Source organism: Anser cygnoides, chromosome Z (assembly GCF_040182565.1).
Source record: "Anser cygnoides isolate HZ-2024a breed goose chromosome Z, Taihu_goose_T2T_genome, whole genome shotgun sequence".
Lineage (NCBI taxonomy): Eukaryota > Metazoa > Chordata > Aves > Anseriformes > Anatidae > Anser > Anser cygnoides.
This window is the reverse complement of record NC_089912.1, coordinates 74,647,775-74,708,321: the sequence shown is the minus strand read 5'-3', so window position 1 is coordinate 74,708,321 and position 60,547 is coordinate 74,647,775. Positions and strand designations below refer to the sequence as shown.

The 60,547-nt window shown below is 41.7% G+C and overlaps 2 long non-coding RNA genes across 2 annotated transcripts; one reads left to right on the top strand and one right to left on the bottom strand.

The window, feature by feature from the left end:
- Nucleotides 1–11,936: 11,936 nt before the first annotated feature.
- Nucleotides 11,937–16,282, bottom strand: LOC125180604 (uncharacterized). Its single transcript, XR_007159308.2, has 3 exons — nucleotides 16,145–16,282; nucleotides 15,706–15,890; nucleotides 11,937–12,253 (listed from the first exon to the last, which is right to left on the bottom strand). It is a non-coding gene; the product is annotated as an uncharacterized lncRNA (long non-coding RNA).
- Nucleotides 15,877–44,385, top strand: LOC125180605 (uncharacterized). Its single transcript, XR_007159310.2, has 7 exons — nucleotides 15,877–16,491; nucleotides 20,867–21,000; nucleotides 23,703–23,962; nucleotides 24,949–25,014; nucleotides 30,409–30,570; nucleotides 32,948–33,889; nucleotides 42,471–44,385. It is a non-coding gene; the product is annotated as an uncharacterized lncRNA (long non-coding RNA).
- The last annotated feature ends 16,162 nt before the right edge of the window (nucleotides 44,386–60,547 follow it).

The following is a 60,547-nucleotide window of genomic DNA, read 5'->3' as shown; positions in this document are numbered from 1 at the left end:
GTGACCATGCTTTGGTACTGACAGGACGTGGTACATCGCAGTTCTTTCCTGACAAACAGCCTATAAATGTTCCATCCAGTTGCCTTCCTTAGTCTTAGTCTTCCTGCCCTGTAATCTTGAAATTGTACCAGAGCTAATATCTCAGGCTAAGCCTTGTAATCAAATTCAGAAGATAGAGATAAGATACGGTTAGAGCTCTGCAGTAAAATTTTGTCAGGGAACCAAGTACTTCCTTTTACTTCAGTAGCTTCAAAGGTTTCATTGGAATCTGTGTCTTGGACAGGGATTTAATTCTTTTTTTTTTTCCTACCAGTCTGTCACTAATAGCATATAACTTTTGAAGTTGCTTTGAATAGAAAGGGAGAACATTCTTCCTTTTCCTTTTCTGTGCTCTAGGGATTAAGATGAGCCGAGAGATATGCCTCCGCTTCACTTCTCCACTCGGAATAACAGCGGCACAATGCACTCATATATTTCCAGAAAGCTAGAGCTTTGCTTCCAGCGGGATGTGCCAGCAGTGGCAAGAATTCGGCAGTTTTAGCTACTGAACAGGAAAGGACCGCTTGATACTTAATGTGTCTCCATGCTGCTTTGCTTCTGTAAATTAGGCAGAACCCACGGGACAGCTGTCTTCTTGCTAGACACTGTCCTCTGCTGGGCTGTGCTCGGAGCCCTTCAGAGGGAGCAGATACAGCTCCGCGCGTGGTGTGGTTCAGAGGCTGGAGGAGACGCTGTGTCAGGCCGACTGCCACCTTAGGCAGTTGTCACCATCAGTCATCCTGCAAATGTTGCGATCCGTGAGCAGGAGGGATAGTAATCTGCTGCGGTCTGTTCGTGTAAAAATACGTTTTTTTTTGTGGTTCTAAAAAAATGGAGCCTCTGTACAGGGACAGGTCTCTACGGAGCCTCTGAATTTATCCAGCTGCAGTAAAGGTCTGATGCTACGTAACTGCTCCCCAAACTGAGGAGAAGGAAGAAACTCTCCAGTACCCTGTGTCAGAACTGCTTCCCAGTCAGTAATTTTAATATGTGCTTCTCAGGGCATTGTCACAGCCAGCACAAAAATCAACTTCTTCGTCCATGTCTCCATGGTTCTGAGCAGTAGCAAAGCCTGACGGATGCTGTCCAGTGTTTGCTTTGCTCAGGGCACAGCACAGGCAGCACAGCTCTGCATGCGCTCGCTTGGATGACCAGTCCTGGTTTGGTTTGTAGCCTACTCTCAGCCTTTTATCTCTGTAAATACGAAGGCTTTGATCTTTGCTTTGTTTGGGTTTTTTGTTCATTTGTTTGTTTAAACAAGTGTTTACTGGCTGCAGTTGAATGGCTGCTTTTGAAATTCTCTAGGAAAGGTAGAGATCTTTAAAAAGAAAATAAGAGATCGCTAGGCTGTGGGTTAGGACTGGAAGAACTGAGGAAGAGAAGGGCAGAACTAATGTGAGTAAGAGCTGAAGGATGATCTGGTGTATAAACCCAGTCTATTGCCAACTCCACCCTCTAAATGGCATTTGCTGCCAGGGAAATTGGATCCACCCTGCACTGATTCTAGCATCAGAAAAATCCTCCTAAAATAGCTCTGGGCCTTACAAAAGTTGCAGTTTCCTTCCCGATAATTGATGCTGTGGTGACAACCTGCATCTGGTACTCATGAGTTGCAGTCACCACATCTGCTAGGGGGAAGAAGGCAACTTTTTCCCTTTCCTCAGTCTCTTGCCTTGTCTGCAGGGATGGTCCGTGAAGTGAAAAATTGTGTGTTCAGTTTGAGCACTTATCGAAAGGGACGGTGTCCCCTAATGCTAGCGACTTGGAAATGAGTATGCAACCTGTGTTGACTCAGGTTTTTAAGAAGTGTAAATGAAGAGGAACCACTTTAAGAGTAACTGGGGATTGGTCTAAGTTGCATTATTGCCATTGAATGTGGGTTTATTTCGTCCTGTTTACTAAATGGGGAGTATAACCATGGCAACATTCATGACACGCTCTGTATGGATCTGCCAACACAAGGGTGAAATTAGCATTCCGAAGACAACTGTTTGAAAGTAGCTTGTGAACTGAAAAAGCATGTTTCAGACTACAGTCTGGATGATGATACGCTTCACCATTTGCAGAGAGAACGTTATGCAAAATTTGCTAGTTTGGCTTAAGTGCTCTCAGCGAGAATATTTGTGGTATCATTTGTATAGATCTTGCCTTGATGAGTGAAAACATAATGGTGTAAATATTAATAGTCAGTGGTGATTCTTAAGTATACTGAAAAATACAAATACAGCTAGAGTTTTATGCTCAACTTTAGTGCAAAGATAGTTGAAATCAGTTCACTTGGGGAAAAATACAGAATGACAATTCCTAGACAAGATGAAAGTTCTACTTATAAAATAAAATAAATACTATTTCTACATATAAAGAAAAAAAAAAAGAGCCTGGGGTGAATGGAAATAAGGAGGGGAATGTAAAAGGAACCTCCTAGATCATAGTCAGTCCTCTGCTGTCCTCGGTATAAACTGTTGATAGTCTTGTAACTAATTTTTGTTGCTGTTGCATGTTGTGTGAATTTTTTGCAGAAGTCTTTTATATGGAGAATCGTGGTCTGACGGCGTGAGGATGGACTCAATAATACATCGCTTCTTCATGTCCCTGTACAGGTCACTTCTTTCTGAAAGGAGCAGAGTCAAATGTAACTACGCATTTCTGGATGACAGTACTACAACCTGTTGCAAGTAACCCTGAACAAAAATATTTCCCTGATTACTTTTGCCTGCAGTTTTATCTGTGGCTAGCTTCATCGTTTTTGTTTAAGTCAGTTCCCTCTTCTGTGTGCATCTGTCACATAGCAGGAAAGACATGTTTCTGTAAATAAGCTTCACAAGTCATTTAGGAGATGTGTAGGAAAATACAGAACTGCTTTTAAGTGACTTTTGAAAGTTGGCTAGATTTTAAGCTGACTCTGCCCTTTCAACAGATGCTGTGAACAGTGACTGCTCTTTATTGCCTCAGCACACCATCTTGGGATAACACATCGGCCAGTCTGATGGAATATTTTATGTAGAGTTACTACTTCCTGTGAGTCAGTGCTGTAAAAGGCAATTGCGTCTGCAAAGAACACAGCATCCTTCATGTCCCTTGCTGCCCTCATGACTGAAAATGACGCATTTTGGGTGGGTTATGTTAGTCCTAAGAATAATACGGATCTATAGAAATTATGGAAATACTGCTTGTAATATATAAACGACTAATTAGATATTTTTTCTGTGTTTGGAACGTATGGGAAAAACCCAAACTTTATCACTTCAGAGGGTAAGAAAACACATCCTATTTCAGCAGTAACTCAGGAAGATGTTAGCCACCGGAGCTAGGCTTAAAATGTCACATGTTCAGATAACTTAAATCAGCGTTTACATTCTAACTGGTTGAGCAGCTATCTGGATTGCTACTGTTAGTTCTCAATAAATTTGAAACTGGTAAAGACAATCCAGAGGACTTGACAAAGTTGAGAGTACTGGCAGCAAAAAGGGCAAAATTCAGATGATTACTGGTCGTCAGTCTAGCACCTACGTCAGCCAAAAATGTGTAACTTATATCAGTCCAATCAAGAAGCTATTAAAGGAAATTGGCAGAACTAATGTTGGGAACTATGGGTATATGAAAAATAGATCTGACCACAGTTTTGTTAGACAACACACTTGATAAAACATACAGTGTTTACATCACAATAGTGTTTGTGTAGTTCTTAGACTTCTTCCTGACTTTTTGTCTTACTACTTCATGGCACTTTCTATATGTCGTGCTAATATGACCTGTTACTTAACAGAACATTGGTTAACTGACGGTTGAAAACAAAATACCAAATGGGGGATTTTGACTGAGCACATTAAGATTATTTTAGGAATCGATTTTTGCTATGTACAACTTAATGTTTGCTTTAAATGACATCAAAGTTTGTACAAAATTAATAACCATAGCTCAAAAGATGGGGATGTAATATGCCACAAAGATAAGTCAATGATGCAGTCTAGGTGACTTTGTTTAGTAAGTTGAATGCAAGCAGACAATTGTTTTGTGGGTAGCTAATAAGTAATACATCTGTAAACAGTGAAAGCAGGCTGTCATTTTCACCTGTCCGTTTAGTCTACTCACCAAATACCAGAGCTCAAGAAAGAACAGAGAAGACACCCAAATCCAGGACCATTGAAGGTCAGTTGAGCAAGTTGTTTTCAAAATAAAATTTCATAGAAAACACAGCCTTTTGTTTTAGGGGACCTTCCAATTTGTTTTTCTGGGATTCTCTGAGTATTATGGCTGTTATCATCTTTAAAGCCTGCAGTTATGCTGCATGCTTAAACTAATTCATTATGTCATCTCACAGTAATTCTGTAACATTCCCGTGCTATAGATTTACTCCTGAACTTTGAGCCAGTCTTTTTAAATATTTGTCTTGTACCATAGCTGCTTCACTACTTCTGCATTTGCTATCAATCAAACTACACTTTTATATAATCATCAGCAAGTTTACAGACCATGTTTTTCCCCTGTGCAGACAATCCCCATGCCAGAGGATCTTTTAGCTCTCTAACTGACCCAACTTACACAAAACAGCCTTAATGCTGCTAGTGCTAATGGTTCTCATGGAAAAAAAAAAATACATATGTGCTTTTCTTCCTGCACACTCATTTTTTCCTGTCTCTTCCAGGTCTTCTAGTGTTAGAGCCTTACAAAATTGCCCTAGATCATTTCTGAGCAACTGTATTGGTACAGCTGTAAAAAATAAGGGAGTAAAGCCATATCTGCAGATAATTCCTGTGATCTAATCATCAGTCACGTTATAGCAAAGTTAATGCTGCTGTTGCCTTTTTCAACTTCAGAAAATTGTGTGTTGCTGGACCTAATAAGAACTGAAAGTGCAGGTTGGATTTTTTCTTCTGTTAATGAGTTTTTATTTGGGGATTTAGAGGAGAAATGAAGAGGTGCAGAGGGATTTATCAAGAAAGATAACAATGAATGAACTCCTGAACATGGTGCTTTGGTCAAAAAGACTCATGTAATTCTTGGCTACAAAGAGAGAAATCTCTAGAGACTACAACGACAATAGTAGTTCTGTGTTTGTCACTGAAGCAATTTTTTGTTAGAATTTGCTTTGTCCAGTTTAGGATCCAAGAAGACTGTTGGTAAACAGAAATCTTTGAGAGAAGAGCAAGAAAACAACACAACATGCTTATCTCCAAATTTCAGAGAGATGATTTGAAGGGTGGGCTGTTCAGCGGATAAGGAATTGGCTGGATGGCCACACCCAGAGAGTGGTGGTCAGTGGCTCTGTGTCCAGGTGGAGGCCGGTGGCGAGTAGTGTCCCTCTGTGGTCTGTCTAGGAACAAGTAATGTTTAATGTCTTTTCAGTGACATAGGCAGTGGGATCGAGTGCACCCTCAGCAAGTTTGCAGGTGACACCAAGCTGAGTGGTGCAGTTGATACAACAGAAGGAAGGGATGCCGTCCAAAGGGACCTGGACAGGCTGGAGAAGTCAGCCCACCTGAACCTCATGAGGTTCAACAAGTCCAAGTGCAAGATGCTGCACCTGGGTTGGGGCAATTCCAGACATGAGCACAGACTGGGAGAAGAACCCATTCAGACCAGCCCTGCGGAGAAGGACCTGGGGGTTCTGGTGGACAAAAAGCTCGACATGAGCCAGCAGTGTAAGCTTGCAGCCCAGAAGGCCAACTGCGTCCTGGGCTGCATCGACAGAGGGGTGGGCAGCAGGTTGAGGGAGGGGATTGTGCCCCTCTGCTCTGCCCTTGTGAGGCCCCACTGGGAGTGCTGCATCCAGCAGCATCCAACCATCCTGGCTGGAACCAGGTGATCCTTAAGGTCCCTTCAAACCCAAGCTATTCTACGAAGTAAAAAAATCATTGATTCATGTGGTACAGGATGAGTGATATAAGGAAGTTTTTCTCTGTGGTTTGTTAAACCAAAAAATGTATTGACTAATGTCCAAAGGTACCTGCAGTGAAATAGAAACTTAAGACCTGGCTTTTCAATCTAGCTCACAAAGACATAACACTATCCAATTGCTGTTGCTGAAATCAAACAAAACCTGACTAGAATCGTGTGGTAAATTTTTCCCTAAACAATGGGTATCTAACCATTGGAACAGTTTTATGAGAATTATAATGGCCTTTCCATCTCTCCTCATTTCTACCTGACGAGTTGTCTTTCTTAAAAGACATGTTCTAGATGAACTAGATGGTTCAGGAACTTCTGTGACAAAACTGATCAGCCCCAGATGGTCACAGTAGGTGTTCTAGCGTAATCTCCTGTGGGGACCAAGCTGGTTTTGGTTCTACTTCAGCTCTGCTATGGGCTTACTGCATGCTTCATATTTTTGCCTATGGATGCTCACAGCTGCAGCACTACCTGTCTAAATGGTCTGGCAAGGGGTGCGGACTGCATAAAAGCCTGTCCTAAAGATAAGGTGTCCACAGAGGACAACCAGCCACATGTGGAATTTTAATACTCCCTTTTCTAATTATTGAAATTTCTAAGCAACAATCTTAGGAATTAAGAGTTCATCTGGTAGCTGTGCTTCTATAAGATTCCAGACGGAAGGTGGAATACTGTTTGGATTAAAAGTGCTAGCATTAACTTTTGTGTTCCTGCATGGTTTTAAATGCACCAAGGATATGTCCATATGGACACCTGATCTTTTGGCTTGTCCAGAATTTGGTTTTGGGCTCTTGTAAAGTGGTATCTAGCGTTAAAGGAAAAAATGCAAAATAATAAGTAACACTAGCTTATCATTATTTACAGCAAACCAATTCCCTCTTTGCTCGTAGAAGACCAAAATGATGTATTTGCCTGGCTGAAAATTTCTTTTTTGCAAGTAATAAGAAATGCAGAGATCCCTTACAATGGTTACTTCAGCCTTATTGCAGCTTGGGGCAAAACCACATTGGCAGAAAGACAATGTCCTGTCTCTAATGGCTGTGAAGCCTCTCTGAACTTGACCCGAATTTGAACTTATACAAAAGGGACCTCTGTGCAGTGACAAAAACTTAAAAACAGAGTATAATTACGTAAGAAATTCAAAATAAGTTGGGGAGCATGTTTGAATGAGATCAGCATTCCAAGTAATCCCTAACAAGAATTGGATGTTTGTATGTCTGCTGCCACACATTTTTCTTTATGATCTTCTGAATGTTCTATTAGTCTTCCTCCAAACTGAAACCTTATACCTGATAGCAGCCCTTCTTGGCAGACTTTTGGTGCAAAGTTGGCCATAGTATCTCACGCAAGTCTCCCAAACTCTTTAAATACTTTGATACCGATGAGGAAGGGATGTGTTTAAAAAAAAAAAAATCACAGAAAGGTCCCTGTGTTTTCCTGTCTTCTTTTGCAGAAGCTAGTAAGTCAACTGATTAAAGAAGTCAATGGAAAGAAGAGTGCCAGTGCTGTCATGAAGGCAGTAGCTAGCACTGGTCGCCTCGTCTTTGTAGCACTGACTAGGAGGAAGCTATGCTTATTGCTCACCTTGGTATTAGTAGCTCCAGGTCTTAGCCTCTACTCAGATGAAGTGAGTAACTAAGCTCCCAAACAGTCATATTTTACTACCAAGAAGATGATTTATTCACTTTCAGGAGTAGTTTTTCTCTTTTATGTTCTCATCAGACTGCTTTGCATGTTCTGTGTGGTTTCACTGGTCACCACTCATCAAGGAGTACTTGTTATGTGTTACACTCCCCCATCCATGTTTGAATTAGATAGCTGTTTGATCATACTTAAAAAGCAAACTACTTTGGAAATCTACAGCTAAGAAAAGCATCCAGTTTCCACAGACAGTTCGTATTTCATAGGCCTGAGTCTGTTGGGTGGATGGTCCAAGGCTTCCATGCCTTGGGAACTCTAATTTTGGATTGCGTGTTTTTAAGAATCGTCTTTAACATTGGATCTTTGGATGTCTCACCTGCCTGGCAACTCCCACTGAGACAGGAGACTCCAAAGTACAACTGTTGTGAGATGACTCCTCAGTTGATTTTTACATTCTCCTATAAGGAGTCTCATGTCTTCATGCATGCACTCAGCACAGCATTTGCTGGTCTACATGCAACTACACTTGACCATCGTTCCACCCTTTCTCACAGGCATCTGAAGAAACAACTTTTGGTCTGTGTCTGTGGGGAATGGAGGCAAAATCTTCTCCGTCCTCCTCTCCCCAGTTTGGCTTTCTGTCTTTGCACTGAAGGAAGTTTCTCTTCAGAAGCAGCCCAAGTCTTTTAAAGACTTCTGATGAGGTTTTCCTGGGAGACAGACCAGGCTTATGTCAAAGTGCAGTGATAACAGTTGATTGTTAGTAGCAGCAATCTAATTGCTCCACCAGGCAGAAAGCATTCCTGGTGGAGGTACTCTTGAAGGCAGTTTCAACTCCATAGATATCATCTCGTTTCTACTACAAAATGGAGCATGTAACCTGCACTTAAATTACAATGAAATCCTATCCACGAACTGGCAGCCATTCCCCTGACTCTCATACCTTGCTTTTAACATATGGGTTGACTGACACAATCAGATCAAATGGTTTTCCAGACTTCTTGCTGCATCCACTGGGCATCGTTTCTCATTTAATATTCCTGCAGTGAGGCTGTATCTCCAATGATAGTTCAGATTTTCATCTGGTGTAAATTATCATAGTTCTAGTCAACTTCAATGGATTTGATAATTTATACCATCTGAGGTTCTGCATCTGAAAACCATATAATAAAAAGCAGATGCTATTTTAACTAATCTGAAAAATAAGTGCCTAGTATTTGCCCAAGTGTAGCTATTTTAATACCTGCTACTTACTGCCAGCAGTCAACTGCATGCTAGAGACTTGTCCTGTCCAAGTCCTTTGTCCTGTGTCTGAGTAACTGGGATAGTGTCCTGTATTTTATCAAAAATGAAGGTTGAACAGAGACTGCAAAAGCCCTTGACAGCAACTTTGCTGAGAGACCTGAAAGCCAACACTCCTTTTGCAAAGCCTTTATACTGACCATCATCATTATTATACATGATATTTTAAAGCAGCTGCTTAGCTTTGTCACTTTAATATGTTTTCATTTTGATTTCTATATTCTTCTTCAAGCCACATGAACATTGGCTGATGTTTGGTGTCTATCTGACCTTGTAAGTAATAGGAGATTGCATGGATTGCACATCAACTATCTATGTCAAGTATATGGTAAGAATTTGTGAAATGTTTTACAGAAAGCGTGGTCTCTGACCTATTCCAGAATGTGATACTGTAAATAAAGTGTCTATCACAGCGTGTTTGAGGAAAATGTGTATTCTTTATTTACACTTCTTGGTTTAACAATTCACACAGAACAAATCATTTTTATATTACTGGACTATGTTACACAGTTTCATCTGTAAGAACTATTTGTGCCATTGTTGTGGTTTAACCCGGCCGGCAGCTAAACACCACACAGCCGTTCGCTCACCCTCCCCCCTCCCTGTCTGGGATGGGGGAGAGAAACGGGAAAGTGAAGCCTGTGAGTTGAGGTAAAGACAGTTTATTAAGACAGGAATATAATAATAACAATAATAATAATAGTGATAATGATAATAGTATTAATAATAATAATGTGTAAGAAAACAAGTGATGCACAATGCAATTGCTCACCACCCGCTGACCGATGCCCAGCCTATCCCCGAGCAGCCGGCCCCCCGACCCCGGCCAGCCACCCCTATATATTGTTTAGCATGACGCCAGATGGTATGGAATACCCCTTTGGCCAGTTTGGGTCAGCTGTCCTGGGTCTGTCCCCTCCCAGCTCCTGCTGCACCCCCAGCCTGCTCGCTGGCAGGACAGAGCGAGAAGCCGAAAAGTCCTTGGCCTGGTGTAAGCACTGCTCTGCAACAATTAAAACATCAGCATGTTATCAGCGCTCTTCTCATCCTAATCCAAAACATAGCACCCTACCAGCTACTAGGAGGAAAATTAACTCTGTCCTAACTGAAACCAGGACAGCCATAAGGCATGAAGCTTTCCCCTGTTAGTTTGAAATTTATTTGCAATTGCTCCCTTTCTATTAATAACAACAGGGCATAGATATAAACAGCACATTTTTATAAATCGCATTCAGGCCTGGCTCAGGCATACTTCATGACTGCTACCCACTGGGGACACCTTTACTGAATGGCAGAAGTTTCTGTCTGTTCTCAAAAAACATCCGCAATAGATCAGTGAGAAAAAGAATAAAATTTTATTCCAACTTGTTCCCCAGAAGTCACTGATCTGACTGTCTGTGCACCTTGCAAGGACATTATGTCCATCTAGACCTAAAAGTAACTTCTCCTGGTATGCATGAGTAGAAGCATTGATTAATAACAGAATAGTGGATTTTAGATCAGCTTCTCTGTTCTTTTCCTGCTACTTGAAGGTTTATCTAACTCTAGGGCCGGTTGTTTCATGTTTCCGCTGCATCATCCCCTCTGTTTAATACCCTCATGCATACTTTGAGAAATCTCTAGCTACCACTTAATTCCTAAATCCTCCAATTGCTGAGGGGGATAGGGGCAGGGGGAGCAAGCTAGGGTTGGGCACTATTTTTCTTTCCTCATCTGTAGTCAAATTTTCTTACAAATGTGTAAACAAGAATGAGTTATGACTAACCAATCTAAAGAAACTAGATGTTTACAATCTCAAATTGTGAGTGAGATTTCAACAATACGTGTCAGGTCCTACTGCAGTCGTGGGGCTTGGTGAGGGGATCATGGGTTGGTTGCTTTGGACAATAGCTGTGACTGAGCTATTGACCCAGCAGAGCACACTGCATGCCGGAGGAACACACTTGCCTTTCACAAGCCTTATGGAGGTGCAAACAGAAGCATGATAAAAATCATTTGTCTGACAGAAGGTAAATAAAACACCATCAAGGGTAGCTAAAATGTCCTTTTTAGGTTGGTGGCAAAGCTTAAACAAGAAGCTCCCCAAACTTCTCTTGTACTTCCTCTACTCAGCCTCCCAATTTTTTTACGTTCACTGCTGCTTGACTACTGTGTGCCTCTCAGTGACCTCATCTTGCCACAGAGGGACAACATCCTCTGCCTATCCAAACAGTGGCTGCCTTCCAGTCCTTCCAGTCCTCATTCCCCTGCCATCTTGCCATTACATGGGAATGTATGCTCATAGAAAATTGCATATACATATATATACCCGTAATGTGTAACTATAGGTACTTAAAGGAAATAATCAGAAGTACAGTCATTTTTACATTTAGGGTAAACAGATAACTTGTAAGTATACTAAATACTTTGTGCAGCCAGCATGTTTGAGTAGAGCTTTACTCCCTTAGGAGAAATGACTATTTCTTCTACTTGTGCTTCAAAATATGCTGCTTACTTTTTGCAGTGCTATCATGGATAGAGAGTGTATGTTATGTGTTGGGCACAAATATGGCAACGCTTGGGTTATTTGACATGCTGACAAATTAATTTGAATTTATTTGCAGCTAAGCAAAGTGCCATATCCAAAACCTGATTTTAATTATGGATATTCGTTTTGGCATTTGCTAGAACAAATAGACAGCATCTTATGGCAGAAATGAGTTTGCATGATAAAATATAAAGTAAGATTCAGTACCTGCAACAACTCGGATCTGGCCAAAGGATGCCCCACCCACTGAGATATCAGTTAGCTCCACAACCCGTACAGCAAGAATAAACAAGAGAACAGGAAGGATAAACAAAAAAATTAACATGTTCCTACATTTACTGGACACCTTTCCATGTAATCATCAGGAGGACTGAAATAGCTTTTGAATCCAGCTGCACATGCAAAAACTAAAACAATGCCATTCTACATGTTAGGCATATGAAGTATATCTGAAATAAGAGGATTGACAATTGAAGTCCTCTACTGCAAATTATCATGTGTTACAATACTTGTTCTCCTTCGGTTCAAGTCACGCCAGCAGGGGATATTCGTAGCCCTGAAACAGCACAGGCATAATTTCCTCTGAGTGGCAGCTAGGCAAAGTGGAATGGTGATGCAGCTCTCACCTTGGCAGCTGGGGAGGAAAGTGCTTGTGCCCTGGGAGATGTTGAGATGCAGAGAAGGGGGTCAGCATGAGCTCCTCCCACTAAGCTGGTTTTGCAGCCTGTCCCTCCTTTTTTAACAATGTGTGAACCGGGTTGTAGTCAATTGCTTCTTATTCTGCTATTTCCGTCAACAGTCTTTTCAAAACCAAAAACATTTTACTAAGCTGAACTAGCAGGATTTTCCTTTCCCCTGTGAGTGAAAAAAAAAAAAAAAAAAGAAAAAAAAAAAAGCTTGGAAAGGATCACAGGACAAGGGTAAGGTGCCAGTAAGTGTGTTTAGTTAAATGCAGCCCAGAAAGAGAGAACAGATCCCTGGCACATCTTCCCCTTTTCAGATCTCTTTCAGGTCATCTGATTTACTAGATTTTGTCACTCCTCTTTCCACATGACATCCTTATCTGCTCAGTCTCCCTTCTGCAATTCCAGGTCCTTATTCATACCCTTTTCTATTGCTTCAATTTCATATCAGTGCTGGTTTATGCTGCTTTAAGGAAAAAAAATAAATAAATCAGAGGAATAACAACCCAAACAAAGCCGCAACCTTTGCTTTCCTTCTGATCCTGTTCTTCCCTGTTCCAGCATACTCCGTTTAATCTCTGACCAGCCTACAAAGCTTGTTTGACAGAAGTCAGGCGTGCTCACCACTGCCTGTGGAGCAGCTACGCCTGGAGACTGGAGTGACACCAATTGCCTGGGTGACATAGCTGCCGGAGGAAGGTGATAGAGCCGCATGGGATTATCACCTCACCTCTTCTAGTCCGAGCAGCCCCTCACACCAGCTCCAAATGCCCCAAGTGTTTTGGTGAAAGGTTTCATACTGAAATTTGCTTGTTCCTCCCCTCCCAGTGCCACTTTAAAAAGCTGCCTACATCCTGCCGGCCTGACCAGCGCGTGAACATCAGGCAGCAAGGGCTGCATCCTGATAAGGGCGGAGGAAAGAAAGCAAACCCACTTACACAAGACCGTAGCAGCTGTAGTACCTCTGTCAGGCCAAGTGCTGTGTATCCAGTGGAACAGGCAAACCACTGTCTTCTTCACCCTCATGTCCTGCTGCTATCAGCAGTGTAAAATGTATGACCCAAAACGTGGCCACTACAGTTACGGACAGGACTGATGTGAAAGCTACCTTGTGACAAGAAGCTAAGTTTCACTGAGAATTTGATGATATAGGAAAGCAGTTTTCCGAGTAAAAAAGATTTGCCTCACAGAAGGATTTTGTGCTTGTTTAGTTACACACAGGATGCAGTGTGCTGTAGGTGTGCAGTGTATATGTGCCTGTCCAGAGTCAGGATAGCACAGGAAAATGCACGCAACCCCCTCATAAGGGAAATGCATCCATCAGAGAGTGGCAGCTTCAGTACAGTAGCATGGACCTTCATATGCAATGAGAACATTCACAGCTTCTTTTACATGGGCGTGATGCACTCGTCACTCATAAAAGTTCAAACCTGGTGGAAATCCTTCTGAAGCAGGAGAGCTTTTTGCTCCCACTCACCTTGTGGGAATGAACTCCAACTACTAAAATCTTTCTTTTCTACAGAACACATTTCCTTGACAAGCTTTCTATTGTTGTCCTTTCGGTTTTACCATGCATTTTCTCCTTCTTATATTACAAAAATGTAAATAAGAGGTTAATTTCTTTCCTTTGCTTGTTCTTTTTGTACTGTGCTCAAATTTCCGTTTTATCTCAGATCTATGTCCCACTAAATACTGAATTTTTCTTTCTCCTGTGCAAACAACGGAAACTTATAATTTCCAGAACCTCTGTATTTCTGTTACTTTTTTCATTATTTTTTTTTCATTTTAAGTGAGGACACTCACACTCAGAATAAAAGCATGAAAACGTACCCCACCGTACCTGACTCACACCTGCGGCTAGCTCTTACCTAGATACATGGCTTTTTTATTAAGAACTATCTGACATCAAGGAGGCCCAATTAAAGGCCATAGAAGGAGAAATCAAGCTGAATTGACATTTATATTGATTTTTCTATTAAATTTAAAGTATATTTGCAATTATTAAAATAAATTATGTGAAACTAACAGAATAAATACATACGTTGAGGACATTAACATCATTTTAATTGTTAGATGTTTTCTGTTAAAGGCATTTCTGTCATGTCATAATATAAGATCTGACTGATGTTGGTAGCTGCTCTTTTTCCTTACAGTAAAACAAATTTGTGTGCACATATAAATTAGTGCAGTTGTACTCTTCCTTGCTAACATTTAGCAATGCATATATGTACATCTGAATCAGTATAATAACTGAATGCATTTTAAAGAGGTAACAGTATTTCATTTGAATTTAAATGTCTTGTTTTGAATAAGCAGTTATGTTATGGAGCTAAATCAGTCAGCTTAACAACAAAGGGCAGTATGCTGATGAATTATGTATGTTATCAGCATTTTCTGCCTGCTGATAATTGACAGGTATCATGGCACCTTCTACAAACTTCCTGTAATTATATGCTACATATCAAACACCAACTTACGTGTAATGGTCCTCCCCCCACACGTACACACACAAAATATTTTTATGTTTTATTTAAAGCTTACAGCATTTTTAAATTTTCTTTTTCTCTCTGAGGTTTCCAGGCTGCATTGCTATGCAGCCAATTCAACAATTTTAAATTAATAAGATTTCTTCAGCGTTAGCTTGTCAGAGTCACTTATTCAAGCTTTTGTTCCATACATTTTTTTTTTTTCTTTTTCATAGTAAGGATAAACCAATATCAAAGAAAATTTACCTTGTAATTGTTTAAGAGAAATTATCTGCAGTTTGGATATGTGTAGTAAAACTCGATCTCAGTCTTTGATACCAAGTCCCTGCCCTTAATGACAAATAAATTTTAGTCATTATATCGCAGTTTCAGGTAATAACAGGTTAAAAAAACTAGTGTCTTAACAGAACTGAATATATAGCTAGTTCTTCTTGGTAATATGCATGTAGTTCAGACCAACTCCACCATAACAAGTATACATTAATTGGATAGCTGTGGAACCAGACTCATTAGAAGCAATGCTTACTGATTCAATTTAACCACTGCTGGTATCTTAGCACACGATTCAGAATTACTTTTCTTATAATTCAGAGTTTTGCTCCTTGAAAGAAAATTAATTTTGCTGAGAATTATTTTAATAAACCTGTGATAATAAATCTATAATTAAACAGGAGTCTTTTAGTTACCTTGAAGGGCTTTTTACTTATATTGCCTTAAATACTCAAATTTTTATATTTTAATATAATAACCTATATTCAGTAAAGGGTACGGCTGGTATGTGTAAAACAGCAGCACTAGTGTATGCTGTACAGGAGTTCCTCACTCTCTTGTCATTGCACCCTTTACAGTATTCACTACCAGAGAAGATACAAGAAAACAAAATTACAGAAAGTAATTATGCGTAAACAAAATTAGGTAAATATCTCTTTTGTTCCCACTAATTTAGACTTCATGAGTCAACTTCTTTAGAAACCAAAGCTTGTATTCTTGTCTTTATCTTTGACTAAGCTGGTTTTGAAGCTGTTAATGAAAAAAGTGACCCAATATTCTGTTTCTCACTGAATTGGAATATACTATTAAACATATTTACAAAGAATCCTTCATTAAAAATAAATAAAAAAAATGCAAAATATTATACCTTAGGACTGTGGTAGAATGCGACAGCCTATGAACAGTCAGTAACAGCGAAGGAGATGTAAGCTACAACCGCCAGTTGTAACATCCTCCAGGACTGGGAAAAAAACAACAGTAATCTTGCAGTAGGACGTGATTCTGGGCATTTATCTGGATGTAGGACCTGATAGACTGGAGAGCTCCAAAAACCTAGGCATAGATAGATAAGACAAAAAGCAGATTTTTAGCAGTTATTGGTTAATGCTTATGCAAACGATTATTAATGACCATAAGTAAATCCAATTTTCAAAGACTTAGCACCCAGTTGAAGTAAACCCAAAATTCAGAGGGACACATGGAGGCATTCTGCTACCGGGCCGACTGCTGACTTGTTGATTTTCAGCCTAGTGTTTAGTCCCTACAGCCGACTGCAAAAATATTGCTTGAAATTTTCTTAAAGGCACCTCTAGGCGGAAAGATGTGAAGAACTGCAAACATGATTTAAATAGAAATGATCGTGTTCTCTCTCTGATTTGTATTTTATGTTGCCACAAATGCACACAACACTTCTGGAGTGGGTTTTGTTTTCTAGCTGCTGCTTTTCCAGCTTAGCCTGAAGCGGCACAGATGTCTTCCAGAAGGCCATCGGTTTCGGCAGGAGATCTCCACTTCACCCCAGATGTATCTGAGGAGCTCAGAGAAGTGAAGAGGCCAAAGTGCCTGGAGAAGACAAGACTTGCAGATGCAGTGTCCCAAGGATATACAGGAACCACTCTTAGAGAGGAGGGGCAAACCAAGGACATTTCCAGAGGTAGGCTTATTCAGCCCACTAAAATGAAGATTAGGTGCGGATTGGATTACTTCTGATAAAAACAAACCTTGAATACCTTCTATTCTGTGCCCTTCTAAAGAATAATCAAACTAACATTCAAAACAAAGCAGACTCTGTGATTCCTTTTCATCTTTTAATGGCCTCTTCACCTGTCAATCTGCTAAGCATAGTCTAATTTGTTTAGGGCTAAATAATACACCACTTTCTTCACAGGAGCGGTACGTATTTAGGCAAGTAATCTTATGAAATTAACAGGACTACTCCTTTAATTAAGGGGTTCAGGACGGGACCTTGGCAAAGACCTTTCCTTGTCTGTGAACTTTCACATCAAAAGTGCTTACATAAGGGTTTATTATTATGTTAAAGCAGCATTATCTGATTATTTTTTTTTAATGGGGGTGGGCTGTGTTGCCTCCTTGGGGGCCGTCACAGGCTCCAGCTCTGTCTTTGCATTATAATGTGGTCAGAAAAGAGTCTTTTACATACGCTTCTGCCACAGAATAGATGTGTCGCATCATGGGCACGGATGGGTGCACTTCCAAGCACGTACCGGAGGAAGATACACAGAGCCCTTGGGAAACAGGCAGAAATATTTGCCAGCACAGCTCGCTGGCCCCGGAGGGTGACCCTGGGAAGGAGAACATCGTGGAGCAGGGATGGGCCAAGGGTCTTCTGCTGGGCTGGGCAGGACTGGTGGCACCCACGTGGGCATCCCTGCTCTCGGCGTATTTCACTTCTGCTTGCGATCATGGGTCATCAGCTATGGGGTTGTGCAGATCCAAGCTGGCTGGTCAGTCCCTCAGAAAAGGGGCCATGTTGCCAGACTGCAAATGCCACATTTAAATTGAGCTTCCCCTGCAAGCCAGAGAGAGTGCCCATCTGCTGCATGGGCTGATGCAGCGGAGCGCTCCCAGTGATTCCTCTCAGCTGCTTCTGACAGGACCTACACCTATACCATTTTGTGGGTAGGCCTTCAAAGGGCGAGTTAAAAACACACTGGCCTATACTTGCCCCTAGAGAATAAGCACATCATTTCTGCTTATTTTGGCACTCAAGTCTACCAACAAAGAAAGTCTCACTGTGGCAAAACAGGCTGTCATGCTGATAGCAGCCTGACTTGATTAATATAGTTGCAAAGCTTGTTTTGCAATTCAAACCTTGTCAAGCCAAATCCGAAATGATTTTCCTGGATAAATCCAATTACAATGTAAATACTGGATCAGAACGTATTTTTGCTAACTACCAAGCCATTCTGTAAAAAAAATAATAAAATAATAATTAAAAAAAAAAAGAGCCAAGGAGCCTTAAAGATAGATAGTTGCCTCTCGTGCCCAGCCAGCCCCACAGTGGTGGCAGAGGAGGCCGGAGCTGCTCTGGCACACAAAAGCCATGCCCTGCTCAGCCCCAGCGCTGCTCCCACGGGAGAAAGGGTTCACAACAAGCCAGGGTGTCGTGGAAATAGACACCTCCACTATTCCCCATGTTTTTAAGTCCTCTCTTTCTGGGTACGCACCCTTCAGACCAATTGAGGCATCGTCAGTCTTTGCTCCTCACGGTTATGAGGGCATCGATATTTCAAATCACGACAGTCATTTGTTGTAGGCTTCCATTTCATTTTAAAAATAAAGAAACCAAGTAAACGCTTCTTATCTTTGAAAAGTACCAACAGGCAAGCAGTGGACATTTTCTCTGCCTGTAAAGCTGGCAGACCTATTGTCAGCATTACTAATTCTGAGAAGTTTGAAGACGAAATGCCAAATTCTTTGCAGCTGTTTTTCTGATTAGCTGGCATCCTCGACACCTGTGGTAGCTTTGGGCTCATGGGGTCTGATTTTCAAGTGAGTGGCAACTTGAAGGGTTCAAATAGCTGATAACAGCACCCTCAGCCTTGTGTTGTTGTTATTCCCAGCTAAAATAATGGGGTGCCGGGCCAGGGCGAGGGTCTCACCAGTGACAGCTGCCGCAAGCGGTCCTGTGGAAACAACCGGGCCATGCACAGGAGCAGACACATGTTCTGCACAGCAGGTGGAAACATTTCAGAAGAAAGCTTTTTTTCCACCTAAGAATAACAGTTGGTTGAAACTGAATGTTTCACAGGAAGGCGCAGTTTTTGACAACAACGACAACAGCACAGAAATGTGAAGGGTGTCTCTGGGATGGGGTGGGTTTGGGGCTGCTGGCCGATGCAGGCTTGCCTCTTCTCCTTTCTCTTTTTAATGGAAAGCACAATTCCCCACTTTCTCTTTAAAACTGTTAGATGTTCCTCATTTCCTGAAAGGAATTATCTGGTGCCAGTATAGAAATAAAAGGCATTCTGAAATTTTTCACAGACAGAAAAGCTGTTTTCCATCCAGACTCAACAGGACAAAACTATTGGCAGGCTATTGACAAGGCTGGGGATTTCTGGACTTCTCCAGTCCAGATACCAGTTCTCCATCGCATGTTTAGTGCTGTATTTCATCGTAACAAAACAAAGAGCAAAAGAAATGTTTCCACCCACACCAATAGTCCCTGTGCTGATGATGCTTAGACTAGGAATTTATGTATCATTATATTTCAAAGATGCACTTTAAGTATTTACATGTTACTACTTCCTGAGTAATACAGACTGTACTTGTCTAGAGCTGTTTCTGCAGTACATTTTTTCAACACCCAATTACAACATACTTGCCTCAAGATAATTTGTGGAAAATTTCATGAGAACTGCATTAGCCCTGATTTCTACAAGATGTTATCGGAATCAAAACAAGAATTCATTAAATAAATATACAATATCTCTATGCCAATATTGTGTACTACTTCTACACCATGCACAAGTTCCAATTTCTATTTCATCAGTATCTGTCATATTAATAAAACAACAGTCTTAAGACCCAGTAAATATGTAGAAATGTGGAAAATGATGTTAAAATACCTGTGGAAAATGACAGGAAAAAATCTCAAAATTGGTTTACATAAAAGAATGGAGAATAACATTTAATAAAAACCAGGAAATTATTAAAAGCATCAAATCAATTACCCTATTTCTTTACTTTTGGTATCATGGATTAGTGTCACAATTCCCTGATGACACGAGGTAGGAACACGCTGTGCTTCATTGAAATGTTTCAGGGTTATTGCTATTGTTAATGTCAGAAAGTGTGAAAGAAGGAAGATGAGAAACATAACAACTGTAATGATTTAAAAAAATGCTGTTCTTGTGGAAAGAATGGCAAAGTGTTCATTGGTGAGAGCCTGCCAGTGAAACCAGTCTGCTTCCACTATTTATGCCGGACAGAGGCGAGACAGAGCAGTGTTCAGAAAAAGCAGCAAGGCACGTTTAACCTTATTTTACCATCCTTTTGGGGACTTGGGAAACCCAAAGCACAGCATCAGTGTTTAAGGATTACTTTCAGTTTTAGCTCAAAGAAGAGGCCAAGGGCTTTGCTTGCAAGGCTTTGGATGCCACCGCCCATCCCACCCTGCTCCTCTCCAGCCTCTGCCACGCACATCCAGCCCCTCAGCAGCGACGCAACGTGGCTCGCGGCACGCCGGGTGCTGTACCACCAGCCAGAGCTCTGCCCGCCAGCACAGGGACCCACAGAGAGGGTCCCGGAGCCGTGCTGGTGCCCAGGCATTAGAGAAATGAAGAGGCAAGTCTTCAATGTATATCGCAGCCACCCTAAGGATTTTATATAGCGATGTGCAGAAAAGGTTAATTTCAGCCTTTCATTCAAAATATGTTAAAAGCCCAGATAAAGAAAGAGGGAGAGAATAGGAGAGAAGGGGAGACAAGGGGAGACAAGGGGAGAAAAGGGGAGACAAGGGGAAAAAGGGGGAGAAAAGGGGAGGGAGAGAAAGGGATAGAACAGGCTATCCCTGCCCATGGCAGGGGGTTGGGACTAGATGATCTTTAAGATCCTTTCCAACCCAAGCCATTTTGTGATTCTATGAACAAAGAAAAAGAGAGAAAAATGCAGAGAAAGAGAGAGAGTGAGGGAAAGGGAGAGAAAGCGGTAAGGGGAGCTAAAGAGCGGAGGTTGCACACGCACACTGGGTCAAGCAAGGGTTTAGAATATTTTGAGTAATGCAGACAAAAGATAACCAAACCTGTAACTGCAGCGACTGAAGTTGTAACAGGCACTACTACGAAGCAGTGCCAGCTGGCAGCAGCTGAGCAGGTGAGAAGGCGCCTGTCTGCTGTGCAAACCCTGCTTGTTTTATTTTCCCTCCAGTTTTCCCCCTTCACCCTCCTTTCACTAAAAGCTGTTACATCATGTCATAAACGTAGAGCATATGTAGGACAGGGTAGGAGCTGGCATTTTGGTATTTATTCATGTACTCTGTGACATCCAAATCCTATTTTGACCCACAGGTTATTACAAAACTCTATAGTGAAGCAGTGGACTGGAGTTTGGCTGGGGTAAGTAGTGCAGGCTGCAGCTGGTGCCCCAGATGAACCTTCTCGCCCTTGCTTTGGTATGGAAAGGTCTGCACAATGGCTACAGGGTAAACATCTTTTCATTTTCATCTGATTTTAAACAATAAAAGGAACTTCTTTCTCTTTTTGGCTGGAGATTTTTAGAAGACATAACACTCATCACAGAAAAAAAAAAAGTATAAAACTGATGTTCTGTATTTATCCTGTAGAGATGAAAAAAGTGTTTCTTTAGAATTAAATACACACACACACACAGACAACAAAAACAAACAAACAAATTAAGTCATCCCAGAATTTAAATTTTTGCTAATTTCACTACTTCCTACTTTGCTGCACTGCAGGCAGTGATGCTACAGAGCTGTAGTAGCACCCATTTAACATCAGGTATAACTGTCATATGTGTTGTAAGCACCATCTTGTAGCAATGCTGCAAATTAGTTAGAAAAGCTAATATACTCTGTTTTAAGACAGAAAAAAATGGTTTGTTTATCCATTAAATGATTTGGTTGACCCCACGTGAACTGCTGTGTTCAGCTCTGGGGCCCCCAGCACAAGAAGGACATGGAGCTCTTGGAGCGAGTCCTGAAGGGGGCCATGAGGATGATCAGAGGGCTGGAGCACCCCTCCTACAAAGACAGGCTGCGGGAGTTGGGGCTGTTCAGCCTGGGGAAGAGAAGGCTCCGAGGTGATCTCACAGTGGCCTCCCAGTACCTAAAGGGGGCTACAGGAGAGGTGGGGAGGGACTGTCAGGGAGTGGAGTGATAGGACAAGGGGGAATGGCTTTAAGCTAAAAGAGGGTAGATTTAGATTAGATATAAGGAAGAAATTCTTTACCGTGAGGGTGGTGAGGCAGTGGAACATGTTACTCAGAGAAGCTGTGGATGCCCCATCCCTGGAGGTGTTCAAGGCCAGGCTGGATGGGGCTTTGGGCAACCTGATCTAGTGGGAGGTGTCCCTGCCCACGGCAGGGGGGTTGGAAGCAGATGGTGTTTAAGGTCACTTTCAATCCAAGCCATTCTGTGATCTCTGCATCACTGAAATCTGAGACTCGGCCTAAATATTACTTTAATAAAAACATTGTTTAAATACAGGCACTCTAGCCTGAATCATAACATACAAGGATTCACTTCTAGTGTATCACTTTAGCTACATTTCAACGGCAAGATCTGGTCTAAATCACAAAATAATTTCCATTTTTGAGCAATCAGTTTCATGATGCATAGAAAAATTTCTTCAAGCTTTTTTTAAGAGAGAGAGAAAGAGAGAGGAAAAAGTTATTGATTTGGCTACGCTGAGAGAAGATCCACAGTACAATAGATAGTCTACTAAGGTTCATCTTTTGACTTTTTATTCCTCAGTGGAGCAAAGGAGGGAGACCTGAACAATTAGTTATTTTTTCATGCTCAATAACACATTTGTTAGTAATGAAACTGGAATTTTATAAATAAAATAAAATAAAATAAAATAAAATAAAATAAAATAAAATAAAATAAAATAAAATAAAATAAAATAAAATAATGCACAAGTTGATTATACATTAAGTTAATGTTGAATTGATGCACAAGCTACTGTTGGAAGGACTGCTAGCATACTTTGTATGACCCATCATTAAAAAAGCTTTGTATTTCATAATCATAGAACCACAGAATGCTCTGGGTGGGAAGGGACCTTGAAGACCACCTGGTTCGAACTCCCCTCACCATGGGCAGGGACACCTCCCACCAGACCAGGTTGCCCAAAGCCCCATCCAGCCTGGCCTTGAGCGCTTCCAGGGATGGGGCATCCACAGCTTCTCTGGGCAGCCTGTGCCACTGCCTCACCACTTAGGAGTAAAGAATTTCCTCCTTATCTGTAATCTAAATCTCCCCTCTTTTAGTTTAAAGCCATTCCCCTTCATTCTATCATTATCTGCCTGAGAGAAAAAATGTGTGGTTTTTGGTATGTGCTAGATTTCAGGCACATTTTGTCTTTGGATTTTGAAACAACACGGATATCAAGCCATGTAGGATTCCCCAAACCTTACAGTACCAGAGCATTTCAGTGTCTTTTGTCTCTTTTCCATGTATATATATATAGAATATTTAATATATATATTAAAGAAATTAGATATACTCTACTTTTCTCAAGTTTGCAGATCACTGACATCCACCTAGCTGTGTAATCACACACTTAAATTAACAAGTGAGATTGATCTGTTTGGTATTGTACTCTACTGCCCAAAGCAGACGTACTTTAATACTACATTTCTCACTCCATCACTTGGTGTTACACTTTCCGTTTTGCCAGAAACACGGCGGGATGCAGAGTGAGGCGTCCAAGAGCGATGGGCTTCTCGTAATGACCAAGCACAAAGGTGGTTCTTTCTCACACAGCTTTCTGCTGCACCCATCTATCTCCAATGGTGAACCAAGGATTTGAGCTCTTCCCTCCTGGTGATCTGCCAGAGCTTGCAGGGGGTACGGTTTCTGGCTGCATCCTCCCACACATTGTAGTCATTCAGGGGAGAACATATTGGGCTTCCTTGTCTCTTACAGAGAGTTTTCATTGAATTTTCTAACCTCTCACAAGCCGCATAACATGCTATTAGAATAAGCAGTTACATTATTTTCCTAATGTCATTTGTCTTTGCATAAGAACAAATGTCAGGTGCTGTACATGTTGCAGCACTGGTTTATATTTGCATGGTAATTGCCTAAGCAAATTACAGCACATGAGTAAGCAGAAGAAGAGCGGAGAGAGGGCTTCTCACCCGGATTAAATTTTTCCACAGCTAGTGTGACATCTGCTCATCCCTGAGCTTGCCTTAGGATGGATCTTGCTGACACAGCAGCATAACACTGAACTGTTTGGCATTATCAGTCTGCTGAGGTCCCCACAACATCGGCTGTGTCAGAGCACTTGAATTCATGAAGAAGCCGACTTCATCTGTGACTGAAAATACCAGATCTCTCCATTTACTGCTGTTCCCCAAGCATCCATCTCTAAATTCACAGCTTTAACCTCTCAGCACCTACAACTGTGAGAACAGAGGTAAGGAAACCACTAGGACTACTGACTTCTTACACAGAGATGGGAAGATGTCCTAAATAAAAATGAGGGGGTCTTCAAATCACTCTGGTTTTGGGCAGGGGACAAGAGCTGGAAAGAGAGTTTTGGGGAAGAATGGTTGGAGATACGGTGAAGCTTCACTGCCGCTTGGTCACTGCTGAATTTTGTGGTGATAACAAAAGTTTTGGGGCTACAGACAAAGGTGGGTAACAATCCCAGAAGCTGGGAATTGGGGGACACCTCCAAACAGACTATCTTATTTTAGTCCCAAGGTTTATGTCGCTAACAATCGTGTTGGCCAATACTAACGTAGTGTCACTGATGATGGCAGCAATGCTTATATCAGAGAAAAGAGGCCCTGAATGATGATTCAATATTTTCCTTTACAATCTTTCCAAAATAATTTTCAGCAGCGCATTACCTGTTTGAGTGCACCATTTTACATCTCTCTAGAGCTGCATCAATAAAGACCTAATGTTCTGCCTCTCCAAATGCCTCTCAGATATTGAAGAAAAAACATAATATACACCACAAATAGTGAACTTTTTATGTTCTCTCTTGTCAACAGTTCACTCTCACTCCAGCCAGCATCAATCTCTGTTACTCTCTTGACACCATTCTGTTATGAGGTTATGAGGTTTAAAGTGTGCCTGCTACTTCACTGTGCAGGGATAGATCAAAAAAAAAAAAAAAAAAAAAAAGAGAGAGAGACCAAGGGGAGGAAATAATAGCTCTGTAGTGAAAATAAACACAGCCTTAGATGCAGGCAGAGTCGGGATGAGCAGATGCATGCACTCCCAGTCACGCTGCAGAAGGCAGCTTACGCAGCTCGGCTCACACTGAGACGCTTTGCATGATCAGCATCAAAGCATTCACAGCTCTGCCCCAAATTTCACTATTTCGTTTCTCAATTCGCACCTTTTTTTTTTCTTTCTTTTTTTTTTTCCCATTGGATTTGAAACCTGAAGGTGAGGATGGAGGAGCCCACGGGAGCTGCGAGGCTGCCAGAGAGGCTGCAGAAGGGGCTGCAGCGGGTACGTGGGCGAGGGAGGGAGGCTGAGGAGCTGTGGGAGGCTGGCGAAGGGCAGCGAGGGAAACTCCAGCAGGGAAACCACAGCCAGGGAGACGGGCAAGGAGGATAAAGAGGTGGCATCAAGCAGACAGATCTACAAGCCGTTTGGTCTCAGCTGTGCTGCGACACCCTCGCTAAGATACGCGGAGTGGTTGGGATGTCTGGCTGCACGGCGAGGGTTGCCCAAGGTGCTCTCACCATATGGCACAGGAGCTCCTAGCGAAAGCCAAGGGCAGCTCGCTGTTAGCTCACGCCTGTAAAACTCAAAGGATGCACGCTGGCAAATGAGTACGGCATACTGAAGGTGGAGAAGTGTCTGACTTCCAGTGTTTGCTCTCTCAAACCCAACATTACTTATGCTTCATGAACACACACATTCAAACACATCTGAGGAAATTTGAGGAAGACTACTACAACTTACTGAAAAAGTCGCATTCTCAGGTTGTCATCAGAGTGCCGTGTTAAATCTTTTACTTGCTTAGAAAATGAGAAATGTGATAAAAACGCATTCAGACTTAATTAGCTATGGTATTCCTGGTATAAAGGACAAAACTCAGGTTGATCTACTCATATGAAAACACCAAATGTGATATCTTTTATTTTTTTTCTTTTAAAAAAATATTCTCTTAAATGTGTGGGTTTTTTTCTTTTTTATTTTTTTTATTTTTATTTTTTATTTTTTAACCCCTACTCTCGGCATAGTTGGCAATCAGTGGTGGGTGGTATCACAGAATCATAGAATCATAGAATATCCCAAGTTGGAAGGGACCCATAAGGATCATCAAGTCCAACTCATGGCACTGCACAGGTCTGCCCAGAATTTTAGACCATGTGACTAAGTGCACAGTCCAATCGCTTCTTAAATTCAGACAGGCTTGGTGCCGTGACTGCTTCACTGGGGAGCCTGTTCCGGTGTGTGACCACCCTCTTGGTGAAGAACCTCTTCCTGATGTCCAGCCTAAACTTCCCCTGCCTCAGCTTAACACCGTTCCCACAGGTCCTGTCACTGGTGATTATGGAGAATAGGTCACCTGCCTCTCCACTGCCCCTCGCGAGGGAGTTGTAGACTGCGGTGAGGTCCCCCCTCAGCCTCCTCTTCTCCAGGCTGAACAGGCCCAGTGACCTCAGCCGCTCCTCATGTGTCTTACCCTTTGGGCCCTTCACCATCTTTGTCGCCCTCCTCTGGACACTCTCCAACAGTTTCATGTCCTTTTTGTACTGTGGTGCCCAGAACTGCACACCGTACTCGAGGTGAGGCCGCACCAGCGCAGAGTAGAGCGGGACAATCCCTTCCCTCGACCGACTAGCGATGCCGTGCTTGATGCACCCCAGGATACGGTTGGCCGTCCTGGCTGCCAGGGCACACTGCTGGCTCATATTCAACTTGCTGTCAACCACAACCCCCAGATCCCTCTCTGCGGGGCTGCTCTCCAGCGTCTCGTCGCCCAGTCTGTACGTATAGCCAGGGTTGCCCCGTCCCAGGTGCAGGACCCAGCACTTGCTTTTGTTAAACTTCATGTGGTTGGTGATCACCCAGCTCTCCAATCTGTCCAGATCTCTCTGCAAGGTCTCTCCACCCTCAGCCAAGTCCATAACTCCTCCAAGTTTGGTGTCGTCGGCAAATTTGCTCAAAACACCTTCTAGTCCTACATCCAAATCGTTTATAAAAACATTGAAGAGGACTGGCCCTAAAATGGAGCCTTGAGGAACCCCACTAGTGACCATCCTCCAGCCAGATGTGGCCCCATTTACCACAACCCTTTGAGCCCTGCCAGTCAGCCAATTGCTCACCCATCGTATGATGCTTTTGTTTAGCTGTATGCTGGACATTTTGTCCAGTAGGATCCTATGGGAAACCGTGTCAAAAGCTTTGCTGAAGTCCGAAAAGATCACATCAGCTGGTTTGCCTTGATCGACTAGATGGGTGATCTTATCATAAAAAGAAATCAAATTTGTTAGGCAGGACCTACCCCTCATGAACCCATGTTGGCTGGGACCAATGACTGCATTGTCCCCCAGGTGCGCTTCAATAACTTCAAGGATCATCCTCTCCATAATTTTACCAGGGACTGATGTGAGACTGACAGGCCTGTAATTGCTAGGGTCTTCTTTCTCACCCTTCTTGAAAATTGGTGCAACATTTGCCAGCTTCCAGTCCAATGGGACCTCTCCAGATTCCCAAGATCGTAGAAAAATAATTGAGAGAGGTCCCGCGATGACGCCAGCCAGCTCTTTAAGCACCCTGGGATGAATCCCATCCGGACCCATGGACTTGTATGGATCCAGGTGGAGCAGCAAATCCCACACATGTTAAAGGTCGGTTGGGAGTTTGTCATTCCCACCGTCATGGCCCTCCAGCTCAGGGTACCCTGGGTCCCGAAGCCCATCATCAGTGTTGAAGACAGAGGTGAAGATGGCATTAAACGCCTCTGTTTTGCCTATGTCATTGTCTGTGAGGAGACCCTACCCATCTAGTAGCGGACCTATGTTTTCTTTGGTTCTCCTTTTTCTGTTCACGTATCTAAAAAAAAACTTTTTTATTGTCTCCCACAGACATGGCCAGCTTCAACTCTAGTTGGGCTTTGTCCACACAAATTTTCTCCCTACAAACACGAACAGCACCCCTGTAGTCCTTCCTTGTGGCCTGACCCTCCTTCCAGTAGCCGTACACTTTATTTCTTCACCTGAGCTCCAGTAGAAGATCCCTGGTCAGCCAGGCTGGCCTTCTGCCCTGCTTGCCTGACTTCCCATATTTTGGAATCGCCTGATCTTGTGCTTTTAGGAGGCAGTGCTTAAAGATTGTCCAGTGCTGATGGACGCCAATGCCTTCAAAAGCAGTTTCCCAAGGGACCTTGCTGGCTAGTTCCCTGAGCAGCCTGAAGTCTGCTTTCCCCATATCCAGGGCTGAAGTTTTGGTGACAGTTTTCCTTCTGTCACCATAAGTTCTAAACTCAACCACTTCATGGTCACTATGACCGAGACGTCCGCCAATTGCCACATCTCCCACAAGATGTGGTAGTATGTTCTGCTGTCGTTTATTCCCCTTAAGAAGAAAACAAAAAGATCGGGGCCACCCATATCTAACGTAGGGTTTTGTTTGTTTGTTTGTTTGTTGTTTTGTTTTGGTTGGTTGGTTGGTTTTTTTTACACAAGCAGTTTGGAAGAGTGAGGCTGCTTTCTCTTCCCTTGCTCTCCCACATCCCACTTGCTTTTCCTGCTGTGAAGAAACATTTTCCTTCCAAATGGCTAGGCTGACTCTGCTCAGTGCATCACTTGTTATCCAGGTCTCTCTGTGAATAATAGGCAGCAGAGTGTAAAGTGCATGGGTTGGAAAGTGACTCCTCTTCCTTTATTAGTTACAGATGAAAGCAAGGAAACCCAGAGCCTTCCATATTAAAAAGTGTAGCTTCAGCAGAGCCGTTCCCATAAAGCCTCCTCTGAGTCTTAGGCAAGAAAGTCAACGAATGACCAGGAAATATCAAAGCAAAGTCCACACATTAAGGGAATTCAGCTTCTGTTTCAGCCAGCTCAGCATCACTGTGTTTAGGAGGCAGATCCACAGGCTCAGACCTTTCTCAGCAGTCCTGGGCAGATCCAACTCTTGGAAGCCGCCTCCTGCATATCTCTGCATGTAAGAGAGTAAATATGTTCTCCCCCTTATGAGTTTGGGGGAAAGACTCCCTGATCAGACACTAAAGCAAGACCTCTTGACCAGAAACAGTCTATAATACCTTTTCTTCTATAACTAGCTAGCTCCTGACATAACCCCGTGTGCAGAGTGGGTATCTTACGCTTGGTGATAACAGTGCTTTTACCTAGTCATATCCCTCTGGGTACCTCCCGTCCCTTCACCATGTTAGCCCAAAGTTATGGCTACAAGCTCCAACCAACCAGGAAAGTAACAGCATCTCACAGTCCAGTAATATAGGTGGTGAAACAGCGGTGGGACTCTACATGCAGATAAACTCTGTACACAAATAATCAAGTGTGTAATTGCTGGTGTATGATCTCTGATATCTAAACCACACCTTCTGAAAACTTAAGCTATCTATCAAAGTCACAACACCAGAAAGAAAACCCACCAAACCTGTTGTGGCTTGCCTTTGGTACCCTCTGACACCTCCAGCCAGGGGCCCTCACTCACAAGACTCCTGTTACAGCCGTGGTTGGGCTCCTCGGTGTGACTGGTCTCGGGGCTGATGTATGGGATCTGGCTTTTACATTGTGTTCATTTTCAAACCAGCTCAAACAGCGGTTGCATCCACAGAGCCTCTAAAAGTCATCCATGGACCTTCCCCAGGTGCAGGTAGCCCCCCTGGGGACTGTGCAGCCCACCACATAGCTGTTCCAGTTCATGGTTCAATTCTCTGAGGGCTATGTGATAAGCAGAGCATTTACAGCCTTCACAAGCCAACTTCTTGGCTGTGCAGTCACCCATTTCATTTACAGATGAAACAAGAGAGTTGAGAGCTGGGGGAAAAAATAGGAAATGTCATTTCTGGGTATCCTCGGTACACCTGGGCAGTGCAAGTCTTTCTGCTCCCCCATATTCGTGCTTGCTCTTCCAGTCTGGTCTTGGTGATAACTCCTTCCCCTTGGCTGGATGTTGCCATTCTCTGCCCTCGTTAAAACTTGCTCTCTGAGCGCTGTTATTGGGCTGCAGCTGCCCAGGCAAAACTGCTCTGTTGGTTACTGTCCTTAAAGGACTATTTCAGCTCCTCGGTCTCCCTTTCCTGACATAAAACGGACAATTCAGGTTGCACTGAAAGTGATGGAGAGTCTGTACAAAGGAATAAATGCATATTGCAGGGTTCCCTGACCAGCCACAGCCAAGGGTCCCTTTGCAGCCTGGGTTAGAGCAGTGTGTGTTGCCATGCCCAACGTGCAGCAAAGAAAAATGCTCAGACACCGATCATCTGGCAGCCAGTGGCAACTTCTTGTACCACCTCTGAGGAGCATGAAACAGAGCACACATAATCAAGGAAACCATGGCACATCCAGTTTTATTCTGGCCCTAATTCTCATGTTTGCCAATTTTATCTCTTAAAAATAATTATGATTACACATTCTATTCACCAGCATATTTGTTTTATCAAACCTGTTTTTCTTGTTACAATAGCATGTGATCCATCAACTATCGAATACAATTCAAAAAAAAAAAAAAGTAACTCTGCAAGCAACTCTGTGCACACATTCCAAGGCTGTGATAATATCACAAGCCACGAGAGCTTTGCCTTTTGAGAGAGTATCATTTTGTCAGAACAACTGGGTGTGTGTGCCTTTGGGTTAAACATGAGTTTTGTGTTTTTGTAGGGTGTTTTGGACACATTTTTTGATTCCCTTCCTGTGTTTTTAGGATAGGAAGGAAGCTTCTGAGTGCCGAATGCTGCATCTAAACACGTGACTAATTACACCAGAGCCCAGCAGTTCCGTGGCTGGTAGGAAGAAACAGTTCTGAAAATGAATGTCGCCAGGATCACCCCAGCATGGGCGTGTTGACAGTCTGATGGTATTTAAGGTGCTTGTTCTGGAAACTTTCTTCCTAAAGTTCTCTTACTAGGCAACTTGCATTGACTGTGGTCCATTTCATTAAAGATCTCCCTTTTACTTTCCAATGCAGTTTGGAACATGTAATATTGACCTCCCAGGAGCAGCTCTCCTGATTTGCAGTATTACTGGATTTCCAAATAACTGCACATTCCAGCTCATCCTATGGTCTCTCGCGTATCTATTGGACCAAGAAATATATCTTAGTGGTTTTATACCTGCTGGATGCATTCAGGAGAGTACCTGCACAATAATTTTAAGTTTTAACATTTATTGTTTAAATTTATGAGGTCTTATTTAAGGTTGTGTTTCAAAAGTACATAACGCTTCAGTGTTTTTGTCTCCTTTCCTTCCTGGCCTTTGCATGCCAGGTATTTTTGTCTGCTTTTCCTGCTGACTACTGCCTGCCGACTGCTTATTGCTATGGCACAGAATATACCCCACCTGTCACAAGCATTTTTTAACAGAGTTGGAGCTGAATATTGAATGCGGCCATGCCTTATGCAGAGGAGTTTTAATTATTCTTCTGTCTATGGAAGAGGGGAGTAGGGCCAGGATGAGGAGGACGGGATTGTCAGAAAGATAGCTGGAGGGAATCAGAATATATCATTACCTAAGGGAGTGGTATCCTCAGTCTTCATCTACTTTAATTCTCTCACCAGACACATCAAATGACAGTGCTGTAGGGCTTAAAAAAATTGGGGCAAAGCTGGGGCAGCGGGTGGCTGATAATGACAGCCTGTCTAAATGTCTGAGTGGCAGACAGGTGGGGAGAAAGAAGTTTGTGGTATGGGCTAGCTAAGGTGGAGTGATAATGTATTTGTTTTTTATCTGCTTTCTTTCCTGAGCAGGGTTTGGCAGCTGGTTAAGCTGGCTAGCTCTACATGGGCTTCACAATTCTGCTTATTTTTTTTTTTTTTCAAAGAAAAGCGAAATTTTGGCAACTTCAGCTTGCCTGCAACTGAATGCTATTGCATGGAGCACAAGAATGAACAACTTGAGTGACTCTTGCTTCGCTGGCAGAAGCAAGTGGCGGCTGCGATCTGATTTCCCTCCATGTTTCCTACAGGAGACCTGAGTGAGGAGTCATTGCAGGAGGAATTACTGGGGCAGAGGAGGCGCCCTCCAGGAGGGATGCAGCTGTGGTTCTGCCCATCTTTCTTTCCAATACAAAAAACAATCTATCCCACATCCATCTCACTATTTACAGGGGGAAATTTCCTACTCGCTGGGCAGAGCTGACACATGTTCCTCTGGTTCCTTGAGCTCCTGTGGCACATGCATGCTGGTGCCACAGCCCCAGACAACCCTCAGAACCCACTCTGACCCCCGAGCCCTGCGAGGCTGAGGGGTGCTGGAGCACCCAGCACAGCCCCCAGCCCTGGCACGTCCCACCAAACCTCGTGGCAGGTGAGGGGTCTCCTCGGCTCGGGGCTTCCCTTCACGGCCCAGACTTGGTGATGGCCATGAGCTGGCAGTGGTGCTGCCCCGTCGCTTTAGCGTAGGAGGTGACTCCAGACCCCAAAAGCTCTTCTTCACCAGTGAAAGGGAACAGGTGGAGAGGTGAGGAGGGTGCACATGGAAGGGTGAGGTTGCTCTTACTCAGCTGTGTCTATTTAAAAGTTAGACATTTAGCTAGGGTAGTCATAAGCCTCCACCTATAGACAAAGAAGAGGAACAGGCACTTCCAGGATCACTGAAGCCACCTGAGATGTATTAGAGAGAGAACCTCTGGAAGATGCTTCATCCCACCCAGCACTTTCTCCACAGCCTAGAGAGGGAGGCCAGAAAACTGTCTGTCTAACTTTCAGGTAGCATGCAGTGTAGATAAAAATAAACTTGGGTATGAGTTTCCTTTCAATACTATTCCCCAGATGTCCTTCTAAAACATTGTTGATTTTTTCTTTTTTTTTTTTTAATGTTAACTGTTATCTGAAGCCAAATATTTATTTAGTATTGAAGCAGGTCAAGCCAGCTATTACATATCTGCCTGTTGATTAGGAGCAGTTCTGTTACAGGTAAGACAATTAATGCATCATTCCCATCATGTGCCGTGGTAGCCGTTTAGTCAGTCTATCACAGATATCACAGAGCCCATGATGTCCCAGGGGAAGACTGTCAAAGGTTTTTTCTCTTCTGCTCCCTGCTGTTTAAGCGGCCAGCAAAGAATTGCTCAGATGTAAAGGTGGCTGGCTTTATACAAATACACAGAGCATAGCACCTAGACTCTCTGAAGTCACCCTCTACTTAAGATTTGCAAATGGTAGTTAGCAAGTATTTCCTTACCAACAAAGTGTTTGCAAAAAGCTCACCGCCAATGATCCTAATTTCTGTTCTCTGGGTTGCAGGTCCTGAGACACTGCGACTATCTCCTGAATAGATGTGAGAGCACACACAGAGAGTAAGATCTGCATTTCTGTCCTGGCCTAGGACCACAGAGAGATAATGTCATGCAAAGACCAAAAAGCAAAACAAACAGCAAAATGACATTTCCTTCCCTATATGCCTTACAATCTTGATGTTAAAAAAGACACAATAAGCAGGCACTGAAGGGAGTATGAGAAAAATAGTAGTAATGGACAGCTTGTCAGGCAGTACACACTGCACATCTGCAGCCCGACTTATTCAGGCTTCTGCAAACGTCATGGAAGAAAAGAGCTTGATGGAGACGAGCTGGCATTCTGCAGAGGCTTGCAGCGGGCACCCCAGCACCAGGGCAACATGGATTTTCTGAAAGCCAAACACGAAGCTCTCTGCTCCTTCAGAGAAAGGCGGAGAAGTTTCAGCAGGGCAATTCCAAAATGGCATCTTTTGTTGCCCAGAGTAAGACTTCTAATTCTCAGAAGAGGACAGGATACAAAACATACCTCCTCTCCTTGGCAGAGCTGTTGCCCATCTCTGGCAGCTCCCCACCCAGCTGTCTTCCACAAATCCCACTCCAAGGCGCCAAATTTCCAGCATACCCATGGATCAGATTTTGATGTTAGAACTATGACCTTCAGCATTATCATATCCCAGTCTCTGGCTGTAGACCAAAGGCACTGACAGGCCCTGCAGAAAGACAAATAGAGGGCTGTCCACATGTATTTCAGCAACCTGTAGGACATCATCTTTCTAGGCTGCCTCAGACTGTGCCCTGCCGGTTTCCATGCTGCAGCACACTGGGTGCTAAGCCTGCTCTTTTCTAAAGAAGAGCAAAAAGGATGAAGTTTTACAACAAGATCCACAGGACAGGTGCTACAATGAAGAACAATTTCCAAGTATCTACAGCATTCAAACAAGCCACACGGGTGAGTGCTGGAGGACTCCCTCACGGGAGACCATCACTGAAACAGTGCAGTTCGGGATGGAAAGAAAAAGCTTTAGGGCTAGCCCCGCTGCCTTCCATCAGCCCATATGCACAGCTGTGGGGAAGGAAACTGCAGCTCTTTGCCCTTCCTCATTAGCCCAACCTGTTCACCTCCTATCCTCTGTGGGCCGGTGGCATTGGTGGCTCAGGCTGGAGGAGTAGAAGAGAGGTGCTAGTGGCTCGTGAGTGGCTCATCTGCTTTTCAGAGACTCGGTGCAGGTGTTTATTTGCTTCAGGTATAGCTTAATGTTCAATCCCTGCAATGATCAGAGAGCATGGAGATATGTGTAAACAAGCAAAAAGGCCGCAAACATCTCTCCTGTATTCAAACAAACATTTGTACATCTCCCTGTCCCCTTTACCCCGTCCTTAGCTGTGTGTATCTTAGGAGTAATAACTAGACACGACTTGCTTGCTTATTTATTTACATGCTAGATTTATGTCTCACGGGGGTCCATATTGCCCCACTCATGGCAAAAGCCAGGGAAACATGAAGTTGTGCTTAAAATATAACTTGTAAGTCACCCACAGAGCGGGAAAGAGTCCAACATATAGTTACTCTGTTCTCTCCTTCATTCCTAAATGGAGGGAGCTGGTTTTAAAGCAAGCAAACCCATTACACATCCATGGTAACTGGAGGCAAACTGTATTATCAGCTTCCAAAAAGAGAAAACCTGTTTTAAGAGGACTGTTCCTTTGCACAAGCCCGTGTGTTTGTCTAGGTCCCAGATGAGTTTGATACTGGGGTCTTTGGTGACATGTGAGTGGCTGCTGGCACCAGCGTGGCCAGACAGGAGAGACGTCCTGTTTCAGCCCAGCACCCCAAAAAGGTGGTGTTTGGTTGGCCACTGCCTCTGAGCAGTTGGGCCCAGGGACACGGCTCAGGGGCGGAATATGATGTGTTGTATCTTGGCCTCAGTCTGTGAGGGAATTCCAAATTGCTGGTCCTTTCTGTCTTTTGTCTTTGCAGCGAAATGAAACACATTTTCCAGTAATTAAAAAAATACTTTCTTAGAGCATTCCTATCTGCATTTTTCATTGCACATAGTGCTGCCAAAATGTGCACAGCCAACCCTATCTGTTAAAAAGGGGTGTTAAAGACTTAGAAAGAGCATATAATTTTCAGAAGCTGTAGACCAAAGGGCCAGCAGACAAAAGCCTACACGATCAGAACTTCTTCAGGGCACATGTGCTAACTTATTCAGGAATGAACAAACTCTGCTTTATCCTGTTGTTCCTCAGTTTGCACAGAATAAACATTCCAGACTGATGCACATCATCCACAAAGGCCCTTTTCTGGCTCAGGGGACCTGGGGCTGTATTGTGTTTTGTTTGGTCCTAGACCTGAATGCAAAACGCTTCAATAATCACTCGTTTTCTAAGCAGCAGCAAAAATGTAACCTGCACTCCAAAAATGGCACCCAGGTGTATCCCACCCCATAAGGAGAGGCGCAGCTACTTAGCCCTGTGCTGCAACACACTCCCTCCTCCCTCCTGATACCCTCCTGCCTGACAGGCTGGGGGACTAGCATGTCTTAAATCCCTCTCCCTCCCTTTTTTGCCACAGCACGCAGACTTAGAGATGAGCCCCTTCGTTTTCTGAAGGGCTTCAATGAAAGGACAATTCATTCACTGGCTGCTGGCCCTCGGCCCTGGATCTGGTCATTCATTCGAGCCAAACTCGCCCCTTGGGCATGGGCTAACGTGGTCACACAATGACTTCATGGCAATCCTGCCCACCGAGCTGAGAGCACAATTTAGCTGTTAGAGCTGACACAAATCCCGATGCAAAGTCTTTCCTTTGTTCTTTGTTATCTCAGAAAGAATTTCAGCCTCCCTTGCAGCTGTTATTTTTATCCAACAATAACAACACTTTTGTGGTCTTTACAAAAAACTAAAATCTGCCAAAAAACTCTGCTTGAAATAGCACCGTACAGGGTTTAAAGTATCATTTCTATTGCATTACAGCTTTTGTGCATCATGCTTAACTCCATGGGATGCCTTTTTATATGCTGATTTAGGTAGTTGCATTTCCTGTTGCAGCACTCAAAATAACACATATTTTTAAAATCTTCTCTCTAACTTCCAGTTGGTGGACAAAAACGTAACATGAATGGCACAAAACCATGCTCTCATTCCTTTTCCAGTATTGGAGAATATTTTACTGTGCAAGTTTTTCTATTAAAATACAGGAAACTATCTGTGGAATAATGTAGCATTCAGGAATGGCGAGGACAATGACTTCTAACCCTTCATAACTGCAGTGCCTGCGTAAGCACAGCCGTGCAGCAAGTCCAGCACATTGCCTAGGATAATGCCAAGAAAAAAAATAAATTAATTAATAAACAAATTAGCAAACAAACAAAGAAGTAAATCCTCCCTCATGATTAACTTAATGCTCCTACATTTAAATGAGCAACAAAGTAAATATGAATTGCTGGATTAATATTTTCTAGGCATAACATATTTTATGCCTCTATTTCATGCCCACAAAGATTTAATGAAATATTTAATTTTTTAAAATTATTATGTACCAAGTTAAAGTCTGTTTACATGCTTTGCTGCTCAAATATCCTTAAAATATTGTTAAGATTTTGCAAAAATGTGTCAGTCTGAAGATTGTACTCATATGCACACGCGCACACACATAAGTTTAGGCTCATGATATTGTAGAGCAGCTTGGTTTAGGGCACTGCCACGATTTGGATGTATTATTCCTGGCTCACTGAAATTACATTTTTGGTTGCTTATGGTCTGTGCTGGAAGATTAGCAGTTTTATGTAATTACTAGAGATGCTCTGCAGGCTGCACCAGGTTCCTGACCCCTTGCTGCTCACAGCCTCTCTGCAGCACAGCCCAGATGGGGAACACAGAGAGGGACACAGCAACAAAGCAACATGAGCAGGGAGAGAGAAGTCGTATGCAGTGGAGGGAAGGCAAAGCGGCATTGTCACAGCAACTGCAGTTGGTTTACATATCTGTGATGAGCTTCGAGAAAAAAAAAAAAATAGAAAAGAAAAAAAAAAAAGACCATCCATTGAACATAGGCCTAAATTCAAACAAGAGTGCCCTGAGACTTTCTTTTATTCATTATGACATGCCTCTGATTTTGGAGGAGTAGAGATTTTGGACTAGAAGGAGTGGAGATTGGACTAAAGATTGGAGTTTCCACATCTAAAGTAATTCTCATGGAAACAGATAATCACTTCTTAAGTTTCAAAAGGGTTCTGGGACTACTGCAGTGCTCTGCTTCAAGTGCAACTCAGGTTCCTTGCCCATCTCACTGTGGGAGCAGAACTGATTGCTCCATGTATTTCAGACAGAGGGATATTGCTTAAGATAAGCAGACAGTGTGATATAACGTGGACTCTGACTCCTTCCCTTGGTAGTCACCTGTTTGCCCTGTCCTGAAGGTGTGCTTTTCATTCTAGGATGTTCCAGAGAATGGAAAAATACTAACTTTGGTTTTGATAGTCAGGATGACCATTTGTTTTTGCTTTTTCTATAAAAGGAAAAGAGAATTCTTGGAATAAGATTAGGTCTATGGTAAGTAGGCTTATATATGGAGAACATGACATTTTCCACTAAAAAACATATGGACAAAATCAGAAACACTTTTGCAAAAATTCTTTCTGGACATCACAGAAAAAACAAAGTTATAATTATCATAGCAAGTTGCGAGAGAGCAATAAAATGTCCTGACATTTAAAATAAGATCATTTTGTGAGTGTATTTTACTTTCTGGTCTTCTAAATCTGTTCTGCCTCCTCCTTTTCTGTCACCTGGACTGTAACCTATTCAAGACAAGAAGAATATGCATTATGATTCAGGATGAACTCTATTCATATTAATTAACAATGGAACAGAAAGGTGCTGTTGAAGGGGGAAATGTCCTCACTAGGATGCGTCCTTGGCAGGAATTGTGTGTTTCTTTGCAGCAGAACCATTGTACAGGGAAAGACAAGACTTAAGAGGGACACAGCCTGCAGTCTGCAGAGCAGCACTAACCGCGTGGATCAGGAGCAGAGGTGCAACAGTGAAGACTGTGTACTGTTAACACAAGCTCCAGTGAAGACTTGGTTATAGTTAAGGCAGGAAGGCAGGACTCCTCTCACCTCACCTGGCTGTGTACGAGCACCCCACCCAAACTTGCCATCTGGGCTCCCTCCCTGATGTCAAGGGTGAGGGACAGGCACCCCGGTGGGTGATTTACCATGTCTGTTACGGGCACCTGCCCTAGGATAACATCACCCACCTCCTGAAGCTGCCGATCTCTTTCCACTGACTGCATATGGAAGCTGGATGATAAAACCTCTGAGTCTAGTTTGTATCTTTATATGGTTAAAGCAGAATGAATCCCATGCAAGAAATGTCGAACAGAGACAGGTTACAGTCTAAATATCTCGTCTCTTCCAGAGATGTTAGCAATTCCCGGTGAAAAATGGTGACACAGCCACAGTGGTGGAAACATCTGTGAGAATGCTGAAGGAAGACGGTCTTTTTTGGCTACTAGTCACGTGAACCTGCTCCGGGAAGCTGTAGGTAACATGGTCCTGGAAATGCCAGTGCTCTTCAGAGCCTGTTCTATACCCACATTACCTCTGTGACTATCCAAAAGGGAGCTGTGCTGGCAATAGGAACAAGAAGCTATTTTTGCCACACAGCATGAAAGGGCAGGATGACAGCTCTCCAGCAAGCTCCAGCTAGCTCCAGAAATTAACATTCTCCATTAACAGAGCGTATGGCAACACAACAGACACAACGAATTTGCCAAAGAATTCATTACAGTGGATTACTGTGGTGTGGATTGCATTGCTGTATAATGAGCCCTTTGTTAGGTGTGAGCGGCACATCCCTACATGAGAAGTTTGATCAAACATTTCATCGTTTTATATTTTCATCTCACTTTTTATTGAGAAGACTGCAATACAGATGTAAATATTGCCTTTGTTTCCAAAAAAACTCCCATCTAACTCTAACGGAGAGGGACATACTGCCTCCTTTGCCGTCCATATGTAGAAGATGCACTGCAAGGGAATTCCTAGTGAAGCTCTTTTTGCATACACCAGCCATATTTTCTTCCTAGATGTATCTATTAACCTGGTTTTGCTCCACCGAAGTCAGTGAAATAATTCCAGTGCTTCACTGATGCAGAGGAGATCAGAATCTGCTGGCTGTGACATTAGCCTTCAGATTGCCTGTTCAAGCAAGTCCCACATCATTAAGTATTTTTTTTTTTTATACAGAACAAACTACACTGCAGAGAGGGGGAGGTGGCTTTCTAGTTAAAGCTCCAGCACTTGTTTAAGGCCTCTTTGTGTTATTGTTTAGGAGGTTTAATGGCTAAACAGCTGTACTCAGCCTGTAACAGTGGATGACTGGGACTGGAGGACTCAGGAGACCCAGGGCTGGTGGGGCTGGCTTTATTGCCCCTCTTACAGGGAGTGTGGGCATGGAAGGAGCGATCCCCTGGTGGGACAGAGTTGTGTCCACCTCCCCACGCCATAACTATACAGACAACACGGAGCTGCCCTGCGAGAGGTGCTCAGCTAGTGTCTAGACTGCAAAACCCTCTCCAGAGAACATAATTGTATTCTGCTGTGTAAATCTAAATCTGTAATATAAATGCAAAGGGAACAGTTTAATGAAAATGGGTCTTTACATATTTGTGGGTATGGCTCAGTTTTAATAAACCATTGATATAATCACCAATAAGAAACAAAAACTGGCATCTGGTGACCCCATAATTTCAGAGATGTTATAATCAGAACAAGAGAGGCTATTTGGAGAGCTCCAAAGAATCTTCCCCCTTCCAGAACCAGATCTCTTGCTGATATCTTAGTTCCTCCTCTGAATAATAATGCTGAAGCTTTATTAGTTAATCAATAAGACATGATACCGGGTATGGTTATCATAAGATAATCACACCCTGGAGCATTTTGAGGCACAAGCCTTATGGCTCTAATCAGTTTGGGGTGAGATTATCTCTTGATAACCACACCCGTGGGGACCGGCTCATTTCTATTATGAGAAAATTTTATCGTTGGGGAAAATATGCATTTCTGCTGTAGAAAAATGAAAATGGTAGTTTAGAATTAGCAGCCATCTCTCTCAAGCTGAAAAATTAGATTCCCTTTTAGAATGCTCCAGTGGAGCTCCTCACCATCTATGATATTTTAAGGCAAAAATAATTTCTAATCAGGTGACATGCTTGGGAGTCAGTTTGAACCTGCCATATATATCTGTATCTGTCTATACAAATGTACAAGAGAATCACCGGAAAAAAAAAAAAATCCATTGACAAGTTTGCTATAGACCTGAAAAAAAAAAAAAAAAGGAATAAAAGCAAAACAACAAAGAAAGGCATTGCCATTTCCTTCTCTAAAAAAAAAAAAAAAGCTGTCAGATTAGGTATTATTTCTTGTGCTATATATGCTACACATCAGATCTATGAGTATATACATTAGAATCCTGTCTGCAATTAGTTTTGGTCTACTATTTAGTAACAGAGAGTCCCAAAATTGATAAAACTTTAAAGAATAAGAAAAAAGAAAATAGAACATTGCACTGAACCAGGAAATAACCTCTTTAAATTATAGTGATTATGTGCAAGAATCACATTTGGGTGTGTACGTTGATAATGTACACATAGCCTCTGTTTATATAAACAAACACACTATAGACACTCTCAGATATTTTGCTTTATATGACTATTTATAAGAAGCATTAATAAAGAAAGTCTCTGGCTTGCAAACACAGGTGACTGCAAAAAACAAGTTTTAGATGTTTATGAACAAATGTCTGTATAAAATGTTTGTGTGCACACTATCAATCCATGATCAAAAGTGACAAGATCCAGTGATTTTGCTGAACAACACTGTTAAGAGTAACATTAATGATAAAACCTCATATAATAATTTCCGAGCTTCACCCACAACCTAGGACTACACTGGAGAGGTGAGCACCTCTGTATCCCCTCACCCCCTTTTGACAGACTGGGAAAGGAAGGCATGAAGGGACGAAATCAGTAGACCCAACTTACTCAAGGCCTCAGCAACAGAACCAGAAGCAGAATTGTGGCCTCAGCTCGGCGTACGCTGCTATGCTGCGGTTTACTACACGTCTGAGAGGGCCAAGTCCCTCAGCGGAACTCGTGGCAGGGCTCCTGCTTACATCTCTACAGCTGAGAAGGTTCCACTGCCTCTGTGGGCACCACTGAATATGAGCCGTACTGTGGAAAGCGGAGAGGACAGGAGGCTGGCTGTGGCCTTTTGAAGAAGGTCCAGCTGGTAAGAAGGACACAGCTAAAGAGAAGGTGCAGCAAAGCTACAGCCACTTCTCACCACGTGTTCCTGCTTCCACCACATTCTTCAGTACTAACCTCCATCCTCTACGCTGCTTACAATTTTTCTAATTTTTGTGTGCCTCTTGTAGGTACGTGACGTTCTTCTTCCTTAAAATAAAGGAAAATATTTTTAAAGGGATTTTTCTTGCTGTTCTCTTCAGTACAAACACCTTTCCCACTTGCTGCCATCATTCTTAGCCATGGCTCCTTCACAGTTTGACCCATAGCATGACATTTTGTGACTACGTAAGGTTCTGAACAACTACTAAACTCTGGCAATTAACTTCTACCAGGACAAGACTTTGCTACAGATTTTAACATGGAGTTATTTTAATTATTCTGATATTATACTTTTTGATTGACCTTCCATGCTGCAGATTTATGAAAATGTTGCTGAAATTGATGGAATGTGTCGAAACCCAGGATGAACAGGATTTAACACCAAGCAGGTGTGAGGAGCAGGATCAGGCCTAATACTTAGAAGCTAGCAATAATGATAACAAAATAATAATAATAATAATAATAATAATAATAATAATAACAATAATAATAAAACTCACTTTAAAAAGTTCATAGGATTTTAATCAAAAGATTTTTCATTTCTGTCTTAGAGTATTGAGCTGTGAGCCTGGGTGTGATTTCTGACCCATTTCATGGTTAGTCACACTCACATGGGTAGAAGGAAGTGTGCAGCAGACTTTTTTAATAGCTCAGACTGTTCTGTGCCATTGCCCTGATCGTACCCACAAGCACAGCAAAGAGCAAAAGTTGTCACGGCCTTAACATTTAGACAATACAGCATGTGTGCATGTGGCTGGAGCATGTGTTAACAGTGTAACTGTGACTACTCTTATATGATGCCCTTCAGGGTCCAAACTGCGTAGGCTTTAGTCATGCAGTTGAGTCTTACAGCTGTAATATCTGGGCTTGTTATTGCAACAGTGTCCGGTGGGGGGGTTTCCATCTGAAGCACATCACACAGAATATGTCACAAGACGGCATTCCTTCTGTGTCCCAAAGTCCCAATGACTTTGATGAAATTTGGCATGTGTTTAGTGTTCTAAGAACTTCTATTTATATGGTGATTTAAAGAAAAAAAAAAAAAAACTACTTGATAGTTTGCGTCAGCTGCCATTTATTGTATAAAGAAATGATTTTATTTTTTTTTAATTGATAGGTCTTTGTAATTACAGAAGCACAGCTGGAAGATCACAGTTCTAAAATATAAAATGAGATGCACATGTCCACGAGGATCTTTTGAAGATGATCATCTGCTCATCACAAACGATCCCAAAGCCTCTTTCTATTGCATCCATGGAGAGAGATGTAATACCCAAACACTGAGGAGGTACAGTGGAAGCTCAACACATCCTGACGAAAGGCCAAGGCGGGGAAATAGGTGTGTTGCTACACCCCCTGAGTGTTACACCACCAGATGTTCGTTCGGGCCACGCCACCAGGATAGTCCCCATGGCTCTGTAGCTTACCCAAGGGACCAGCCCCTGGAGGCCACCTTGTAGTGGCTGTCCATGGGCTGGTCATGGACAGGAGCCCGGGCTGCTTCGACTGCCCTGGCTTCTGCTCTTCAGCCTCTACTCCTCCCTGAAGCAGAAGATGCTGAAGATTTGACTTATCTGTCCTGGAGATATTCCTGGTTTGATGTTATGCTGGCTGCTGGTATTGTAAAAGGACAAGGCTGTAATGGAGCCAAAATCTGGCCCATGTGTCATCCAATTAGTTAAGTAAACTTGGATTTAAAAAAACAAAGATGGCAAGGGGCTTGTCTTTGGCATAAATGTTAAATTTGCATTTGGCTTTTGTTAGCCCTAGGTCATTTTTTTCTCTTTGTTATTATTACAGAATGAATCTGATTATTTGAGTATTTATTTTTAATTCCTTGTTGACCATAGTACCAGAAAAAAAATGAAATGAACATGCATTAATTTGCCAGCTTTGCTTTTTCTACTTGTCAAATAAAGCAACAGCCCTTTTTAAAAGGAATTATATAAAGATATCCTACTTTACTTCTTTTGGTATCCTAAACATGTACGATTCCAGTGTAACTTTGGGATTAATAATTATTCATTGGCTTTGTAACAGCAGGGCAAGCATGCTGAATAGAGCTACATCAACCCTTACCATTCTTTTGGAAAACGACAAATGGATTAAAAGTAAACTAGAAATGAGAAGTCATCTCATGCAGAAAAACAGTTTCAGAAAGATTTCCCAAACTATTACCAGCATCTCCTTAAAATCAAAACTGCACAGACAGAGCAACTATATTTCCTAAATCATCTCAAATTAATAGGCATGCAATGTAGACACCAGAAGTATGTGTTAATGCAAAGGTTAGGAATTATTCTGTTACTAGTTAAAATAAGTGTACTTTGACAATGTGTTATCAAAAGAATTCTCAGAAATTCCCATTTATGAAAAAAAATGCAGATTTTTAAAATGTCATTAAAACTGATTTACAATGCATAGAAAAATTTCTAGAGTAATAACGTAATTTTTTCTCTGCAAAACAGTATACCTCAAAGAGAAAAGCACAATGGAGGGAGAAACAAAACACCAAATAAGTTCTGTAAGCAAAAGAGTAATGTTGACAGGTACTGTGAAGGTTTAACTACTGAAAATCTTAGAGGATCTGCATAAAAAATGTATGCCAAAGCATGCTTGCTCCAAATACTTACCATTAGAGTCTTGTTGGACTTTGCTCCACAACAATCTAATATACTGATTACGTGTGTGTGAGAGAGAAATAAAACATGTTTTTGTAAACACTGCAGTGCATTTATCAGAGTAGTCTTTTTCTAAGTTGACAGATTGGCTATCGAGATTTGGGATTTTTCATCGAAATAATACACTGGAGTGTCCCCCAGACTCATGTTGATCTATTAGATGAATTATACCTAGAGTAAACATTAGCATGAGTCTCAAAATTATAGTTACATTTCTAGCTAGCCTTCACGAATATTGAAAGACACTAAGGCTACAGAAAAAATGAAGGAGAAAATACAGTCTTAAGGGGTGAAACTGTCATTTTGTCCTTCAGTCTCTCTCTGAATAACATGGTGGCAGCTTATACTGAATGTTTCATACTTTTGCTTATGTGAAAACTTCAGTATTTTGTACCTGTCTTTCTTAAGTAACAAACACTAGTGATTTTTTTCTTCACTAACAGCTATTTGCAGTGTGAAAGAGATTCTTCTTTCCTGCTGTGCTCTTGGTAAACATCAAACAATCATGGTACTTGCCTTGACAACGTGACTTCAGCATGTCGCTTTTTCAATATGATTTTGCATTTTTATGGAATTTCCCTCTTCAAGGGAGAATATTGCTTTATTTTTTATTTCAAGATGTGATTCCCTTCCAGAAATTTGTCCTGTTTCTCATAAATGGTTGCTAGTGACACTGTGTTTGTGGCATAGTAATGAACATTCACCCGTCTTAAAGGATAAAAACTAATTTGTTTTCCTAGTTTTGTTAGCATGAGAAATAATTGAAGCTCTTGCTTACTGAAAGACAAACTAACAAAAACCCCTCCACCCTTGTACCATGAATCCAGGGCGACACTGTCAGCAAGGTACAGAATTCACAATAACATGGACCTGAACTGTGGAGAAGGAAAATGCCCTGAATTTTACAGTGGTCAATATTTGTCAGCGTGGTGGAATGGCATATACTCCACTATTTCTTTGGGCTTTTTTGAAATGATACACTTGAAAATAGTCTAACCTTGAGGTTCTGCCCCTGTTCGAAGCATTAAAGGTAGGAAAGGAAATGTGGAGACAACCTAGCCCACAAACCTTGTGCAGGGTCAGCTGCAGCAGGTTGCCCAAGACCATGTCTGGTTGGGTTTTGAGAATCTTCACAGAGACTTGTCAGCCTCTCTGGGCAACCTGTTCCAGTGCCGGACAGTAAGAAGTGTTTTCTTGTGTTCAGCTGGAAGTTGATGTGTTTCTATTCATGTCCATTGCCTCTTGTCCTTTCTGTGGGGACTACGGAGATAAGCCTGGCTCCCTCTTCCTTTCTTCCCATCAAGTACTTAGACACATTGTTAAGACTCCCCCTGTTCCCTGGGAGAAAGAAAGCTGTGCAAAACATCAAGGATCTGCCCCCATGGAAAAGTACCACATGATATCTAATTGTTACCTGCAAACTATTTTATTAGCAAAGTGAATTTCTCTCTAACAATTCACAGAAATTAGAGAAATATTTGTTTCTCTAGAGCTGCACTGTTCTACCAGCACTTCCCTAGGTTTCTTTATTCAGAAGGGAAAGACTGGACAATTCATCTTGGGGTCAGGCATGCCACGAGAACAGATGTGCTTCTTCAAACAAGATTTATAGACTCACAGAATATCCTGAGTCAGAAGGGACCCACAAGGATCATCAAGTACAGCTCTGAGTCCATTTCCGTCCTTTCGCAAAAATGCATCCACACGATGGGATCATTCAGGCATTTTTCTGGGCCTAACTGACCTGAATACAATACCTACTGATGTGGTTTTCAGAATGCATTTTATTTCTCAGTTTGAAAAGCATTTTCAGAGCATATGGATCCACCATTAACTACTAAAGAGTGTGTATGTAAAGATGAGAATACTGGTCTGTCTCAACATCCAGTCATTCTTGGGAACTGCTCTCTATAAATGCTCATTAACAAGTGTCAGTGTCTTCTGATAAACCAACACGAGTTTATCAGGAACTGGATGAGACAAGCAGTTTGTCATTTCAAAGGCAGTGGCTGCTACTTAAAGGAGGGAGAGCACTGGTCAGCTCCTGCTGTAGTTACTTCTTTTTCTGTCAATCCAGGAAACTGGTACTACAGAGAAAATTCTGACCCGAATGGATGAAGACATTTAAAATATAAAATCACTAAGACTTAGACTAAGATTTCATCATACTAAAATGTCCAGTGCTCTCCATAACATCCGTGATAATTTTAATAAGATAGGTTTCTGGGCCCAGAAAGTATAATTTCGAAGGCTGAAAATTAGGGAAGTCAAAACCAAATAGCCACTTCTGCTGCTTATCAGATGTGTCCCCTGCACTGTATAGCATACTGGCTGGGCAAATCTGTTTCGCTACTGGTTGGATACTAAAAATATGTAGGACCATTAAAGCTTTCTGTTGAAGTTTTTTTTTGGCTAGACACTTTCTGTGCAGAAGGAAATCTCAGTGGGATTAATTTCTCCAAAACAAATAACTTGACCAGAATACACAGTGGTGGCCAATCTGTTCCCCCAGAGAGGGTACAGGGAGAAATAAATTTTTCTCACCTTGCTGCTTTTATTTTTATTTTTTTTATCAGGATTTTTCATCAAGCTTAAACACCACCCTAGCTGTTCTCACAAGATATGTAAACATTTATCAGGAAGACATCATTTAGTTACCTATTAGGTAAGTTCTTGAATGAGAGAGAAATAGGTTGCTAATACTGAATTTTGCCAAAAATTCTTTCTAGTAGCCCTCCCCAGGGCATGAAATCCTTATCTACTGAAGTTAGTGGCAAAACTACATTGATTTTGCTCAGCCAGTCTTAAATACTTTATGGCAGACATCCAATACCTTACCATAAACTCTACATGTGCACACTTTGCAACTTGTTAACAACTTAATGTTTTTGCTCTCAGGGGAGCTTATCACATGTTAATCACTGCCCCAAGACTAGTAAAATCATGCAAGAGGTATTAAAATATTTTATTTTAAACCTGTAAAATAAAGAATGTCTTTGTCCTAGTGAAAGAGACACGTACCTAGTAACATGAGAAATGCAAGGGAAAGAACATGTGATGTCTTTCCCTTATTGGCATTCCTTGGTAGTTCTGATGTTTGCCATAACAAGTATTGGTGCAATTGTCTAGAAATCCAGAGCTATATTTGCTGTCCTTGGTAGTCCTTATAGTATATTGTGTATTTTCCACAAAAAATGAAACTAAAAAAATATATATATAAATTAACCACAAAAGCATAGTAAATCTGGGAGAGAACTACAACTCTTAGAAAAAAGATGGGTCGCCAGCTCAAATGTCAAAAGCAATGCTGATTTCATCTCCACTTACAGCTGCTTCCACAGGGATTAAATGCGTCTCCTCTCCAGTCACGCCTAACTGAAGGTGACAGAATGATATCCTTCACAAAATACAATTGCGTTTGCTACTCTTTTCAGATTCCTTTCCCGGTAGCACAGGTAATGATCTATCCAACCCAATGGCTAGAGCACTTACCTGAAGTGGGAAACCCAAGTTCACAGAATCATCGAATCATCAAATCCCAGAATCACAGAATATCCTGAGTTGGAAGGGACCCAGAAGGATCCTCGAGTCCAGCTCCTGGCTCCACACAGAACCACCCCAAAATCAGACCATGTGTCTGAGAGCATTATCCATATACTTCTGGAACTCCGGCAGGCCGGAGTTCCCATGACCACTTCCCTGGGCAGCCTGTCCCAGTGCCCGACCACCCCCTGGGTGCAGAACCTTTCCCTGACACCCAGCCTGACCCTCCCCTGTCCCAGCTCCATGCCGTTCCCTCGGGTCCTGTCGCTGTCCCCAGAGAGCAGAGCTCAGCGCCTGCCCCTCCGCTCCCCTCGTGAGGGAGCTGCAGGCCGCCATGAGGCCTCCCCTCAGCCTGCTCTGCTCGGGGCTGAACAAATCAAGGGACCTCATGCATCTTGCCCTCTAGACCCTTTGACATCTTTGTGTCCCTCCTTTATACACTCTCTAATAGCTTTTTGTCCATCTTTTACTGTGGTGTCCAAAACTACCACAGCACTTGATTTGAGGCCCCACCAGTGTAGAGCAGAGCAGGACAATCCCTTCCCTCAACCAGCTAGCAATGCTGTGCATGATCTAACCCATGGTATGGTTGGCCCTTTCGGCTGCCAGGACACATTGTTGATTTTCATTCAACTTTCTGTCAGCCAAAACCCCCAGTCCCCTTTCTGCGGGGCTGCTCGCCAGCCTCTTGTCCCCCATTCTGTACTTATATCAAGGGTTGACCCATTCCAGATGCAGAATCTGGCACCTGCTCTTGTTAAACTTCATACTGTTGGTGATTGCCCAGCTCTCTAGTTTGTCATGATCTCTCTGTGAAACCTCTCAACCCTCAGCGGAGTCAACAGCTCCTCCTAATTTAGAGTGATCTGTAAACTTAATCAGTATACCTTCAAGTCCTGCATCCAAGTCATTTATGAAAACAGTGAAGAGAACTGGCCTTAAAATGAAGTTCTGAAAAGACCCACTGGCGACTGGCCACCAATATGATGTAACCCCATTTACTACAACCCTTTGAGGCCAACCTGTCAGCCAATTGTTCACTCATCATATTATGCATTTATCAAGATTTGTCCTGGATATTTTGTCCAGAGGGATATTGTGAGACACAGTATTGAAAGCATTGCTGAAATCCAAAAGAGATTGCATCAACTGGATTCCATTGGTCAACTATAGGGGTGACCTTTTCATGAAAGGAAATTAAGTTCATTAAGCAGGACCTTTCCTTCATGAACCCACGTCGGCTATGACCAATGACTGTGCAGTCTTTCAGGTATTTTTCAATAACTCCGAGAATAATCTTCTCCATGATTTCACCCACCCCTGAAGTGAGGCTGACAGGTAATTACCTGTAATTACCAGGGTCTTCTTTCTTGCCATTTTGAAAAAGGGAACATTTGCCAGCTTGCATTCACCTGGGACCTCTCCAGATTCCAAAGACTGTTGAAAAATGATTGAGAGAGGTCTCACAAAGATATCAGCCAGCTCTCTGAGTATCCTGGGATGAATCTCATCAGGCTCCACAGACTTGTACGCATCTAACTGAAGCAGCAAGTCCCACTGTTCAGGGTTGGCTGCAAGTTTGTTGTTTCTGTAGTCCCAGTCCTCCAACTCAGGGCCCTCAGGGTCCCAGAGCCCATCACTGATGTTGAAGCCAGCAGCAAAGAAGTCATTAAACGTCTCTGCTTTTTTTACGTCCCTATTTGTGAGGTGACCATCCCCATCCAGTAATGGACCAATGTTATCTCTGGTACTCCACTTGCTGTTAACATGTAAAAGACACCTTTTTTATTGTCCTCCACAGTACCGGCCAGTTTCAACTCTAATTGAGCTTTGACCACAATAATTTCTCCCTACAGTTATGAACAGCATCCCTGTAGTCCTTCTATGTTGCCTGACCTTGTTTCCTGTGGCCATACACTTTATTTTTTTCACCTAAGCTCTAGAAGATCCCTGCTCAGCCAAGCCGTTCTTCTCCTCCACCTTCTTGACTTCCAACATTTTGGAATTGCCTATTCCTTTGTTCTTACGAGGTGGTACTTAAAAAATGAACAGCACTGATGGACCCTGATGTCTTCAAAAGCCATTTTCCAGGGACCTTACTAATTGTTCCCTGAGCAGCCTGAAGTCTGCTCTCTCCATATCCAGGGTGGAAGTTTTGTTGGCAGCTTTCCTCCTATAACTAAAGATTTTAAGATCCCTCTTCAGCCTCAGTGTGTTCAGTTACACAAATCTCCCTTCAGAGAAGACAATTCAAATGTGCCAGATTCAGTCTATGAAGCCAATGTCAACAAAGAAGCCAGATTTACTGGACATCAGGGTATTGAGCAAGAGGTGTGATTTTGAAGTTCCTAGCGGCTCTCAGACTTTCTCCTGGGGAAGAATTCACAATAGCCCTTGTGCTTCTCTTCCAGCTAGTATCATCAAATATCTTTGGAGGGAAAAGAGTGAAACAAACATAAACTCAGTGTTCATTTTAAGGCTCACAATACTCACAACATTTTCACTGTACAAGCATGCTTCTTGGTAAAATTTATACCTTTATCACCAAAGTAATCCTAAATAGCTGCTCTATCAGATGAATTTCTAGCTGGCTAGCTAGTCAGATTACTTCCACCTTTTAGTGTTTGGAATATGCATGTCACATTCACAAACTCAGCTCTGCCTAATTTCATACCAGGAGATGTACAAAACCCATACACAGGGAATCGATTATGCTGTAAAAGGAAATATGAGTTTAAGGATTCCAGGGGAGTAATGGCAGTAGTAATATTAATGAGCACTGCAGGTGCCTTTGTTCTTCTAGTTAAGCACACAGACAATAAGCCAGCTCTAAGGGTATTATGTTCTGACTTAGCAACATGGAAGAGCAGAAAAAGGAAAAAAAACCAAAACACTGATGTGTCTTTGTTGAGCAGCACAAGAGGAGAGCTTCATGGCAGGAAGGAATTTTAAAGACACATTTAATGGTGATACAGAAAAGTACATTGGGAATACTGAGTAGGCATGAGAGATACAGGAGATGGAAGTTACATCCTTCCTATGTATGTGCATCTGAGCCTAAATGCTGCTAAGCAGAACCAACGACAAAATGGAAAATACAGGTACTATGGAGCATAGGATAAAAGCTTGGAGGCTTACGATAAGCAAATTATTGTGGTTTAATTAAATGCTTCTGAAGGCCATATTTTTACCCATTACAGTGTTAGTAAAACGCCAGGTGCAAATAATTTTAGGGACAGAATGAATCACAAAGTATGTGGGAGATGGCAGGGTCTAGCATGAGCATTACTGCACGGAGAGCATGGCTGAGACAGGAGGCAGCAGTTCTATTTCAGACTGTGCCACCGGCTTGTTTCTTAACTGAGTGAATCACAAAGACTCAAATATTCAAAAGCAGCTTCTAATTCCAGATGCTTTGCCTTAGACACTGAGCCTGTCTTTTCAAAAGCGCTGGACACCTGCAGTTCTCCTTGCAGTCAAATGGGATATTCTCTGGATGAAGTCATAAATATCTGAAGCCAAGTTCTGAATGACTAAGAGTGAGGTTTCTTGTTATGGCAAAACTGATCTGCCAGCTAGCTGCTGGTAAAAGAGCTGTCCTGCTCCCACCTTACTCTCCCACGAGCTGATTTTTTTTTTCTTTTTTTTTTTTTTTTTCTTCTTGTGCTAGGTCTGACCTCACAGGTGCAGGGGGCTAAACTGGCAGCTATATTCACTTGTGTGTGCTTACATGTCTTCTGGATTAGGTCCGTGAGTCATCCCGACTTGTAGCCACACGACCACTAGAGGGGTGCAGGGGGCACAGGGAGACAGTAAGAAGGAGCAAGGATTCCCTCTGAGGCAGCCAGCTTCAGAGGAAAATTTAACATATATCTTATCCTCACCATTGGTTTGTTTCAGTCTCATCATTTGTAAAATAAGAATGGAGTCAGATTAGATTACAGGTAAACTACATTACCAGGAATGTGCATGAGAAAGTACAAAAACTAAGCAACTCAGCAAAAATACAAATCTTAACAAAAATTTTCTTATCCTCATGTTTCTTCCACAGCTTTGCCCGCAGTATTCCCCTCATGTCATTCTCACCTCTCTCCTTACTAATGCTGTCGAACACATGCATTTGTTTCAATTCTATTTTAATCAAAATACGCCTGCTGCACAGTAGTTTTAATCAGGCCTATATGTTGAAACCAGGCCTACTACTTTTAGTTTCACTTCAGTTGTGCTACCTCTTCTCATACCCAGAAACAGTGCCCCTCAATCAGTGCCTCTTATCAGGGCCTGACAGGAGGTGCTGCTTCCAATTCAATAGCTGGGAGGAAAAGGGTTGCTTTAGGATAGCTGCTGATCTGCCAATGCCACTCCACAATAGTCAGTCTTTGAGAGGGATTATTACTTCAAATACTCAATTAGTGAAATCCTGGCTATACTGAAAAAGGCAGTGGGATCTTTGCCACTTGCATGCCACGAAGCCAAAATTTCAGTCATTGTACACAGTTGCAGCACACTGATGCTCAGGATTTTCAAGCTCACTCATGAAAAGTTACTCCCTGCTCCTGATTTAACTTTGTGCAGCATTGTTGCAGTTATAGACCATCCAGTATTTCACCATGACAGCCCCTACAGAGATAGTTATGTCAGTGTGGCTGTGAGAAAAGGAGGGTAGGTGTTAAACATGAAATCAGTTACCAGGTGCTGAAACGTACGGTGGATTTCTTTTTGCTGTACATTTCAGAGTGAAAGACCACCTGGAGAAGAGCACAAGAAGCACCAAGCTGCATTTATCATAAGAAATCTCCATGAAATTACCTTTACTTTCTACATGAGTGGGTAGTTTTATTACATAACTCAGTGATAATAGCAATAGTGATAATCAGTTCAGTTATATTCATTTTGCTTCCTAATGTAGCAACTATAAGCAGATTTACTGATTGAAAGGCAAACTATAACAAATAGTAAAAAGCAACTGGTATGTAGTTATATTCCCCTAATCTTCCAAAAACATGTTAATGTGGACAAAATATGGGCCCTACTCCCAAACATATACTGATATCCCAAAATATCCCAAATTCATGTTTTACATATAATTGATAATGCATGGTTTGTTATTAAGGATTAATATCTAACTATGATTCTGAAAATTGATAATGTGATGTGCAATCACATCAGGACATCATTATAACAATCTAGCTGAAATCATGGCAATTGTCTACTTGCTGAGTACAATGCACTAATGACCTCCATCACCTGAAGGTGATCTGTATCAGTCACACATATCTAGAATTATTTCTCATCCAAAACAAAGCTGAGAAATTAAATGAATACAGTTGCTGGCCCAGAAGAACCATCTTTCTATAGGCAAGGAAGCTGTGCAGAAACAGGGCATGAGTGTACTGTGAAACATTAGCCTATAAATAGAAATGCAGTATATTATAAAATAAACATGAAGAAAACAAGAAAAAAATAACTTAACAGGTTGTTCTCTTTGTGTGCTCACTCCTGGATTCACAATTATATTTTAGTGCATGGAAAGTACTGTATAAACGGTATAAACAATCTCAACGAGGTATTTTTTCAGTGCTTCCTGGTAAATATGACTGTAAAAAAAAGCTATAGAAAAAAAGGCAAAATGCAATATTTCTCACAAAAATAGGAAAAAAAAAAACTTGTGACACTTCTGTTTGCAACTGGTTTGTTACACTTCAGCAGTGAAACAGAAACTAATTCTTGGAATATGCACAGTTTTATAGGAACTTGCATCACCCCTTTGGCTAAATTTTGAACAATAATATAAATATAAATTTATAATTATAAATATAAATTTTATAATTCCTTAGCCATTTACTCAGCACTTGGAAATGTCACTGTGCGGACAAAGTAGACTATGCTCCTCCACATTAGCTGTACTAAGCAAACAGCCATTCAAAGTAAATATGAACAGGACTTCGTTTAATGCAGGAGAGAATGTCCATTTATACCGGTTATTTTCTCTAAAAAGCTGAAGTATTACATGTGTGAACACGGGAAGACGTCTATATCCACTAATACACCTGAGTTTGAACCAGAACAAGTCCCAGAATGGAAGTACAAAGTGCCAATTCACCTTGTTTCAAAGACTGGTCCAGAACTCCCTGAAATTAATAGAAGTCCTACCACTGACTTCTAAGCGCACTGAATTACATGGCTAGTTACTGCTGCATGATTTCAAAACTACACGTAGATCAGCAGTTTCTTCTTATAAAAACATATGCTCATATTTTAGGTGGAGTTTTCTTTATGAATTCTTGCTCAACAAAAAAATGAGGATTTTTTAAAATGAACATTTTAGATTATTTTTTTGCATACATAAAGAAGAATAAGAGTTAGGTTTTTATATGCTTACGTCTTTCTACTTCAAGTAAGAAGATTACATGTTTAATGGATACTATGAAGATCTAATTTTAGTCTGGTGTAATACAACAGAAAAAAAGGAAAAAAAAGTTAAAAAAAGAAAATAGTAGGTTTCTCGTTTTTCTTATGAATAGGCAAATAAATGGCAGAACAGAACAAAAATCATTTGTGGATTATTACCAAAGGTGAGAGCTATCCCATGCAATCCAAATGGACCCATCTCCAGGAGAGCTCCACAACATTTCAGACATTTATCCATGCAAGTACAAAGCAAAGAGAAAATGAAAACAGTTATTTTCAAAGCCAAAAGGATACTTTTGATTTTATTATATAAAGACTGTATACACCAGGAATAAAAATTGCTTATAGCTACATGTTCCTTAGCTCTGTCAAGGATATTCTGAAGCAATCTGCTGACTTCCAAGAAGAAGGAGCGCCTGCAGAAACAATTCAAAAACATTACGTTTATGTACAGAAACACTTCCTTCATGTGGGGGTATAACAACTCCTGTGCATAGGCCCTGGACCTTTACGCTTCCTTGGGTTTGGACAACAGGCTGAGTGAGAAGGCACAAGATATGAGACTGAGAGAGATTCTGAAAAACATTGCCAGCTCACCTATTAATTTGTGTCTTTGGACTTTTACAGTGATGTAGTGGTTTAACCCTGCCAGCAGCTAAGCACCACACAGCCATTTGCTCCCCTCTCTCCCCTGGATAGAGGAGACAATCAAAAAAAGAAAAAAAAAAAAAAAGTGAAAGCTTGTGGGTTGAAATTAAAACAGTTTATTAGGACAGAAAAGACAGAAAAGAAAGGAAAATTAATAATAATGATAATAGCACTACTACTAATAGTGTGTACGAAACAAGTGATGCACAATGCAATTGCGCACCACCCACTGACCAATGCCCAGCCTATCCCCGAGCAGCCATAAACCTGCCCCCCCCCCCCCCCCCCCAGCCAACCACCCCATGTATTTGCTGAGCATGATGACATACGGTACAGAAAATCCCTTTGGCCAGTTTGGGTCAGCTGGGTCTGTCCCCTCCCAGTTCCTGTCCTGCCTGCTGGCAGGACAGAACAAGAAGCTGCGAAGTCCTTGGCTTAGTGCAAGCACTGCTCTGCAACAATTAAACGTCAGTGTGTTACCAACATTATTCTCATCCTAAATCCAAAACACAGCACCATGTCAGCTACTAGGAGGAAAATTAACTCTACCCCTGGCAAATCCAGGACAAGTGCGTACTGCTAACACAAAGAATTTCACAAATGATGCAAACACACTTGCTGTGCAATAAATATGAGAAAACTGAGCCAGAGCAAGTTTGCCCTGCGCATCCCGGTTTGCATCTCTGGGTCATTCAGCACTCCTGCAATTCTCTGGTGTAGGTCATAGCAGCACACATACCCCACACTGTGCAGGGTTGCCTGAGATGGGCCTTAATAATGGGAGTGGGACTCGTGAAGGAGCTGTACTGGTAGGGAAAGTATACCAAGAAAAGCAATTCGACAGGCACCCTGTTGTTCCTTTAGCTGGTGAAGGTCTTTCCATGTGCTTTGCTACACGGATATGCATGAGAGCACAAAATCCCACCTCCTTATCATATGACTCCAAGGAGATTCTGTTGCCAGGATGCTGCAGTGTTCTCTACCTAATTTTATTGTTATGTGGGACAGCACTGACCTGAGAGACCAGAATATTCTCCATTATGTGATATGCAATAACTCAAATTCATACAGACATTTATACACAGAATGTTGCCATTAATAAAACTGTATTTATTAGAAGATAACTAAAATATTTATTTTTGTATCATAAATTTTTGCTTTCCTTGTTGGTATTTTTTTTTCTATAGGCAAACCAGTTATTCAAGTATGCATGTTAAAAATTGCTTCCTGAGTATCTGCCATATGAACTCAATATAAATGCTTTTAATTTCCAGATGTAATGAAAAGATCCTCTTGTGTATTTATAAAGGCTCTCCTGGATGTTACTTTCTGGTTTATAAATTGCTTTCAAAGCTGCTTAGGCAACACCAAATAGTTCATGATACAATCCAGTAAGCACAGTGTCATTCTGGAAAGTGGCAGGCGAAGAAAACATCAAAATCTGTACTGAAACACAAAACATAGAAACATAAAATTGTGTTTATTTCTGAAAGCAAGGAGAGAATCTTTTTTACTAAACATTTATGTAGTGTGAAAAGCAAGCCTAGTCCAAAAACTGTATAGTGTAAATTCATTTTATATTGCAGGAAAAATGTGCTCTGAATGCCATTCTCTTTGCTTTGAGGGCTGCTATACTAGGTTTTTAAGGTGTACAGTTTGAAGAGCATGTGGGCCTGAAGCACCCACATGTGCTTCTGGAGTGTTGAGGAAGAGACATGCAGTTTCTGGGTGGGAGGGCTGTTATGGTGCAGCGTGAGAAGAAGGAGGAGGGGAGAGGCACATACATTTGGAATTAACCGAACTGTAAGTAGATGTCTATGGATGATCTGCTCACACGAAGTCCCTTTAACGATACTGCAGAAACAACTAGGCATTTCCAGGGTTACGGTTCATCTTACCAGGAACCAACTGTCTGAGTTGCGTTAGATGTATCATACCCTTAAATTGGCACTTCTTTCAGCAGCTGTAACGAGGTATTAGGACTTAGTTGTAGCAGGTAGGCAAGACAAATCTTTTCACCAATACTTGTTGAAGAGACACATCCCAATTAGAAGCAAAGAAAAAAATCAGTGCATGAAATGCGGGAAAAGCCTGTATAAAACCTTCCAGGAATGGGATCAGATTCAGGATAGGGATGGGAAATTATTAGGGACAGAAAAGTTCTCTGTTTCATGGAGAACGCCCATCCTTATCTGGAGGAATACAGTGCCAGCAGCTTGAGAGAGAAGTCCATGCTTAACACTGTGCAGGTGTGGATGGAGTCAATCGAGTGGATGGAGTCGATCTCTCAGGGCACAGCTCTTTCCTGGCGCAGCACCAAGACGAAAGTGATCTTTCCTCAGCCTATATGCTGTACACAAGAAGAAAAAGATGTTGCACACTCCCGCTTGAGCAGACTTCTCCGATCTCCACAATATTGCTGATAGCATTCCCCACTTGGTTGGAAGTGCTGAAAATACAGGCGGGAGATACTGCAATGACCTGCAGAGTCAGTTCAAATGAGAACTTCCAGAAGCTTTGCACTCTGGGTTACATGAAAGGCTAGGTGGGTGACACTACAACCTAGATCTGTCTTAAGGATTGCCAACTGTTACAGTAACATCTTGTGAATGTGCCCTAAAGATGAGAGATGGCCCATGGGCCACCATTAGAAAATCTTGCTTTACAGTACGATGGTTCTTTGCCATGTAAGAGAATCATGTACTATCTCTATTCTCTCACCCCCAAAAGACCCTGGATACAGAAGACCTGATGTGATTCAACTGTATGGCAGACAAATTTCATGACTGGGTTATTGAAAATATACTTTAACACTACAGACAAATAAATGTAGCATGTTCTTGCTGCCAAACCCAGAAGTTCTTTCCCCAAACCCCTCTTCCTTCACATCCTGGCAGGTGGAAAGGGGTAGGTTGAGGAACTTCCCAAAATTCAAGGGAAGAGATGCAGTAGTGTGTCTCTGGGGGAATGGTGGCTCGTAGGTCCTGCCACCTTGCCTGAGTTGGCTTTTATCTACCTAGCAGTGAGATGTCCTAGAGAGCTAAACTGGCACACAAGTTAGCAGCTCACCTGACAGAGTCTGAGTAGCCATGGCAGCTCCAGACTTCTTAGCATCCAAGACAAAAATAAGCTCTGTTGCTTTTAATTCACTTTGGAGATAAATGATATAAACAGGAAAACATGTTTATGTAACACGAGTGTCCACATATATATTTGTTCTGTAATGCTTAACCCACTTTATTTTACACTGACATTCACAAACAGAAGAGTCCCAAGCATCCAGCTACTTTGTTGGTAAAAATCTGGTGGCAATCTAATCCAGGAAATGATGTCTTTTAGTTAGTTCTTCTAAAGATTTTACAAATAAAAATATTTTGACACAGTGGTAGTGGAGACACATATGGATTCATATAGAAGAATGCACAAATAGTAAAAAGATGAAAAATAAAATGCAGAATACTTTCTTAAAACTGACTAAAGAAAAACTCTCCCAAACCATACTCCATGCTTTATACAAAATGTATTTGCTGTGGATCCAAGTAATTGTTTTGTAAAACTTTTATGAAAAACTGGAAATTCTAGATTCTTATTATATCTCTTAGGAAAGGAGAAACTTGTCTAAAAAGTCTGTATCTTACACAGTCACTGCACACATCTGCAGCATCAGACCAAAGTGCAGGGCAAACACTTGACTCTTACTACTGAAAGAGTAAATCTCAGGTAAATAATAGAAAATACCACAGCCTCCTTGACATGGAGGCTTCCTTTTTTTTTTTTTTTTACATTCTCTCATATTCTACTTCTTTAAAACCCTCCTCTTTAAACAAGCAAACATCGAGTTTGATTAGCTTACATTGCATGTACAAAACAGAAGACATTGTCATATTAAACATATGTTCTCTGTGAAGATGCTGTCATGTTTGAAAAGAAAAATCTTCTGCCTTCACAATTACAGCTGCTAACCCATGCTTAGACAAAGGAACTGCATAATCTTTATTTTCTTCTTTACATTTCTTGTGTGTTATGCCAGGTATCTGCTAGATAGCACTGGCCCAAAACCCAAGCCCCAACTCTGAAACTTTCCAAAATATTTGAGAGTTCAGGACTTATAGAGTACTCCCCGTGAGGGGCCCTAAGCTCTGGAATTCGATTCCCTCTTTGGTCTACTAGTTCCTGGATTTAGAAACATTCCAGGCATGCTACATAGTCCTTCTTATCTTACAGGCGTTCAAAGAGGATGAGTCCTGAGAGATGGAAAAGCTGGAAAAATGAAGAACAATGTAGGTGGGGTTTCATAAGAAGGATCTCTAGAATGTCTTTTTTTTTTTTTTTTTTTTTAGAATATGTAAATAGGAACATTCATAGTTGGAAATTCTGATGAACTCAAGTATTGTTTGGAAAACTTGTAGGCTTTCGTCATGCTAAATGCCGAAAGGTACTTGGAACCAGGGGTCATTATATATGTCTTTTGCTTGTTCCACAACAAAAACGATACAAAGAAACCACGCAGTATAATTGAGTCCCAAATAACCGCACTTACTAAATAATACACAAACATGCAAGATATAGCTAGGGGCATACTGCTGCTCTGACTGGCTTCTGGCAGCTTCTATAAACACAGAGGGTGCTATTAAAAGGTTCACAAGTGATTTAAAGAGACACTAACGTATCCTTATACACTAAGAAATCAAATTGGTGGTGCAGAAATCAAATCAATAAATAAGAAGAAGTGTAGACTGTAAAAAGAAAGCATTCCACTATGTTGTCCTTTATTTTTTTATGAGAAAAAGTAAAATGCAATGGTTGTAGGAATTCTGGTCAATAAGAAAAACATTCTTAAGCACCACAAATCATAACTGAGAAAGATTCAAACACTAATGCTAAAATAATACTGAAGTGGCCTGAAAGCAGAAGTGGTCTGAGTTATACCTAGTTTCAGTAGCCTGTGAGGTTATTTAATGCATTGTTTTTATGCTTTAATTGTTAACCAAGCAAGTAATAAATAATTATATATAAATCTCCCCCAGACCAAAATCAAAACAATAAAAATATACTTTAACATAAGTGCAATAATACTTGCTACAAAGAAAGACATATCCACACTACATCCCCTTTATAACACTCAGATAGAATACAAGGACATTAAAGCAGACATAACTGTAGATACGATTAGGCACATTTCAAAGAAGTCTTAGTGTAACCGCAACATGAGTTTCTAGAATAAAGTTCACTCTTCTGTTACCACTTTCTGCACAGACTTTAAACCAAACCCCTCTGGTGTTCACAAAGCATAATCCTAAGGGCCTTTAAAGATACCAGCAGTATACAATACTGCTAAGTGTTTCTTTATATTGCATGAAGATATGTACAGTACATATCCTCAAATACGGTATGATAGCGAACTACTCTCTGTATGTGTTTATATATATATGTTCATGTACAAATATATATGGATATTTACAATGCATCACCCATTACAGACAACAGTGAAGTTCAGCTTTGACTGCATAGTGTTATATCTTGGTATCTGATGTTTCGGGATTATGTAATTCAATGTCTTGAAAGGGTGTAAAAGTGAGAAAGGACAGAAGAAACATCTCTGAAAATAAATCTGAAATTACCTATCTTGTGCATTACTGAAATTAGAGCTTTACCAACACACCCTCACATGCTACTATACAGGTACCTTGCTAAAGAGCTCCCCAGTTAGCAGAGTAGCAGGGCCATGGGAGAAGCCCTGGATAACTTAGAGTTGAAAGAGGTTTTTGTTTTGAATACCAAATACATGAGAGAACTTCAACCAAAACCAAAGTGCAACCTACCTACAAGAAAATATTTTTCAGGTGGTGAAAAAAGTGATGCATTCCAACTCAGAAGGTTAATGTCATAATTTCATATTCTTTTCCACATT